Here is a 72,089-nt window from a genome sequence, read left to right as displayed (position 1 = left end):
AAAGTCAATTAGAAAGCCAATTAGGTTGCTGCATTAAATATTTCCGTGGGACAATTTGATAACAGAACAACTCTTCCCTGAGAGGACTTTCTGCTACAGGCTGATGGGGCACTTCACTACTTGCCGTGACACTCCCACGTAAATATGGAAACCCACAGCTCATCCCATGTCCTCTAAGCAAAGAGAGGATACAAGGTAGTTATGTTAAAAAAACTACCTGAAAATGACAGATATGTAACTCCAGCAAAAATGAAAACAAGTGGAGTCATTACTGCTCAAAATGGAAAGAGTAAAGGTGTACTTTGCTAAAGATCAGATTTGACTTCAGGAAGCAAAGAATAGGGTAGATAATACGTCCCTAAAAGGAAGGCAAAAGAGGCTGCTTTTAACGTAAGATTAAATCTATCATAACATAAGAAGGGGCAAATTCAGCAGAAAAAATGGAATTATGGTTAGCTACATGTTTTCTACTCACAAAATAAAAACCAAAGGCCTCAATAAGATTCTATTGAGACTGAAAGATTTTCATTTCTTTAAACAAGCTTTACACTAGCTTTTTATAGCACCAAATAAAAACAGAGGTATTGTGGGCATATAATTATGTGTCCTTGGTTAAGGCTTCTACTAACGTCATTACTTCAGGTGACCTTTAACTTTGAGTAATTCAGCCTGAATATTCCCAGAATTATTTTGGAGGCAACACTTTTTTTTCTAATGCTTTTTAAGAACATATAGCTATTTTTGAGTTATGACTTTTTAAAAAGTAATCCTGGTTGTGCCACATCCATAATCTCTCTAGAGCCATGTTTACAACTGGACTTTCACTGAAGGCTTGATTTTAAACTACTCCAATGCTGTAACTCTAGTTCTTGAAAAACAAGTATTTTAAGGAGGACTTTCCCAAGACAAGTCTTTGATAAAACTTTTTTACTTAGGTAAAATTATTCAGTAACATTTTTAAAATAAAAAAATATGCAAAAATAATTTTTCTTCTTTTTCATTGATTTCTTAATTTTGTCAGTTTGAAAAGAGTAGCTTATTGTGGGAAGTACTTTCTTCTTACATTTTTTAGAGAGTTCAGTTGACTAGAAAAAATCCTATTGCTTGTTATTGATCCTTTTAAAAGTTACTTCCTCCGAGGTGAAAGCAGAAAAAAATGAAAAGGAAGAAATTTTTTACCATAAGAAAAAGGAGATTGAACTTGCATTCCATCCCACAATTTTTTTAAGGGCAAGAAAAAATAAAAGAGAACAAACAGAGTTCTGAAAATAATTAAGTTTTTATCTAAAATTTTAATATATCTTTTTTTGTGTAAAACCTACTTTCAAAAATCTTCAAAACACCAGACAAAACATTCCTTACAGAGAGGTAATATTTTTGTAACATTAAATGTAAAAGAAAAAATGAGATTGAATTCTCTTCTGTAATTCGACAAGCTAAAATACTAAAGCTAAAAAGATTTCTTTCCCAACATGTAAAGCTCTAGGCTCATTTTATTAGCTTAATTTGAAAGGGATAAGATTCAAAGCTAATTTTCAAAAACAAAACCAAAAATATTTGAAATCCATTCTTAATATTCCACACCCAAAGCAGTATTTGCAGATGCAGATGAAGTCCCCTGGGTCCCTGAGGAGCCCAGCTAGGATGGGGAGCAAGGAACGAAGCCTCTCTTTGTGACTTCTCTCACTGCTGCTTTTGCCTTCGCATACATCTTCGTACGCAGCACAGCTGGCTATTGTGCTCAGTTTGATCTCTTTATTTTAGAGGTTAACTCAGGAGCAGAGGGAAACGTAGCATTTTTGCATGTTTGCTTTTACAGATGAGAAATGAAGGTCAAACTCCAGTGACCTTGTGCTTGTGCAAGCCCAGATCAGAGCAGGGCTGCTCCCACAACCACAATGGGTTACATTTGCTTACTGCCTCTACCTGCTCCACCTTTACTCCATTCTCGAAAGTCTGGCCAATATCTGGTAGGAGTGAGGGTAAAACAGACTGATTTTAACTGAGTGGAATGTAATGCCAGACCCTTTTGTCAATTGCTTGATGTTCCTTTTTTGGCACATGTATCATCTCTGAGGTATGCTTTGCAGTGCTGCCTTTAATCCCACCCATCCATCCTGATTTGAATATTACAGAAGCAATGGCACCTATTACTGAGGCTCCTTGACACTTTCCATCCTTTAAGTCTGTTTTCTGTTGCTTATAACTTCACAAAATTCACCCATGTAGGCTGAAGTTTCCATGCCTGGTATCTACCTCAGGCTGTGGGTTTTTTTTTTTTTTTTTTTTTTTTTTAATGTTTCAGAGAAAATAATGTGGCTGTTTCCAAGAATACATTTAAGGAAAAAGTGCATCACTTTGTACACATTACAGGGCAGACCCCCTCCCCCCCAAAGCAAACCCTTCTTATAACTATTTTGTTGAAGTTATGTTTTGTCCACACTGAAACAAACAAACAAACAAACGAAACCCACACACAGGCAAAAACAGGCCCTACCTGTAACTATTCTGTTGAAGTTAAAGCATTGCTGTATTTCGGGGAAAGTGTCAGACACGTTTCTCTTTCCATATTTTGTGGGGAGGCTCCTCAGTGGACAAATCACATCTTACTTTTGAATGAAAAAGTCTCGCTATGCCCCATCCACGATTTCAGCTGCTGCTCACGTCCCATGGGCAAAATGAATGAGAGGGCCAGGGAAGGGTGCCAGGGATGGGTCTCCGTCGCGATCGCTGGCGGGAGCTGCAGCACCGGCCTGCCCACACCGCCATGGACCTGAGCACCTCTGCCTTCGGCTGGGGGGGACGCAAACTAAGAGGAAGAAAGTTTGGGGATGCAAACACAAGTACTCTAAAACTAGGTGTGGTCCTAGAGAAGGCAGCTTGTACATGCTTAATGTAGATCTTTGAGGCATATCAGTCCTTTGACGTAAGCAATATTATGTCCAAGCACAACATTACAAAGTCCATTCACTTCTCCCAGGGCTCTGGTGAGACTACCAACCCCAGGCTCTCTACAGAAAGGATAATTCTTACTTGAACACATAGAGCACAATTTAACATTTTGCAGCAGCTTCAACTGACAGGCTGAAAAATCCTACTCCGCACCCCTTGGTGGAGCAGTAAATGACAGAAAGGGAAGATGCTGCAGCCACCACTTTCCTGCACAGCAGCACAGAGAGCTAGGCCCAGCTCTCTTCTCTCCAGCAATGCACAGGAGGGGAGTCAGACTGCAATGCACTAATTAAAGACCTGGACCACAGCAGTATTTCAGGCTTTGGGGATTCCTTCATCACACAGATCATTCGTTGCCAAGTTGCCTAAGTTGTTGCTTCTCTTCACCACATTCACTGTCAGGTTTTCAGACTCTTTGATTCAAATCTTCAACTGGTGTAAATTGGTACAGCTCCCTGGGGACTTAGCTTTTAAAGATGAAAGAAAAATGCTATTTTAAAACACTGCTTTGTCAGTCTGACTGTGAAATAAAAATGGCTGCTCCTTGCTTTATGACACCGGTTGCCTTAGTAATAAATTCGCAGTCAAGTTGAAGGAACACTGTATAGGACAACTAATATCATTAGAGGAACATAAAGATAACCCTGGCAGAAAGGTTCATGGCAATTAGATTGAAAATGGGCACTGAAAGTACAATTAGTGTGCTCTTTTGCAGGTCTTCAATTAAGACTGAACAAGCATAACTTTGGCGTTTTAAATTGAGCTTGCTCAGTAAATTCACTTTGCTCATAACATGAATAATCTGATCAGATAAAGCTACTGCCACTTAGTGCAGCAGGAAACACAGCATGGATGGGTTAATCTCAATACCTATGGTTAGCTTAGGAATCCCTTTTCCTTGTCCTGTTGCAGCCATAGTCCTCACCAGTACTGTAACAGCCTGTTTCCCTCTGTCACTCATGAAAACACTCTGTGAATAATTTTTTTGCAAAAGAAAAAAAAAGATTTTATAGTTTCTGTTAGAATCATTTGCATATTTATATTATTTGTAGGCACAGTTCCTAATGTATTTTCCTCTGTTGTAATTTTTGTTGTTTGTTATGTATATTCTACATATGCTTGTAGTCAGGACTATTATTGATGTATATACAAATACGCTTAGGAATCCAGAAAGGATAGATGACCTATTACATTGTAATTTAGCATAGGAAAAAGCCCATTGTCTGTGACCTGGTGTGTTGCAAATTTACCGGATTCCTGTTCAGAAATTTTCTGGGAAGTTTCTACAAAGATTTGGTCAACCAGTTTAAAGAGATGTGAGCCTCAGACTTCTCTCCTTCTTCCTTCCCACATTTAGCTGTTCATAGCCTTGCGCAGTCAGAATCGTTGGGTGCTTGCACTTCTTTCTGTCTTCTCTAGTGAGGGCTCTAGTTCTTTCAAACACTCCTAAATATCTTTTGTCATTAAAAGTGGTGGGATTTTATCCCCAGCTGAAGTCCTGAACTAAAACAGCACCCCTAGCAAGCTCTGAAACCATCTCCACCTGAGTTCTCCCTTACTCTCACTGCAGAGAAAATCCCTCCCCAGGAGGGTGCCTTGTGGAGCCACCCAGATAGCTCATTTCCTGCAGGTGCATGACTAACCAAGGAAAAGGTTTCAATGGGGAAGTGTTCCTACCCTTTTCCAGCCCAGCGATGGGAAAGAGGAAAGTGCCATCCACAACTTTACTAGTGTCCAAATAATGAGAAGGAATCCAATGGGGGAGTGGAATGGGGTGGAGAAGGAGAAGGATTTGTGTGTGCATGTGTGTGTGAATGGAGGGAGTATGACCCTACCACTGTACTAACGCTCTCAGGAGGTCCAGCGCTGCCTCTTGTTTTGTTAGAAAGAAAAGAAAAAACAGACTAACAGCAAGATCAGCACTTCTATGAAATGCTTTGTTTCTAATCTTAAGAAAAACCTCAAAAGTTACACGCACTCCCTTTTTAGAAGAGGTGCCTAATGCACCGTTGTGCTAGAGCAAGTAAATGGCGATTATATGACCTACTTCAAAACTAAAAGCTGCCTTTTTTAATCTGAGTAGTGAACTTGGTTTTCCTTTTCCTAACATCTCATTTTAATTAAGGAAAGAGAAACCAGTCAAAAAGAACAATTATATACAAGTAATGCTGATGCAGTTACAAACACAATATGCCTCCATTCCCAGTGGAGAACTGTTACCAGTGGAGAACTTTTGCAGCTCCTGGATGGAGCTGCAAAGGGATTAAACTGCTTAGTGCCAAAGCAATACAATCACAATTAAATGTTACATCAATTGTTAAGTTATAAAATGTCTTAATGCATAATATTTATTCATTTATGCTAAATATGATGGCTAGGACACAAATTATCCTAGAAGCAGGAAGCAGAATCCAAGATTTCCACTTGCTTCTGTGTGTCCTTCACAGTTGTTCTCTATCTTCCCTGCTCTCCTTCTGGCTTAGTGAAGTTTATCTTTTCTGGCCCAGACACAAAAGGAAAGGAGAGCATTCTCCCACATTGCCGTATACCACATCGCTGAGGCTCAGAAGCCCTGGACAGCCAGGCTTGAGCCCTATAAGGGTCCCCCCATCCAGGGCACACGCACTCACCAAGAGGCCCTTTCATCATCAGCAAAGAATTTTTATTCTTCTGAAGGAAGAGCTGTATTTTGCATGAAGTCTTGTCAGAGCGTGTTAGGTATGCTCCGAACATGCCAGCTACATTGGCGAGGGATTCTCAGGGCCCTTGATGAAGGACTGCTGTTTCTTTACTGCTCTGGTTTAAATGTGCCAGTGCCCTTCCTGTCAAGATTGAGACAGTTATAGGCACACAGAAAAGTGTAACTCCATGATCAGGTATCAAGCAGGCAGGACACGGACAGAGCTTTTCAGGATTGCAGTTTTAAATTTAGAAATCCCAGTCAGATGCAACTCTCACTCTAGACATTTATGCTCTTTTTTCCAGTATAGGGAGACAGCCTATCAAAGTGAATAGTAAGGCTCTTTTTCACGTCAACGGAGCCTGTATGAGCCAAAAGTACTGCAGGTCAATGAATCATTTAGCATTTGTGTGACTAATCCTTCCTGATATGTGGTCCTAGGGACTTTTACTGCATTATCACATGAGCAGGGTTTTGTGGGAAGCAAGTTATTTTTATGTTAATCCTTCATATTATATATATTTCGCTAGGTCATATTCTGAACTCTGCTAATATTTGTGATGAGATTCTCACAGAGATAGTTCCAAATAAAGAGTGTGACTAACTTGGCCAGGAACCTGCTGTCATTTTCTGCTTTTGTGAACTACCTGCCATTGAAGTGAAATATAAATCTCCTTTCTTGTAAAAAGATGCAGGCTCCGAAATAACTTGCATGGGCATAACATGGCTCAGTTTAAACTTACTTCTTTTGAAAAAGGCCAAAATCATAATCTATATTTAAGACTATGAATTACACATTTTTTGTTTCTTGTGCCTCGAATCATAGTATTCTTTTACTATGTCACATGTTGCAAGTTTGAACTTCTGACTAGAAGTAGAGGTTTCTTCACAACACACTGATCCAAATTAAAGTACATGTTCATTTGATTCATAAATTCTCTTCTATCTGGTGCAGAATGAATCAACACATTCTTGCATGTCTTCTTAATAAAAAATCTTATGTTAGGCACCAAACAGAGGTAGAGGTGTACATCTGGGAAGGTACAGTCACCCTATTTCTTGGCATAATTAGAATAGATATCAAAAAACTGTGTGCATTTTTCCATTAAATAAAAACAGTATTTTCCAGTTACCCTATTTAACAAAATTATTAACAAACAAAAGTCTTTCCTAGGCAGCAGGTTTATATTATAAAAGAGCTATTTATATAAGTAAAACTGTTGTGCATATATTGTATGTTAGTTAACCAATTCCTACATATAAAATGAAGAATATCATTCATGTACAGTGCCTGGAATATATTATTATAAAAGCATTCATAAAAAATCTTAATTTGTTACTAAAAGTATTTCCAGGAACAAATTCCAGTAAAAAAGTACGAATAAACCCTTTTTTAAACAAAAATTTATCTCTGCTTTATTTAGAAAGATTAACTCCTACACATTCCAATTTATTGCACTATCTTAACACACAGGAAAATATATCAACTATTGTAACTTTAGTAATCATGAAATTAGTTCTCCAAGGAGCAGATAACAACCTTAAAATACCATGCTTTCAAATTATCTTTGCTTTCTGCTGTTATCCCAGAAATAATAATATCATATTAAACCTGTTTTTCAAGTACCCATTAAAATCATAATGTCAAGTGAGTCATTCTTCCAATATATCAGGAAGATTCTATGTAGAAATTATCATTATTTACGTATATAACGCTATCACTAGTAGTTCAAGAAAAATGACTTAAGATGTGATGATGATTTTAGATAGACTAATTAAGCACAGCATTATAGAAGAGTCAGTCAGTTAGAGCAATGTTCTTTAGATGATGAAACTCTTATTCTAATTATATAGTATTTACAGCATGGAAAATAGATGGCACTGCTCATGGCTCTGTACACAGCAATTTCATGTTACAAATGATTTGGTTTTATGAGTCAGGTGAGAGCTTCTCCACAGACCCTGATAGATCCCCTGAGCAGTACTGACGAAACTCCTATCATTTGTTCTCACTTCTAAAGATTACTAATTTGGGTAAGATTACACTTTCCCCTTGCTGTGATGAAGATGCTGTAGCTGCTGATGATGATGCAGTCAGGGACAGAAACCAAGTGCCTGTGCACAGAGGGTGGGTTACTTAATTCCTGGGCAGCTCTTCTGGCATGTGAAAGCTTCCAAGCTCTTTCCAAATTTTAGAGCACACTAGCCCTAGCAGAGAAGCCTCACTCCCACCACCCCTGCCGTCTGATGAGGACTACCCCCTCATGAAAGGACAGACCCACTGTGCTGGGCTGGGCCTGCCAAGCCGCACGCCACTCCTGAGCCCTCAGCCAGCCACCTTGATGATCGCTGAAGCTTTTCGTAGTTCGCCCCAGGGTGGTGAGCTAATCTGGATCCATGTCATTACAGTCAGACAAATGTTTTCCTCCTCATATGCCTTAAAGTAGTGTTCTTATCTTCCCACTCCAACACAGGAATCTTGTCTTCCAAATCCATGCAAACAATTCTCAACAGTCTTTGTTCAAGCATACTCATTTAAACTGATATCCTAGCAATGAGTGACCTATCATATATCTACATGATGGGACCCCATTAACCTGGCACTGGTTATTCAACACATCTAATGGAAAAAAAATACACCAACAAAAATTTGAGTCATCACAATTATTAGTCACCCTTTCCATGGTGTCATCAGATGCACTGCACATGGATATACACACTCCCAGAGTCTGCTCTTCATCTAGTGTTTCCAAGCCCCATCTTCTACATGCCAAGTCACACAGAGAAAAAGTGCTATAGCTGGCTGCACCTGATTTTTGGAAACATTGTTTGCTTTCTTTTTGCTCGCAGCAGATGGAGTGAAGGGAGGGAAGAAGGTAGTGATCTCACGGGCCCTGGCTTAGAGAGGAACGCCCTCTAGCACAACTGGTTCCGCAGTGAGCAAGGGACGGCCGAGTCATGCAAGGGCTCTGCAGAGCCCAGCACTCCAAGCAGGACTTGATGTTACGGGACACCATGCTCAGACGCACACCCAGCCCAGCAGTTACAGGCAGCAGCAGTCATGGCGCTTGAGAAGCCTGTGCGTGTGCGGAAGAGAAGAGCAGTCCCTGCTTCTGTGGAGGTGCGTAGGGAGGCTGGCCTTGGGCTAAAGGCTGGAGACTTGTAGAAAGGGGGAAAAAGAAATTTCTCCTCCGGGTCTGCTTTTTCCACAGCCTTCCTGCGCACTCTTGCACTATGCAGTTCCAGCCCACCAAAGCATCGATGCTGCCGCTGTGCCTCCGCGCGGCGGCACACAGGGCAATTCCTTCCCACACTGGCCAAGGCCTGCAAGGTAAGTGCAGCTGCACAAGCACTGCCCTGAATGCAGGCAGCTGGCTGCCACGCAGAGCTTTGTGGGCCAAAGGCAGGTGAGCTGGGGACCCGCCTCGAAGCCCACTACCAGCTAAGTCCAAGAAGCATGCCTGTAATTTCCAAAGCAGCCAGGCTCCTCTCCAAACACCAGCCAATCCCCTGGGAAGGCACTATGCCCACTGATGTCCTTCTTCAAGAGGTGAACACTGTCCTCGTTAAAAAGGGCTCCTGAAAAGCCTCCTTCCTTTCTCACTTACGGAAGGCTGCAGAAAGTTTGGCTGGCGGGAGCTGAACACAGCTGCTTAGCCCAGGGTCACCCTGTGCAGTGCACTGCGGTGCAGGGACTCCCACGCCTGCACCAGCCAAGCTGGGGCCCCAAAAGTGCAGCCCAGCTGAGTGCGGGTGGTGCCAGGTCCCTCCCAGCCCACCTGACGCTCAGCACCCTGCCCCACGCCAGCTCCGCTGCCTCTGTCCTGAGTCTCCCTGAACAGGCAAGGCAGAGCCTGTATTTCCACATCTCCATAAAAGCTACTGCCAAAGCCCTGCAGAGCTGCTTGGGTCTCTGGCACAGCCTGCATTAACAGTACGATAGCCTGCAACTGCCTTGGGTACCTCTGCAGGTACATAGGGAGCACCTCTCGCCCTCCACCTCGACGCCCCGGCAGCTGGCAGGCGGCGGCAGGGCTGACCTGACGATGGCGTCCAGCCGTCCTGCGACCTGCAGCACGAAGCAGAAACGGCCTCAGCCCACGCTGCTCCTCCTCCTTTGGAGGCACACGGCCCCCAGAGAGCTCTTGCCCGTGCGAGAAGAGTTCCCTGCAGAGGGCTGAGGCCCGTGGGGCAGGACGGGTATTCTGTATACAGTTGTATACAAAGCAATACAAGGCGCACACTTCTTTGAGATGATCTTGTATATATGTGAATTTTAAATGTTCTCAATTTATTAGCAAAGCTAACTTAAGAGTGATCTTTTTCCTGCAGTATAGTTAACATGTCAACCACAGCATATCCACTCATTTTTCTGCATTTTTTTCATTACATTTTGGGGTGAGGGTGGGAGTGTTAGTAGCCATCTAGGAATGCATACTTTATAAGAGATGTGTGCATGGTAGAAACCATCTATCTTAGCGTTTTTTTAGTAAACGTTTGGGTGAAGGATAGCCTAGGAGCATTTGTTGGGATAGCCTAGGAGCAGGAGCCAGGTGAGTTTAAAATGTTTATTTCAGACAGAAGAACAGACTTTAGCAGGTAGGCTGGCATGCTTTCATCTGGACCGCATTAGTAGGGGCAATATCCTAGGTGTCAAGGGTTTAACACTTTGAATGGAGTTAGGGCCCAAACCTAGGCTTTGACCAGGGCTAAACAGACAGGGAAAAATTATGTAGGGTTATAGTTTAGCAGATATACTGCTATACTTCATCTATAGCACATTCCTGGGCAGTATTTCTGGCCATGTTTCTGCAGCTGTAATCTTCTAGAGCCACCCATAAGTGCCTGTTGGGTCCCAAAGGGCTGGCAAAGTCCGAGCCTTTGGAACTCATCACAGGCAATGCAAGAGAGTCTAATAGCAGCCCTCCTTGTGGGATCCTGCCTTATTTCCAGGCACTGAGATGAAAGAAGTTGCCTTCATTTTTCTTGCCTATTTTTTCCTGTCCTGAAGAAGTGCTGTGAGAGAGAATTCACAGACTACACCATCAATATGAAAGCAACATGTAGCACTTACTTTCAGCTCCAAAACACTTTGCAAGCATTAGTTTTATTAATCTTTTGCACAAATTAAGAAAAAAAAGGTATTTTATCAGTGTTACTTACATTTAAATTTTTTTTTTTTTTTTTTTCCGTGAGAAATGATCACAAGCATTTCCACTACAGGCTGATCTAATTTCTGGTACTGAACTTTTTACATCCCAAACTTACGAATGCAGTCTGGGAATGAATATGAGTGAGCTATTCTAATACCTCAGAAAACCAAATATTCCAAATATGAATACAGAAGAAATACATGCATGAAAAGTAAAAAATCTTGAAAGCTGCAGTTGTGGACTACTGGAACATTGACCTAATTTGACTTGTCAAACTATAGTAAAATATCACATTAGACATATATGTGCTATTGTTACTAGTCATAGAACAACACAGAAACAGGGTTGAAGAAGTCCTCAGGACATGATGCACTTCAACCTCACCACAAACCAAAATCTCCTGATGCCATCTGTGGAGGATGTTTGTTTTACCTCTCCCTAAAGACCTTCACTGACAAACAACCCAACAATACCAAATAATCCATGTTAGGGTTTCTCTCTGCTCACCATCAGGAAGTTTTGCTGAAGCTAAACTCCACATCTCTTATCCCAACCACTGTGGACAAGGATAATGGCTTATTCATTATGCAAAAGTCCTTACTGTACTTCAAGACTTCTGTTATGCACTCCTTTAGTCTTCATATCTTTCATGGGTTTAATATTTTCTTATGTGTCATGTTGTTCTGACAACGTGATTAGTCTCTTTGCTCTCTCCTCAGTTTGGTCCACATCCCTTCTGAAGTATGGTTCCCAAAGCTGGATATGCGATTCCAGATGAAAATTTACTTATGCCTACTGCTGAGTTACTTCCAGGTTTTGAACTCCTATAGCCCTAGGTAGAGTTCTAGAAAACCATTATCCCTGATTATCCTTGGCTTTGAATTTTAGTTAAAATTCAACAGGAATACATTTTTTTTTTAGACCATCAATCCAACTTGCCAAGACCATTTTTAATTCTAACTCCATCTTTCAACACACTCATTGCCCTTCACAACATTTTTTGCCCTACATATTCAACATACTCTCTCTTCGGTCCTCTGCTTCGTTAATAAAATGAGGCATGGACCCCTATTCAAGTCCCCTGGATATGGACTTCCAGCCTGCCAAATAACCATCAGTAAGTATTCTCTAGATATTATCTATTGAGCCACCTTATGAATGCTTCCAGATATGATGGTTATTTCCTAGCCATACTTACTTAAATGTTGCAGAAAAAAAAATGTCAAAACCTTTATTAAAGTCAAGATGGGTAATATTCTTTATCAAATCCTGTTATCCTTTTATAGAGGACAAGTAAATAACAAATAATTATAATCAAATGTAAAGTATGTTAAATAATATAGATACATTATGAATGTAAATTTAAGGGAAAAGTAAAATCAAAAAGAATCAAGACATGCTGATCTTTCCCATAGAAAATGTAAATAATAAATTTCACCTTTTTTCTTGGTGACCTGGTTTCTTTTTATAGGTAACCTTTCCATTTCGGAGAAAAAAAAACAACCAACTTTTTCAGAAAAAATTGAACTTGGGTTTTTGATTGGTCCTACGCTAACTTATGGTATTTCTTCCATTCTTATTTCATGATCCATCAAAACATTATTTCATCTCTTACATTTACTGGAAATGTTTCCATTTCTCTTAACAGCATCTAGATGTTATGCAAAGCATACTGCAGATGTTAAATAAACACTCACTTGTTCATAGACACTTGGGTTTGTTTGTTATTTGTATGTCCATAACAATAAATGAGTCTAAATAATATTTCTTTAACTTTAGCATTATCCTGTACAGAGGCAGAAAAATCACTGCACAAGTTCAGATATTCAGCTTAGATAATCACTGAAAAGTTGTAAAGCCTTTGAAAATCCTTGCTTTTCATCCTTTCTGCTTTACTGATCACTGACTTCTGCTCTGACTGCACTTCAGGCATCTAGTGCTCTTCTTTTTTATCCTATCCCAAAGTAGTCTTTAATTTCTGCTACTAAATTTAATCTTTGAGGCATAGCACAGTCACACTGAGCCTAAGTGTAGTATGAGATGTATCTTATAAGTTACTGGAGCCAGTGCCTAAAAACTATCATGGTACTGAACATCAGCATATGTACTATTACCTAAACAATGTAGACGAGTATCCAAGGACATAATAATCTGGCTAAATCATTTTGCCTATTATATAGCCTTAACATATTAGTATCTTTTCTATTTAAAAGATACAGGCAAAATCAGGATGGCTAGATTGATTTTATTCCCCTTCAACTTCAGAATTGGCTTAATCTTCTATCAGTACTCTTTTCTTATTTTATCTCTTTAAAAATGATACAAAAATATCTGAAAAGTATTATTATTTAGATTGTCTTTTCTTATGCAAATGGACACACGACTGTGTTTCAAACCGAAAAAAATCATGGACAGTAAAACGAAGAGGAAAGAAACAAAAGGATGGTCAGCAAAAGAATTGTATTCATCAGACCAGGGGCTGAGAATGCGCAAAGACAGCTAGGTACACAGATAGAATAAGTCTGACATTTCAGCAGATCAACACAACCTGAAAGAAAGGGAAACTGGAAAAAAAAAACAAATAAAAGCACTAATCAACAGGGGGTACATAGAACACATCAAACACAGTTTTGACTTTTTTTTTTTTTTTAATCAGATAAATCTTCCTAGCTATAACATAGTAACAGTGATAGGAGACATTTTTCACCTTTTCTTCATTAGTTGTTGCAGCTGGTTCTGACCCTTTTGCCCTGCCTTACTACGATGCTACCTAAATCTTAATAATGTGGAATTGCTGAGTTTTTTCTTTGTCTCAGAATAAATTGTTACTTTAATTTGAATGTGTTGTCTACTGCTACTCATAAATAATGACTAGTATTGCTGAATTTATTATACTAATTATTATGTTTATGTAGAATATAATATCCCCCAGTGTCTAAATAACACTCTTACAGTATATTACTGACTTTCTTTGTCTCCAATTGCCTCGTCCCAGGAATCTATGACAAACTTATGAGCTTATTTAGCTAAATGCTAAATCTTTCTGGCCTTTTGTGGTATACTCAGCAGAACATGGGACACTTTGCTGACCTAGAAAAAATGTGAGGTGTGCAGGGAGAATATCACAGATACAAGAAAAGCAGAAATCTTACAATTTAAGGCCTAATGTCCATTCTTATCAGCTGCTTCTTTTAGAAAGCTTACTTTCTTAATATTTACAGTGTAATAATGATTTCTAGTTCCTGATAATGCAGAAGGAAGCACAATCAATAATCTATCAAGCTAGTCATCCTGTAAATGCTCTAGGTGCCACTGTCTCATAAAGCAGAGAGTCTATAGAGAAAACTCATTTCCCTCAGTGCTACAAAATTAGCATAAACCTTTTTTTCATGGATTTACAGATCTGCTTCTTGCAAGCATAGCATGTACATAGAAGTTCTTTGCAAAGGAACCACCAGCAGGCCTGCATAATTATCTGAAGTCACTGGTTCTCACTTTTTTCTGTTCAATATTCATTGCAAATCCCATTGCTCCTACCTATGCTAGTTGGCATACAAGGATTCAAGAGGGCAAATAAATCCTCTTCTTTAGCTGTAAAAATGCTTACTGTTCCTCCATGAGATTTCCAGTAGCCTTAAATGGAGTTGCACCCTTGACAGTGGAAACAGCCAATAAATTCACTGGACTAATCACTGTCTTCTTTGCATTAACATAACCTTGCTGATAACTGCTGCACTGCAGAAGGCAATCTAGGAAGAAAGCTCCCAAGAAAATTGAATTTAGCTACTGGATTGAATACTGAAGTTTACTACTCAAGTTAACTTCAATAGCTTGAGTCACTTAAGAAGTCAGACTAGGAAACCTAAGAGTCCTTTCTAAACCTATGGCATTACTGATAGGACACTCTTAGCAGCCAGTCTTGACAAAATACAACACCGTGTCACTGTTTCCTTTTTTTTCCTTCTGCAACTCCAAAAAAATTCAGAAAGCATGTCTTATGACCATAGTTCTTCCGCAAGTTGTAGTTCTTTCAAATGCTCCATGTGTGCACTGTACCACTGAGCATCTTGCTATTAGTCCCCCAAAGAAATTAACCTCACTGCTGTGCTTCTGACACAGAGCTGTGTTTTCACACAAAGACGGATCTTTCAAAATGGCTAAGCGGTCAAGATATTTTTGAACTAGGTGTCTTCTGCACCAAAGAGAGAGTATTTTTCAGCAAAGAAACTTCCTTAAGTGACTATCAATTTCACCAGTCAAATCATTTGCTCTGGCTTTTCCAGTGCCACACCACAAGTCTCAGCACCTAAGTGAAAATCTGTTGTCCAAGTACAAACAACACCTCAACTTTACAGGAAAAAAGTCTGTAAAATCCCAAGTAGGCTCAATCCTGACAGAAAACAAAACAAGCTGTTCTCGTTTGATTGTTTCAAGGGTATGTTTCATACTCCTTTCTGCAGAGTATCAGCTGCCCTGAACTTATTGCCATGGTACAGTTTCTCACAGAGTCTTATCACTCAGCATGACTCTCAAGCAACTGAAACCAGTGGAGCTCTGCTCATATACATCAGATGAGGGTATGTATAACTTAGGGTATCAAAGTGCACAGGCACTCTGATGCTATTGACTATGCTGCTCTGTGGTTTTGCTGTAAACATTGTAGAAGGATGGGAAAATATGTAAATGGGAAGTTTCTGCTATTGATGCTTTAGATTAAAATGTATAGAAACAAAACTGGAAACACTGTGGCGTGAATGCCATGTGAAAATGCACAGGCAACATTTCAACATTACTATTCATATACTTAATGTTAAGAAAGTACATTATAGTGGCAGCCTCTGAGGGTAGACTTGCATTTTGTTCCAACTTTTCTCATAATGGCATAAAATTTCTGCCACTTAAAAAAAAAAGAAGGGGAAGAATTTCTGTAAATATCTTTTATAGGTTTCCACTATCCCGATTTAACTTTTTATAAATATAGATCTGAATTAGCTGTAATCTTCTGTATGAGTCCTCCTGATAAGACTGTTAGTGATTTTTTAAATTGTGGGTCATAGTCTAAACCATGGCTCATACAAAAAGCAGCTTAAACTCTTTTTTTTTTTTTTTTTTTAATCCATGATTTAGATTCATTCTGATACATTTTAACTCACTGTGGATTCTGAAGGAAGGTTTATATTATTTCCGGGCACATTTTTAATATAATTCTGCTTGAGAGATGTCAGCAGTCCTCATAATATTCTATTTTTATGTAAGTTCTTATGCCACATTCCTTACTGGAATATCTGAGCACTTCCCAGCTGCACATAGAGCAATGTAACTAGCATCAGACCTGTGCTGTCTATTCTCTCACCCTCTCTCCAGAGGGATGACTGAGTGCATTGGAGCATCCTATTTTGGTTTGTTCTTGAGCGCTGATGCTTTCTGATGTTTTTGGTGGAATGTTATGCAGCGTGAAAATATATTCAACCTTACAGCATAAGAAGCTGCTGGGTGAGACATCTAAAGGCGTTTCATCCAAACTGGTCCCCCTGTAGAAAGCACCTGTGAAAAGACTGAAGTAAGAAATGGGATAATTTCATTCATGCATGGCACATCTCAGCCTCCAGACTGTGGGGCATGTTGCAATCTTGAAGAGCAAATGTCTTTTCTTATTTATTTAAAATAAAAAGGCTTATTTCCTTGCTCTTTCTCTCTACAACTATCTTCCAGGTTGATGAAACTACCCCAGACGGCATATTCTCTCCTACGTATAATATCATAGTTTGCAACTGAATTCATACATTCTGGATACCAGAAATGAAGCATGCTGGGCTATCTTCAGGGAACTATGAAATATCATGCTTATTTCAAGAACAAGCTGCCTGACATTAAATTAAAGCTTTTTAAAGTCAAAGCTCCTTTCTTTGAAAGAATTAACTTCCATTTTCCCCCTCAATTTCTTGGCTACTGTGGTATCACACATTTCTGAAATTTGTTTATATTACAGTTTGAAGTTTATCTGTTAATTCAAGGAGAGTACAACATACCCTGGCCTAACACTACAGTTCATTCTGTTATATTCATTCCTTCACAGCAAACCTTGCTCCCTCTTGAAGATTCATTAGGCCCAAACAAGAAGTATATAAAGCAATATCCGGAGTAAGGGTGAAAATCCTGTGGAATCCAAGTTGCACTTTTCACGTCTCCAAATACTTCAGATTCTTAGATTATTTCATATATTCCTTGCAGCTGATATCCTTAGTTTTTACTCTGAATTTTCGATGGTTTTGAATCTTGTACCCTTTTATTCCTTATTCTCTTTTACTTGCCTTTTTTATATGGTTTCTCAGGAGAAATTAACAGTGAAGATCAACAGCTAGGTTGCTTTGAATAATTCTACTGCATTCAAGTAATCAGATGTGGGATTTCAATAGGAAGCTTATTAGACCAACATGAGTCAATTTAACAAAAAGTAAGAAATATTAGCAAATAAATACATACTGACAGGAGCTGGCAGATCTAAGCACTCCCTAGACAGGACAGAATGCTATTTTTTGTGTGTCATTTTGCAATAATAACAAAACCAAAGCTGATGTTTTTGAAAGACCTAGGATCCACAGGAGTAACAAACACACAGAGAAACTGTAATCGGATCTTCTCTGCAGTCAGCTAAAATGATTAACAGAACTTTGAGGTCTGATACTCAAATACTTGCAAAATGAAGCCTGCCTTTAAACTAGAGAACTGGAATTTGTCTGCCTGTATATTTTGTTCATGGCCAGATACTTTTTCCAATGTAGAGATGGAACCGTTTTCCCTTCCTGTGGACATATGCAAATATTCAGAGCCTCATCTTCACAAATGCAGTTCTTGCTTCATTTAAATTTGTTCAAAAAACTAAAATAATGTTTCCCTGTGTCCCAGATTTGTTTAACTTACACACATGATCAGGAAGATGCTCTTATCAAAAAGCTCTTTTGAACATCTTAAATAGACATTTTATTTTCTGTAGTTCTTCTGAATTTTTCCCCTAAGTTTTATGTTCCCATAATGGGCTTCTCCAGAATAGTTCAATATCCTATTTAAAAACATGAGTATCGAGTATAAGCTACAAAATGTTCTCTAGTATGAGAGAAGAAAAGGAAAAACAAAAAAAGAGTTTAGAGGGCCTTAAGCACACACTTTGCTGGAAACATGCACTTCAGCATTTTCATTTTCCAGTGCTCCTAGCTATGTTTTTCCTTTCAGTACCCCAGGAACATACACAAGACAAGGAAGTCATTGCTCTAAATGTCTTGAAGGTTGAACAGTTACCATTTAAAACCAATAATCATCAATTTGCTTTAGAAAAAATTTTAAAAAAAGGTAATAAAATCTGGACTTCTGGAATTGTGACAAGGAAAATGTTGGTTTGCCTAAGGGGCCATAGGGTGGGCTGTGACCCTCCTGCTCCTGTAAAAGCCATAAGTGTTTCAGGCACTGGTGCCCGGACAGACAAGGAGATCTGGCCCAGGACGTTGTCCTGTCTCAGGGGAGTGTGGGGTGGCTGAACAGGGCTGGCACTGCCTGTCTCCTCCTGGCATGGACAGCATCCTCAGCTGAGCTGGGCACTCTGTGCTCCTGGAGGGGCCCTGGGATGTCACCCAGGGATGTGTTTTGGACTCATTGGACTCTGGCACACGTTACTCTTTCAGGAACGTTTCAGCCACATTTCCAAGCTCATGTGTGCAAACAACAATTCCAGGCACTCTATTCTTTTCAATGAGAGCTTCACTCCTGATGGAAGCAAATATTGTGAGGAATCGAGACCCTAGGCATGGGCTTACAGTGTTTCTACTGCCACCCAGCTCTGTGAGCATTTGTAGATCCATTAGCAATGCACGTTTTAGCAGACTTTGCCTGAGGGCTCTCAATGAGATCCAAGCACATAAAACTGGGTTAATCTAAATCCCAATCTATTTGAACTTCACGGCACATAAGTCCATAAAATAGGCAAGCCAAAAAAACCCCAAAAAACAAAAAAAAACCCACCCACCCCCCCACAAAAAAATGAACTCCTGCTTTAAATGGGGGGAAAAAATCTCTGAACACATTAATCTGAACTTGGAAGGATTGATATAACTGTGAAGGAACAGAATTGTACTTGCGCCTTCAGCCCTAGCAGAACTAAGCCTCATACCATTAATAACAAAATATAGCTTTAGCTCATTTTTCAACTTTTTATTTAAAATGAGAAAGCCTTGTAACAAAGAGCAGAGGCCAAACAGCTTTGCCTATTAATTCAGTTTTAATAGGGATTGTTATGTACAGTAGCATTATTCTCTGTGCACATTGATGTTCCTGTTTTCTCTCCACTCCTCTCCTTAGTGTGAAAGCTGTCTCTTCTCACTAATTAAATTTCATTACCTCCCACTGAAGTGAAGAGACTGAGAGATTGCTGGCTGACTGCCTTTGACATACTTCATCAATCCCCAGAGAACAAATAATGACCCCTTTTTGTTTCTTTTAACTTGTAACCTTTTTTACCCTCCTGAGACACAGTTTCCCCAGTCATTTGAATTTATGTCTGTCATCAGTTTCAAGACTCTAATGATAAGTATTTTTGTGGTCATGTAAGCAATCAATAAGAGGATACCTATTCATCTCATCTTTGGCAAAAATATTAAACTTGCAATGTCATTTTGCCCTTAAAGGCTCAGTTTGGTGTTCTTCATGGAAAACTCTAGAATCTTTCTAGTTTGGGGACGATGCCAACACTGTATTTACCTAGCGTTATCTTCAAAGATATTTACATGAAAGCTGGACTTCAGTTATGAGGCTTCTATTAATTATACCTCATTTCCTAATTACAAGGACAATGAATATGTAGTGGAGCTCCACTGACTTAAGAGAAGTTATACTGTACACAAACTGTACTATAATATGCAATTTATGACAAACAGAACTGGATGCTAAGTTACCAGGTAGGAAATCTGAGCAATTCAGAAAGATCAAATGAAAGAAATAAGTGAACCTCTAGGAAATAGTTGTCCTTGCCATTTTCACTTTTACATGTATGTGTAATGGAAGAGACACATGCATAATTTTTTTTCCCATTCAGATAGAGCACAGCAGCTATCTTCAGATGAGAAAACTTATGCTAGAAAAATGAAAATGGTGTAAGAAGAAACAGATGAAAACTCATATTAAATGGGAAAGTAGAGGGTATTTCAGCTGTCTTGTAAGCCCTGGCAGCCCTAACCTAGCGAAGCAGGTTGGCTGTTTTAGTTATAATTTAAAGCTTCGATACACAGAAAACAGAATCGCACTTCCATACATATCAGTACAGATATTAGCCAATTTTAGCCCCTTTGGTCATTTCCTTCAGTCTCTGACTGACTTCCAAAATGAAGCCTTTAAAAAATTTTGGTTTGTCAGCTGTCTATCTGAGAATCCATCCCCACAGTGAGGTTTTGTGAGACTTGATTACGTTCATGTGAGCAATCACAATATGTACACATGTATCTATCCACTGTCATAAAACATTCGAATGTCTAAGCCCCCAGAGCATACAAAATGTCATTATAGGATTGTGGGAAAGGTTTATACATCTTGCTTGATACAGAAAACTGGAAGTGTGCAACTCTTCCCAGGCTTCTTGCTTCATTTAGAGTAGCAATCCTTCTCTGATGCAGTTACTTTGCTGGCGTATTTACTTTATACATAAGAAATCAGCTCTGTTGCTATGGAAATCAGCATGTTAGAATTGTCTCTTTTTTTTTAATGATTGCTTAATGGATTAACTAACTATCTGCTGGTTTAGAGAAGCCTCAGCTGTGCAGCTCTTTCCACAGTTTTTCAAGGAGAATATCAGCAGATTTTGATTTCCATAGCTGTTTAAATCCTCTTCTTACCATGACAGGTGTTATCCACACAGTATGAACCACTCTCCAATTAATTGTAAGATGGCTATGCTACCTGATAATTAGAAGTGGCAAGTATTAGTTTAGAAAGTTTTCAGAAGACAGAAATACTCACTTTCAAGACGATGTAAAGTTCTAGAAATAAGAAGCACATACTGAAAATTTTCATCCACCCAAGAAAAGTAAATGATAAAAAGTGGGTATTTTTAATAAACTAATACGAGGAGATTGATGAAATGAGCTATGTGGTATTGGTCCTATTATACAGAATAGAAGTCTGTTTATATGATCGAGAGGTTTAGAATACATCATGTGAATTCATTGTTTGGGACCCATAGTTATTGTACTGTTCTCTGGAGAAAACAAGGTTGTCCGCTGTACGAACATCTTGGTTTCAGATCTCTTAGTAACATCTTACTTTCAGGTCTCCTAATTTTCACAGACTTCCCAGATTTAGGCAAATTTATTAATGTTTCTTTAGCTCTTATTTATCATCTATACATGGAGATTAAAACAAAAGCAAAAACCAAAAAGTAATTTCCCTGACTGACACGGTATTGCAAGGACAAGATTCTAACAGACAATGTAAGGTTAGATACCTTAGCACTTTAAGGGAAATGCAAGTATTGCCTGGCTAAAATAGCATCAAGTATTCTTCTTACTCTGAAAATGCTAGAGTAATTCATTTCTTCCCATAAACGGACCTCCCTAAAAAAGTGATTAATAAAATATCAATTTCATCTTCTAGTACAGAATGTTATCCCAAACTGCATGTTAACCTTACAAACAGTAAGAATGCGACTTTCCATTATAAATTGCAGAGCAATATACATCTTTTTGTTTCCCCCACACAGGCATAACTGGTTAATTTTCTATTAATTGGTGGCAAAGAATTCAAAAGTTAGTTTAGGAATGAAAGTATTCTTCTTGGCCAACTAGATCCACATCTAATGTAATTACACCATTTACATTTAACTAAGAATCTATTTTGCTAATAAAAAATCTGAACTGGATCAAGTGAGTTTATGGCAATTTTTTGTCAACATACACTAGAATGGTAATTATGCTACCCATCTCTGTGCAGATATTCACAATGCACTATGGAAGGAAGACGGGGTCCATGCTCTCTTAAGTGATACTCCTGATAAGATGTTCTCACACAATTAGTTTCCCAAGACTACATGAGACTAGTGACTTCTGTGGTATCTGCTGCGATAAACAGAAAGAAGAGAAACACTACTGGAGTGTAAATTATCCCAGCTAGGGTCCCTTATTCTCCCACTTTGACCACACTCACACCGCCAGAAGTGATGAAATATAGACTTGATGATAGGAAAGCAGCCTTGAGTGTTCTGCTGGACACTGTCAGAAAGGTATGCTGGTAAGTTTAGACAGACATATGTTGCCTGGGTGTTAATAACATGCAGGTACAGACAAACTGTTCAGGTTTCTTTTAAAAGTCAGAGCAATGTTGATGCTTCTGCAGATACAGATACATGGTGATGCTCCTGATGGACTTCTTACCATAAAAAAAATTGGAATCTTGTTTTCCTGCCTTTGGACAGGGGAACCAGCTTCATGTCCCATCCTCAACCAGTTCTGGGGTCAAAATGACTGCAAGCATACGAGTCCATAGTAAATCGAATAGTAAAGTTATTTAAAGTTTACTTCTAAGAGAAAATGTTTCAAATTATTTTGAAAGTCCAAAGAATTATAGTTTAAAAAGAGGAGGTTAATCTGCCAGGGGTTGCTCTTTATATATATAATCTTTTTATAGTAGCTATACTCTTTAACACCCTGCCTAAGTCTGTGGCAAAGCTCCAATGGACTTCATCAGGGTCAAGATTTTACCTTAGCGGTTTGTTTATTATTACCTCTCAACTTTTACACCGTTGTTGTGCTACATCATTAGTTCTTTCAGACTGATTGTAATACCTGCCATTTAATATTTCTATACAATTACTGTCAATATTAATTAAACCAATTTGAAAATGAAAGCATCTGTGTTTATATAATGGCTAAATGGTACCAGTTAGATAAGTAATTCTAATTATAATTTGCTTGTTTATGACCACTTGCTATTGTCAGTTGCTTTTGCAGGTGGAAAGGAAGATCTTTTTTTTTTTGTTGGTTGAAGCTGCATATGAGCAGTTCTTGGCAACTGTGATCAAAATTGCTGTTTGATGATGCTTGAAAGATTATTATATTTTATTCTAAAATCTCTCGCTATGCTAGCATTGTGAGGCTATAGTTCACTTTCATGAGATTTCTGGGATAGGAAGAAAATGTAGTAATGTGTAATATACAACACGTTCTGGCTCATATGCCCAAGGAGATGCAACAAATCATATGACAAATTAAAAACAAAGAAAAATTGAATCCATAACAATGGCAATTTAGTTTAACATTCAGACTTGAAGGAATAATACAATGTAGAGTTTCTGGGGCCTGTTTTATTTTTACTGGAGTGACACTATTTTAAACTAACTGGTGCAAATCACTTAGCGTTTGTCATTGACTACAGGCAAAGGATGAAACCCTGGGGAAAAATATAAACACTGAACATAGTTCCATGGTCCCTGTTCAGACAAAAGTTCCATTGAAATCTTAAGAGATATTTGCTTGGGGAGGAATTGGGAAAGCACTACCTATAATTGCTCATGGTTGCAAACTCTAATTATGTGCACATCTGCAGAAGAGGAAAGAAACAAGCATACTGCAGAGTTGACAGATATAAGTGTCTTACTATTTCACTACTTTCTAATTTATACTTACATTATTCAGTGTGCTGCATCCTTGCATATACAGGGTTTTTTTTAAGTCTTTTGAGCCTCAAGGGTGGGACTCACTTGATCAAACTTCTAGTTAATTGGAGGTGGTTGTGTAGGCTCTCTATATCATTGATGGAAAAAAAATGGGCAATTTTGAGATGTGAATCATCTCAACTTAGTAAATTACTCAATTAAGTAATATCAATCACAACTAAAATGCCTATTTCTCTGCACTCATCATAGAAAGAGTCCAGATAACCAGTTCAGACGTAAACAAAAGCATTATAGTTTGGTCAGTTAAATCTCCCCCAAAGTGAATGGAAAACATTTATCACAACAACAGGTCATAACCTTTAAAATTGAAATCCCCCCAAAAAGGACAAAAGGAAAAACTATTTAGTTCTTGGATAGTAAAGATTTCTACAGCTAGTACCTCTTAATTTGTTTGCTAACCTTAGAGGACAAGGTAATGATTGGTCTAGAAAGACCACGCAGTTAGATTTTGTAAGCACTATACGTAACAGAAGTCAGTAGTGGAACTGTCAGAAACAATTATAGATTTTTTACCTTGTTGTACCCTGAGTTCAGACATGACAACGTACTCCTGGGACTGCTTAGCTGCTTATGCAAGCACATGACTGGAGAGCAGCTCTGTTGTGACATCGGCATAGCAGGTAGATTGGGAAACCCCTCTCCTCTGGGGTGAGGAATGGTTGGTGATATATGTGGAGGTACATGGTCAGGATTAGCTAGAGGGTCTCTTTTTTTATTCTGGTTTCATCTCACCAGATGGATTTTTCCCGATCTTGTAACTGGGGCATCATTAGAGGTGTCATTTCCCGCAAATAACACCATGGCTCTCTGCTCTTGGTATGTGAAGACATTTGAAATGGGGTTTTCCTTCTTATTTCCTTTCCAGTTAAGAAAACTTAAAAAAGAACTTTAAAGAATCATCTAAAATAAAAAGCAGTCTTAAATTATTTAAAACACAATGTTGAGCTATAGAAAATGATTTTTGTGATAAACACAGATTCACATGAGGTTGCTCAGGCCTGTCAGGTCATACCATGTTACGTCTGAGATGATGTAATATCACTGAGTTATTATACTCCAGAATGATGTGACAAGACATGACACATCATGACATGTCTGAACAATGTTATTAGAAAGGGAAGGTTTTAGAACCAAAATATAGCTGTATTAGCATGTGACCATTTCACACACATTTGTGCTGTATGTGTTGAATACTATATAACATTTATAAATGTATATAAATATTTCAGTGATTTCTCTCTCAGTTGCTTTAAAAAGTAACTGCTTCTGGCTCATGGACAGCCTATTTGTCCTCAAAGTTTTTTAAAAAGTCATCTGCAAGTGTTGAAACATAGCTTTCAAATGGGCACTGGGCAAATAATATGTATTTATGGTTTCCTTATAGTCTGATCTTCTTTTATAGTTTTTTTTTTCCCCCTGTTGAAAGAGAATGACTTAATCTCTTTGGCTCCAAGATGCTATTTAGTAAACCATTCTTTGAGAGCTTTTTTTCTAGAAGAATTATTTTGTAGAGAATAAGAATCAACTCCTTTAGTTAGATCACATTTCTGCTACTCTGTTCATTAAAAAAAGGTAAATTCAACCTGCATGCATGCAGTGTGAGAACTTCAGCCTTTGAGGAAAAGGTTTTGCTCCTTATAGATGTGGCCTCGAGAAATTTGGACTGTTCTTTCACCCTCTCTAAAATTATTATTATTTGAACTGATAAGCTAGTTCATAGTGGAATAAATCAATTTTGCTAGATATTATATGAAACCATGCACCCAAAAGACTGTTTTTTGTCCAAAGATCTTAGAACTTTTCTGTGTCACAGATATGTTGTAAATACTATACATGTATGGCTTCCAGAAACCCCTGTAACACATTGCACAAAATTTCTCTAAGCAGGTGCTTAAGCAGCACAAGTCATTATTGCCATCATCATTGTTGCAATGCCTTTGAAACAAGTCAGCAAAGACATAAATTGCTGATATCAGCTCAGTCATGGCAGGATTACACCAGCTGACCCCTGCTATAATGATCAGCCTTACTACATTCTCATACTATACAAGGTCACCTGCAGATAAAGATGGATGGGTGGCCTCAAGAGATAAGTACTAAGGAGCAAAACATGTTACATAGCTGCAAAGATTTCCTAGCATTAAGAATCCCAAATTTGTCAATCCCCTCATTAAGAAACCCAAATCTGTCAAGTTCATATTGTCCATCATTTTCAAACAATCTAAAATAGAAAAGTTGGGCACTTAGTTTTCCATGGCTTCCATGGAAATCTATCCACTAAGTAGTTACTCTAGTCTCAAGGAAACAATAGAATTAAACAAATATTTATGCATGGAGAGGCATTATTCAACATAAGAATAACACTGCCAAATCCACAGATTATTCTATGGAACTGGACCACGGAGTAAATCCCCTGTGCTTAAATCCTTACTGGAGCCCTACACCCATCAACCAATTCTGTGTGTGCAGAGAAGCACAGAGTATCCGTGGTGGTGGTATCCTGTGTGTTTCCTCTTCCTTGTCATAGGATTTCACCCAGAAGTACTGCAAAATCCCAGGGGCAGGGCAATGTACACTGGTAGAGAGCTGAATGTCACAGGTGCTTGATTTTAGGCAGAAAAAGATTTCAGGTTTCAGGTAGAAATCAAGATTTCAAGTTTATTATGAATAGATAAATAAGCAGTTCAGGAATGAAGCAGCTTGTCTCTTCTCCAGCCATGGTTACATTCCGTGCTGTTATAGCAGAGCTTGTGAGAGCAACATTCCTGTATGGATATGCTGAAGAATTGAATGCTTTTGACCAAGCTTAATATACATTGATACTTATGTGTTGTTCTAACTGTGATGATCTAAAGCATGGCAAGTTTTGTTGTTAAAAGAACTCACATTCTTATCATAAGAACAACGTGTAGCTGGAAAAAGCACACAAAGTGCCAGGCACATAAGTTCTTCTACAAGTCAATACCAGTGCCTGAAAGCTTTTTTTTCTTCCGAACGTATCAACTGGACTAGTACGAGATATTACATCTTCTTGAAAATTTTGACTTGCTTAAAATTAAATTAAAATAGTCACATGCACATAGATCTTTTGAAATTATATATGACATTTTAAAATTCAAGGTGGAAATCATCCTAGGAATTTGTTTCAGGATATTTGTCACCAACTGTGCCAGCTGTAATGCAACTTCACTATGTTGAAGTTCTTTTAAGTGACTCTTTTCACTACTCAAATAAATGACCTTAGCATGAGCCGTTCAGCGACTGCATTTGGAAAACATCTGCTGAACATAGCCCGAATGCTGAGATTGCTGCAGAAATGTCTTATTTCTACTCTTCTGGAAGTTTGGCACATCAGATCAGCACCTTCATACCTGTATGTCAGGGTCATGTGTGGATGCAATGACTGCACATATTTTGAGGATTTTACTGTGTGGAAGATTAGGCAGGTAAGTAATTTAGGGCTACAAAATAACAGAACCGGGTTTTAGAGAGTCTAAAGATGGACTTACATACTAAGTGTCTCCTAAACGCCTACCTCCCTTTGCAGATTCTGCCAGAAGCACAGAGGCCATCTGCATTGCCAGGTCTGTGGCCAGCAGAAAGCAACATCAGGGAAAGCACATGCTTGTGACAATTCTTTAGCTATTTCTTGCTAGTCTTTTCAAAGACCAAATTATTGCTGTATCATGGAGGGAAAATGTAATAATATACATAAATAATTAGGTATTTTTGGTAATGGGATGAATAATACAGCAAAATGTTTTCTTGTCAAGCTCTGAGAACAGGGAACAACAGGTAAAAAGGTACGACTATTCCACGGTGTCAATATAAATGCTTAAAAAAAAAGCCTGTAAAATGAATGCTAAAGTGCACTATAAAACATACCATAGTAAAAGCAATGATAGTTTTAGTAAAATAAAATATGGCAACCAAGGTGAAGTTTTATATCAAATTCTCTAACAGTATGTAACAACAGGATTATTGTTCTCTGCAAAATGTCAACCATGAGACAATTTTTTCTTACTACGTTATTTTCAAAGAATAAACCTTTCTGAGTTCCTACATCTGACATTTGGTCATTTTTTGTGTGCATGGTGACGATTTGAAAGTTAAGACTCTGGAGAGCAATCCTTTTTTGTATGTGTGTGATTATAGAAATCTGTTTTGTGCTATTGTATTTCTAGAGCAGTATCAATGCTGATTATTTGAAAAATCTCAATGATAACTGTATATTCCTCTAAACATCTATAGGCCTAATTCATAGAGTCATTATCGGATTGTCATGATCAGTATTATTTTAGTCGAAAAGGAGGTTCTCTAATTTCAATATGGTTCAATTTGTAAATCACACTTGTGCCAAGAATGTCCTGTTAAGAAAATTTTTGTGCCACGTGCATTTCCCTCCCATACTTGCAGTTTGCTAGGTTGGGAACGAATGAATCTTCCAAGTTTCTGGACAAATTATTCTTTGTAAAGGTTAATATGGGGATTATTTCTGGATTATTTCTGGATTATGAGTGGATTATGACTGGATTATTTCTGCCTTGACTAGCTGTCTTCTTGCTCTGCAGCCTCTGCCTTCCTCTGCTCCTGGCTCGTATTCTCCCTGCACCAGCTCTGCAGCTCCCTGGCCCTTCCCACCCTGCTGTGCCTTCCCCTCTCCCTTCCTGCCCTGCATGGAACAGCTGCTTCTTAACTGCTATCTGTATAAAGCTATGTGGTTCTACCTGAAGCTTCCCTGTTATTCCCCACTGTAAAATACAGAACTGACATGTCTGCTGCAGTTACACTGTTAAACCTGCTTGTCCCACTCTCGTCATCTAGGCTCTCTAAATAGACCACAAGTCATTAAGGGCAACGCAACTGTGCAGGAGTACAATGCTTACCGCAAGCCCTATACTTGGTGATTCTTAGATACTACTACAATAAATATGAGTAGTATAATATTCACAATTCAGCATAAAACATTTCACATAATTTGCAACAGTAACATTGAGATTCTTTAATTGTCTTTAAACATACGTTAGATTATTGAAATTAAGCTTTTAAAAGGAACTAAAAACACATGAATGAAGACCTGACGTGTAAGTTAAGGACAGAATATAAACTTTGCCCTCAAATAACTTGAAATTATCAACTTGATTGTTGTACATGAAGTTGAATAAAATGTACGCCTTATAAGTATATTGTAATCTTTTGAGAAAATCTCCCATACACAGTCATATTTAAAATCACCTGTTAGCTTGCAAAAAGCAGAAAAAATGGCTACATCTAAACTGGTCTGTTGAGTAGAGGTAAAATTACTCAGATTATTACTATTTAGAGCACTGCAGTTAGCAGTTTTCTATAAAACTGCTACTTTAAATTTCCTTTTTTGCTTGTTAGGATAAAGAAAATTTCTGTGAACCTATTGAACTCAGATACTTTTTGAATAAATTTTGCTAGAGACACACTCTTTGTAACATAATTATGGTGAGCTTTTGTAAAATACAGACATTTAAAAACACACATATATGATATAATCTTAAAGAAACAAAGTTGCATAGCTTTTATTACAAATGATGATGCAATGACTTACATGACAGAAATACTAACTGATTTACTCTGCAATTTGAACTGGATGAGGCTTCAGTCCTGTAAGACACAAATACATTTACAGAAGTAAGTAGTCTCATGGAACCCGTATTTCAGGGTGTAAGGCCATGCTATAAAATCCTCCCCATTGAGATAATCATATTCTTTCTGATAAGATTATTTCAACCACATTTCTCCAGAATGAGCAGTTAAAATAACAAATTCTGTTGTTTTGTTCAGCTACTGCTTGCCCGATACGGTTTTTTCACAGAGATAGAACCACAGGAAAACATTAATATCTAATAGAGAATTAAATGTTTTAAAGTAAATTTTCATGGATGAATTCACATACAAGGGATGGTCTCAATAGTCAATTAATTAAAATACATTACTATCCCAAATGGGCTGCTATGTTATTTTTAATTTTATTCTGGAAGCATAGTAAACATGCATACTTTTATGTAATGTTAAAATCTCTAAGCAACGCTCCCTGTGTTTAACATGAATTACCACTTGCTGTGCAAATGACAACATTTACATTTGAAAGATTTCAGATGTAGCTTACATATATTCCAGTCAGATAAATAAATCTCAAGGATTATCTTTCAACAAATAAATTCTTTGCAAACATAGTTTCAGAAAGGCTCTGGTAGTTACATCTTTCCACACTATAGCATGTTTTGTGACTTTGAAATCTTTAAGCTCTATACGTTCACTAATAGATAATGGAAATAGAGGGTGATTTTGTAGGCTGTAGCAAGAAAACAGTGAATTTGTTTCCTGTTTGTTTCACTCTGACCTTCATTAAGCTTTACATGAACCAACCATTTATTTCAGACAGAGGATGTATGAAGTACTTCAGCTTTGTGAAAATCCAGTTCAGAATATATGAATATCAATGACTGGAAAAAATATGATGGTCTAACTTTTGCATGTATAGTTACTGGCAATATATTTTTACCATTCAGTTTCTATTACTGCATATCGCCATGTTCTAGCAGATTACCCAGTTAGCTTAGTCCCTGTTAAATATTTATTTTAAGCCAAATCCTATTTACTTATGTGAATCCTGACTGCACAAAATTTTGCATATGGCATCTCTGCAGTATCTGGGAGAAAAAAAATCTCCGCATATGACTCTGGCATCTCATGGCCCCACAGCTGTTCTGCCCTGCAGGCTGGCAGCCATAGCTGTTGCCCTGTGATCTCTGGACTATAGAGAGCCACCAGCAGCTGCCATCCAGGAGGGAAGAGTGCAGATCTACAGCAGAAGCAGCTGGGAGAAGCCGGGAAGGGAAGCGGCTATCAAAAATAAGGACCTTGCATGTGATCAAAAGTGTCATTCCAGCTCCACAAATTGGCATTTTGATTCACCAGATCTGCACTGGCTTATAAAAGCCAAAGAGATGTCCCTCAGCATGAAAATACAATCTCTCTCATTCATTTCCTGAACTTATCTGAATCAAATAAATGTTGATGTTATAGCTGCCAAGCATTCCCACAGATGAAGCTCCCAGCCCTTCTTTAGAGCCCACCTGGGTGCCAAGAGGCTGCTCTGAGGAAATACGCTTACTGATCTTCTGGAACCCAAGATCTTCTGGTTATAAAGACTGTCTGGAAGTTATGTCTGAATTTATATGAAAAAGTCTGAAATTATATGTTCTTTACAGCAAACTTTAAAACTGCTATGAGAAAGATAAATGCAAAGTACTAGTGGAAAGTAAGTAAAATTGATATATTCAAGCTGCGGTGAGCTTATGAGTTTCAAGTTCTTTTGTGTTATATAAGAATAGGCTAATTTTTATAATGTCAGAAGAAAAAATCAAGCTGTGACTCTCAAAGTGACTTTTCTTATTTTATTTGGATTCCTCAGTTTTCCTCAGTTTTGTGAAAATTAAATAAATGTCAAACTCTATATGAAGCCTTTAGAGCTAATAGGCATAGCAGGAAACTTCGCAGGAGTAATACTTTAAATCAAACTTATTGCCAGAAAGCAAGCAATCAGTGTCAGTTGAGAACTTTCCACTTAAATGGTCTTCCAATGGAAAATGGTCATTTCACAAATGTAAAATTTTCCCTAGTAAAATTTTAGTTTTGCTAAAAAACATAGTTATCCTTCAGAAAAATGAAAATGGCTGGTGCTGACTAGGTACATAGCCTTTCAAATATACCATGAGCCTATACGGTACAGAAAACCTGCAGGTTATAAATTCCATGACAGTTTACTCAACATTCGATTTTTCTCTCTCTCTCTCTTTTTTTTTTTTTTTTTTTTTTTACTTTTCATGCTGACACAAGATGGAAATAGATATAAAGATTTGACATTTTCATGAGAAGAAAGAATTCTCTATTTTCTAATCAAACATGACTCTCTGGCTGGAAATGGGAGATTTCATGAACATCATTTTTTCATTGAAATGTGTTTCAGATTTTTTTTTTACAATTGCAAGTGATTTTATCAAAAATATTTGACAACTTTTTAGCTTCGGTTTAGTTTTTCACTTTCTCTTCTGTCCTTTTCCCGTTTTGCCTTTGCCAATAAAGAGGACAAGGCAAAATGTTAGTTTACATTTTGCAAAAAAACCAAAGAACACAGACAATCCCTTAAAATAAATATGCTTTCATAAATGTGAATAAAAATGTGATATTTTAAAATTTTTGCAATATTTTTGCCATTTGATGATTAGAGAATGCTTAGAGAATTGCAAGAAAAAAATACTGTCAACAAAGATGGAAAAGTGAAAAAAATAATAATTAAAAAAATAAAGCTTTCACCATTTCCCAGTTTTACCATGATTTGGAGTGGAATTCTGATCATAGTTAAATCAATGTCAGCTACACTGAGAATTGCATTCTTGTACTCTGAAATATCCAAGAAACTCTTTCATAGCCCAGAGCTATGCCCAAGAAGGTAGGCTATCCATTGCTTTACACGGGGTTTAAACATGTTCCCCCCTGAACATGAGGTTCACTTACCATACCTTCATCCTTAACTCTGAAATACCTTCTTTTTGCTGAACAATACAGTGAAGCTTTTTTATAAAATTTAGTGATAACCTAAGCCTTTGAAAACAAGCTTTATTGCAGAAATTCATATGTCAAAAAATATTACAGTGTGTGTGTGTTTTGGGCTTTGTCATCCAAAGTAAAAAACGAATGTGAAGTTGGCAGTTACCATCTGGTTAATTTGATCACAATCACTAATGAAATAATGTATAAAAAACTTGAAGAGGAAGAAACTTTTGAGCATCTTGAATAACGAAAGTCTGAATACAAATGACATCAGCCATGTCCTTAGCTAAGTTGCAACATCTGCAGCCTCAGTAAAGAGAATGTAACTTATTTGGGTGTGAATGAGTATAAAAATAACTGTATTTTGAAAAAGAAAGCATAATCAACTAATTTCATTGCTCTTCTAGATAGAAATGCAACATGGAGGAGAAGCATACCAGCTCATAATTTAGACTAATTTCAGCAAAGCATTTGCAATACTGTCTCATGAAATGTTACATGAAAAATTCATTCAAACTCTTGTGGACTCAAATGCTCAAGAAAAACTAAAACTGGGGCCTCCTACGCAGTGGACAGGATGTTCTTTGTACTTTGTTAGAAAACCTGTTCCGCATGCTTTGCAAACACATTTCAAAAAGGAAGATCTATCTATGACTGCTTTGCCCTTGATACTGCATTTGAGGTAAGCCCTTGTCACACCGTATAAGATACGTTAGCCAGAATATGTCTCACCTGGCCCTGCTGAGGTGGTGGTGGCCGTTTTGTTGTTGTTTATAATGTCGGCTCTGGTTTCCTGCTTTGATTTAAGCACTGCCATCTTTGCTGCCTTATATTCCTGCATCTTCTGTCAGCTGTGCACAGCAGTGCACTGTGTGTGTTGACCACGAGCGCTATCAAATTGATTACGAATCGGCCAAGGGACCAAACGCTGAAAGGTAATGAAAACAGTGACACCACCCTGAGCTGTGGATGCTCCACATTATTAATAAAGATGTTAAACAAAACTGATGGGCTCTTGCAGTATTGCCCGCGGGAGTACCACTGGGATCAGCGCTAGATCAGATCTCCATGTTTTTGTTAATTATCACATCGGGGAGAAACGCGGAGCTGTTTGAATGTGCAGGTGACTGTGTGGGAGAAAAGCGCCACTGGAGCTTGAGAGACAGCAGAGACTTTTGCAGCCCGGTTTACAGGGACTTGTTCCTCCAAGCTGTAGCAGGACAGCCGATTTCAGGGCACACGTGAGACACCGCTCACGCGTGGGACGCGAGACCTGTATTTTGAGCAAACGGGAGGTAGCAACAAGCTGCCTTCGGCACAGGGAGCTGCTGCCCTGCACCGGCAGGGCCCCACTCTGGGTGGCCCAGGCAGCTGCCCGCAACACTGTACCTCAAGAACAGCTGCTGGGGGGCAAGAGGTGCCTATGTGGGCATCCATCTGGTGCCTGGACCCACCTGGAAGGATTTACAGCCCCTGGGAGGCCACATGTACAGAGGGCCTACATCAGCGTTCCCCTGCTGGGCGCCGGCTCGGCCCCTGCCACAAACACCTTGCAGAGTAGCCCATTTTATACTCCAAAGGCGAGGACATAGAGCTGAATGCCTGGCTTGATCTCCAGCTGCCCATTGCATATTATTTTGTGTGTACCTCTTCACAATTTCTGCTAGAACCTGATTCTGAAATAGGAATCCTCAACAAATCACGGCTGTGTCACTTACTGTGAGCTTACAATTTTTCTGACACTGCCTCTTAAAATATTTATTAAGACCTCATTAACTTACTTTTTTTCCAACAAGAATGGCTTAATTCTTCTTGCTGATGAACTGTAGTCTGGCATGAAACAAGACTCAAAATGCTGGTCGATTGTCTCTGTTACCAAACCAAAAAAAAAAAAGCATTCTATTCTAAAAAACTTTTTCAGCTTGGAAAGATTAGAAATTTTCTGCGGGTTTGGCTCAGTCTGTGGAACTTCAGCATTTCTTTGATGCTTCAGGACTCACAAACCTGAATTTTTGTCACTTGTTACGAATTGTGGAGATGACCTATAATTAGGCCAGCAAGTTCAGATGGGAGTTTATTCCACTATTAAATTGTTTTTTGGTGCCCTACTCTTTGTCCCTTGGCTATTAATTATATACTGTACATCCTTGTCACTAGCGGATTTCTACATAAAAGAAGGAAAAGTCCCCTCTTTCTTCACTGGCAGGTTTTCAGCTGAATTGGAGATCCAATACTGAGCATTTTTAGACTTAGATTTTCCTCAGGCACAAAATCTGTTCTTGATGACACTACTCTCAATCAGTCATCCTTGCACATAAACACTTTGAACCTAGAGTCTCACTAGGTGGACAACAGTCAGCTAGGCAGCAAAGTTTGGCTCCACAAGTATATAATGAAAAAGAACTTAAATATATATATTTTTTTAATATTGCCAGTATCTATCTTCGTCAAATTATTGACAACACAGTGAGACAATACAATCTTTGGAACATGTTTCTGCAATTGCGTCTCCCAATTATAGGACGTAGAAAAGATTTTACTTTGTGCAAGTCAGCAAAACTTTACTGATGTGTATGGGTCCCTTCATTCACACACACATGCTCATGCATACCTTAATTTGGATGCACAATATCTTGCTATTAGCTTAACCCTAACTAAGCAGAACTCTGGACCTTCTGCATGTCAAATATAGTTTCCAGAGGGATTGTGCCCTGCATGCATAGATACGTCCTCAATTTTCTGGTGTATAGTGGAAGTGTTTCCACCATTTTTTGAATGACATAGCCATGCTCTCGAAGTGCTTCCAGTCAGTTGCTAAACCTACGGAGTGCTAAAGCCCTGACTCTACTTGACTTCCTCTGCATCAGTTTGTTTGTGTGTACATTTAATAAGGACATTTTTCTGAGACAGTGCTTGATAGGGTGTACAAAATGAAAGGAATATTTCTGAACCTCTCAATGCAGCAAAGAAGTGCAGTAGAGGACGTAATCCAGACTTGGGTCTCAGTAGCAACACAGAAATGGAATGATGCTTCTCACATTATTCTGAATCATAGTGAGGCACATGAAACAGAGGGCAAATTCCTTTGAACTCCTGAATTCCTCATTTTGCAGCAGCTCTTTTTTTGCATTAAAAAAGAAACTAAGCTAAAAAAAAAATTAACCTTCAGGCTAGAAAGCTTAGTACAAAACAAATACCATTCTAGAAAGACTTGTCTTGCTGTCATTTCACCCAGGAGAAAGCTAAACTGAAATACATTTTAGAACTTAAATTTACAGCATTTAGGTCATTTAGTAAATATTTTCTTAGATATTGTAAATGTTTCCTCCTGAGGCAATGTTTTACATTCTGCCTGTTCAAGAACACCAAAAGCCATAGAAATTGAGTTAAACATTTTACTTTTCACCTCTCATCTTCTTGCCTTTGTCAGGTTATGATAAACATAAGGCCATGTCCTTATCACCCAGTCTTCACAGATCCTGTTGACACCGATGGGCAGAGCACAACGGGTTTGCAGAAATGGCTGAGATTCTCCAGTGCTGTCACTAGCAGCAGGCCCAGCACTGCCTCTGGACAAAAGCATCCAGAATACTAATGTGGAAAACAAATGAGCCCCTACGGCAGTGGAGAAGAACCATTGTGCTGTTATGAAAAGCATTGTCTTCTGCTTGCAGCTTTTCACATCTGCTGTCTGCCTAAGAAACTGAAGTACACCAGTAAAATTCTAGGCAGAATTGATCTGATGGCGATATCCATGTGCTAAATTGAGCAGCTTTATGATAAAATAACTGAACCTTTGACCACCTCTCCATCTCTTGCCCACTAACCCACCTCCCCTGGGACAGTGCTGAATGTTCCAGATCTCAGGGCACCTTTGCACATCTACAGTATCACAGTACATTACAAAAAAAAAAAAAAAAGAAAAAAGAAAAAAGAAAAAAGAAAAAAAAGAAAAAAGAAAAAAAGAAATAAAAAGGAAAGAAAGAACAGCCTGCAGGGAAACACTTTCATCATTTTCCCAATTGCAGAATTTATTTCCCCAAAACTATACAGGCCTGATATGTGGGATGGACAATACGCTGGAGCTAAGTTTAGTTTCTGAGATTTTAAGGCAAGAAGGTAGGAAAGGTAATGTTTAGAAAAAGGGAGAAACACTTTCTTACTCCACAACGTATTTTTTCCCTGTTAGGAAGTGAATTAACTACACAGCGTGTTTTTTATATATATGCATGTGTGTATTTATCTATGTGTATATGTATATTTGCATATACATATATGTACACACACACACACACATATATAATATGTATCACACACAGATCTTCACACATAGAAGACCTCTGCTCAGGTCTCTGCAAGTGTTTTACAGATATTGGGCACACCTCTGGGATATCTACCAGGACATGCTTTGTTTAAATACTTTCCTGAAGGAAAACCTTGATCCATGCCTGTAAGCTGGAACTGGATGAGCTTCCCCAGGTTACTGGGCTGTGGTGGCAGAGTGCTGGAGCCATAGGCTATGTGTCACTTTGCCCAGACTGAGCTCACCTGTACTCTCCCCCACCTTTTAGCCCAGTTTCGGCCCCTGGGAGCCTGTCAGCACCTCCTGTACATGCAACGGCTACACTCTGAGGGTTACCACATTTTGGTAGATCTGTTATGCTCATGTGTCCCTTGCTCCCCTAGCTTGATTTTCAGTATTTATTTTGGCAATTTGAAGTGTTTGTGCTATTGGATTTCCCTGCTGGTCAGCTGGAGCGCTTTGCAGTCTGAGTATGCCCTCAAATTGTCACAGAACAACCACATCAAAGAGTAGAGACCCTCCTGCCATTCCTGCATTAACAAGGGGCCGTTATCATTAGGGCTAAAAAGACTATTTGCAGTATTATTATATCTGTAGCCATGATACTGCTGTCAGAGCCTGATTTTTAGAAATGTGTTTGTTTTTCAGAATTATTGAATGAAGACTCTTTGCAAACCTGTTTCAAACTATAAGTTGCTTGCAAACCATTTACTCCATTCATTGCTTGCAGTATTTGTCCTTTGTAACAGTTTGGTTTTTCATGTTGTGCAATCAGTCTCCACAGTCACACAATATTGTTTCCATCTCTTTCTGGATGGGGCCCAGGCCCACAAAGAGCTTTGAAGATAGTCATGTGAACATTCTCACAGGGAATCTGCATGCAAAAAAAATGTTTTTTCCAGAGTCTGCACATTGCTATCTCTTCACAGGAATAGCCTCAGGAAAAAAGTTGCTTTCAAGAACGTGTGCAAGGCATAAATAAAAGAGGCCACAAATGCCACGAGGGTGTGTAGAGAACCGGTACTAAATGTGGTTTTGTCTCAACATTGCCACCGCACCGCCATTTCCTGGCGTTGAACATCCTGCCTCGAACTAAAGAAACCATCTTCTTCACAGTTTAGAGGTAAACAACCTCATGCGCCTATGCAGGGGGAAAAAAAAGGTGCAAACAGGGCAGAAGAAGGCTTCTAGGGAAACAGCACGTCTGGCATGAACTGCACGTACACATTTGCGATCTGTGCATGAACAAGAGGCCCCCAGATGCCCCCAGCCCGTTTCTGGAAGGCTCCGAGAGGGCGGACTGCGCACGACAGCTAATCTGCATGGGAAGCGAGGAAGCACCTCCCAGAGGCGGGGCAGGAACCTATAAAAACTGCAAACTGTGTGAATAAAGGGAAAGAAGGAGCCCCGCCGAGCGGCTGCCTGTGTGCCACACTCCGCGGTCGTCGCGGCCGGGCCATGGCCGCCGCCGGGGGGGGCTTGCAACAACTGAGGATCTCAAACAGAGTCAGCGGAACATCATCGGACTCAGAGTGGCGGTAGCTAGTTTCTTTTGTCTTTTCCAAACTTTCTCTCTCTCTTCCCCTTGCCCTTGTTCCCCTCTCCCCTTCACCCTTCCCCCCCACCTTTTCTCCCCACTTTGTGAAAAATAAAGTTAAGAGGTTGTACGATATTTGACCGGTTATAGCGTCTTAATCTCATCCTTGGGATCGTAAAGAAACCCTCCCGATATTGGATCGGGACAGGGTGAATTTTAGATTCTGCATTTGAATGAGGTATTTTTTCAGTGTTACCCTAGATTCAATGTTTTCATCATTATAAAAACACTCCTTAGGTTTTGGACAAACCTTTTTTCAGACAGTTCTACATTGTATTGCATCCATATCTACTCTCGTCTTGCAGAATGTCGTTTTCTCTTGTCCATTGCGACAAAGTTAGGCTGTCTGAGCAAACTGTATACCTTGGCTGCCATAATATTTCTGTGCACATGAGAACTCCATGATTGTATGGGTTTTTCAAGTGAAACTCTTCCAAAAAGATACCACAGATTTCAGAAGGAGCCTTTGCTCTTTACTTCCAAAAATAGCTGGCATTTGGTCTGTCCCATACCTATATTTCTCTTAAATCATCAAAACAAAGTATAAGTTTGCACCTTAGTGAATTTCATGCTTTATGCATGAAGAGTTTTCTGTTATCCCCATTAATTCTTTTTCTGCAGTCATTTGCAGGAAACCCACATTCAGGCATTTTTTTTTTCCAGGGAGACATGTATTGATGACTAATTTTACATGAGTTCTTACTGTAATGTGTATCTGCTATTTCATTTCCTTCTTACTAATGCTTACAAATATGGCTTTCTTTATCTGCAGCTCTCTGGGAATACTTGTGAAACTCAGCTTCTGCAAAGGATTTGTGTCATAATATCTCAGCTGGAGATATTGTAAGATAATACCTTTTCTATAGCAACACGGAAGAAATTAGCCCATATATCCTGTGGGATGTTGTGAAAATGGTTGAGAGGGACAAGCTAATTACACTATCTCCTCAGCAGAAACCAGCCAGATTAGAAGAGCTACAGCAGTCTAAAATTGTCTGGAAAGTGCACACATGATTATTCACTCCTTGTAAAAATAAAGTGCTCAGTTGAATTAATAAAACTAAAATCAGCATGCTCAAAATCAATAAATCAGGGAAGGACTCAAGTGGAAATTTAAAAGCATATAAATCATTTGATCTATTTATTTGCATTCCAAAATCACTTAAATGCTTTTTGGAAATTTTGAACCTAAATTCTAAACCCTCCTGTCCAGGTTGGAATATTTCAATAGACTCTCATTTATGATTATGCTGAGTGTCTTCAACTGATGTATCCACAAGCATTTGATGTGAACAGTTGCTTGACAGAGTTACTTAAAAGGCAAGTACTGAAAGTACTGAAAGTACTGTGGAGTACCTAATGACACATACTGACTTTTATATGTATTTTTATTTTTTGTGTGTATCTACTCTCTTTCTCTGTGCAAATATGTGTGAGCATATATATATATGCTCTCTCCCCCTATAATATATATATATTTACAGATATACAGATATTAGAAATAGAGTAAATTTATGTATGTAAAAACTTGCAAGTATATCTCTCTTGCAATCCCCATAAGCTTTATTCTTTAGAGAAGATTTTTTGGGGGATGGAGGAGTAAATCTCTGCATTAGCTTGTAAACTCACCAGAATCCTTGCTTAAACACAATTTTTGAAATTGAAACTTCAGAAGATGATCATGCCTGAGCACAGTTGCATTCTCCTATCTCTGTATCTTTTACTTGTAGTGAATGACTGCTATAAAAAGGATTTTTGAACATTTCCTGCAGTAAATCCCATCGGATGCTGCTTAATTAGAAGGAGTAGATATATTTCCTTTACTATCTACATGCCTGGAGTTATTTGAAAATATGGCCATTGACTTCAGTGGAACCCCAGGGTCACTAACCATGTATGAAGCCCAAAATACTAGTACAGAGAGCAGGGTGCTCCAGGTATCTCTGCTTTGTGAGCTTCTGGTCTAGACTTCTGCCTGCTGTGGGATCACAGAGTAATCCAAGTTGGGAGGGACCCCCGGAGGTCATCTGGGCCAACCTCTCACCCAAAGCTGGGCCAGCTTTGAAGTTAGATCCATCTTAGAAGTTAGATCAAGTCCCTCAGGGCCTTCAGGCCATGTGTAAGTGAGAGTGCCTTCCTTGTCCAGTCAAAATCTGTTTAGGTGGCTTTCATGGTCCTCATTATAAAAACACAAGAGTACCTTTCTATCATCATATTACCTCAAGTAAGCACTGATAAGAGTTAGAATTAAGCTACAGGTTAAAGAAGCAACTTTTCCAAGATCACATAAGAAGCTTCTAGTACAGTATAGTAAGAAGAATCAAAGTTTAGTTGTTAAGATGTGTTATTTCACACTGAATGCATTGAGAAGGGCCATATCTATATTTAATTATTTGGCAGTGAATCAAAAGAGTCAGGTTTGCTGTCTGTATTTCCCATTTTTCAGGCTATGGTAGCATTGCCTCTTCAGTTCTACAGGCAGTCCCCTCTCCTGCACCTAGCAATTTTTCCTTGATACCATTACCAGAACTGGAAGAGTCACTGACTTTTTCTCTTCTGTGTTAATCATCTCTTTCAACAATTTATCCCTATGAATATGAGTTTCAGCCTTCTTTATCTATTTAATGTTTTGTTTGTTTGTTTGTATTTGTAGCCTGAGGAGGTCCTAAGCCATTAACCAGGATTTCCCTGGGTCAGGTCCTGTACAAACATGGAGCAAGGAAGTGGTTGGTGTCCAACAGAGTTTGCAAGTGTAAGACAAGAGATGAACTGAAACGGAGAAGGGTAGGTCTGACAAGAAAATAAACAGTGAGACAGGAGCTATCAGCATAAGCCACAGTGGCTTCATCATACCAGCACATACAAGCACACTGTGGCAGCAGCAGGACTACAGAGCCAGACTGACCAAAGTGCTGGGCAGCATAAAAAAAAGTGTGCTGGCATTTTCTTGAAGATTTCACAAATGATGAAGGGTGCTGGCATCACAAACTGTGATGAAAGGACAGCAAAGGGAGTGAGAGATAAGGAGGCAAAACATTGGTATGGGTGAAAGTGAAGCCAAGCACTACAAAATGATGAATACAGAAACAGGGAGCAGATAGGTGATGTCACTGGAGCAAGAAGACAGGAAAATTATCTCCCCTGCTATTTACTTCCGTAGGTAAATCACAGAATATAATGTTTTGTTTTATATTGCTTTTATCGTTAGTTGTTCTTTTCACTATTTTTCCATTTTACCAAGACAAAAGGTTGTGCATTAAAGTTAAATGTGCTTAAAAGCTGTATTCATATCATTATCAGGAACTGGAGAAAATAAACTCAGTTATTTATCTGACGCATGGTTGTTATGAAGACTTCTTCCCCAGAGCAGAGAAAAATTATTCCTCCCCTTCCATACCTCAATCTCCTAAGGGCTTAATCTACCTGAAAGAAGCAATAGCACTTTCCATTCCTTACTTTTGATCCAGGAAAAATCTGGATCTGCAAAACTGGCAGTTACTTCCTGACAGTAGGACCTGTAACCACAGTCCAGCTCAGCTGGGACTAATTTAAGGAGTTTTAGGAGAGGCAATTATCAGCTAACAGGAGTTGTTATATAAAAGGTGAGGAGCAGAGTAGCCTGCAGCTGGCTTTGGGACTTTGGTTTAGGTGGTGGTTAAAGTAAACTGAGAAACTTTGGGTGGCTGTCATAATAGGGCTTAAACTTTTTTGTTGTGTTTCAGTTGTGGTGTTATTGAGGCACAATAAGCGAGAGGTTAAGGCAAGGTTCACAGTGACCATTTATACACTATGCAGAACACCATCCATTATGATGTTGTTCATGTCAAATTCCTTGATGGTATACATTGTCTAGGCCTGCAAGTTCCCTATGGGGAATCCTACATGTGCCCTGATTAAAGTACCTGAGGAAAAACCTCGTGATACGTGGGCTTTAGAGAGCCCTTCAAGAGGTCACACATGCAGAATTTAGGTGATCTGTCCTACAGTCCTGCCCAGATCTGCCTAGCGCTGCCTAAGGACCACTGTCACTCGCCAGCTGGACCAGCCAATTCAGGGAATGTTTCTGGTCTGCTCACAAAAGAGTCCTTAAATCCACTTGTTTGAATGTCCATGCTGACAGTGCTTGGGACATTTTTCTCCCAAAGATAAAACTGCATCAGTGCAGCCCAACTGCATTAAGACTCCGTAGGAGTAGTGGAAGACTTGAGGAGTGTGCTGGTATCTGCACACACAGGCAAAGACAGGCTCCACCTTGGGTGGCAGACTATCCTCTGGGGTGGCACAAAGTGTAGTTCACAACATGTTAATCCCACTGTGTGACATTTCTATAAATATGAAGTATATGGGAATGATTTATTAACTTGCTAAAAATCCCAGACAGACAGATTTTTCAGGCGATAGGAAATGGGAAGCCGTAGGATGTTCTACCCCAGAGGCAACTGGAATGCTCCATCTTCACTGGAAATATAGCTTATTTTGAAAATACTGAGAAAGGAAAAGCAATGTCAGAGAAAAGGCAGTTGTCAAACGGTATTTACTGCTAAGTGATAGTTTTTGCTGTCCTTTCAGGTGTCCTCACAGCTCTGTATCTCAGAGGAGAGGCTGAGATCTACAGCTGTTTCTTGGCTTGGTTCCCTCACTCACTGCACTGCTGTGGCATGTCTTACCCATTAGCCTATCTCCTGCGTACCTTAGATGCAGCTGGTCACCAACCAGGTGGACAGTGTCTATAAGGGGTGCCCTGGGGCAGGAGAAGGGCTATAACATGATGCTGTGAATCTACAAAAGATAGGGGTTGCCACAGAGGAGTGCAGTGCAGGAGTCAAAGGTATGAGTCCCACTCAGTGTGTCTGCAAATTGAAAGATTATGGCTAGTACGGGGCTGAGCTTATGGGGAAAAGAAGGGTGGATATTTCCCGCTGCCCCTATAAATCAGTAGATGCCACCTGGGTAAGAATCCTTTTCACAGCTACCTACTCAGGATCTGGCCCAGAAGTACTGGTTAATATCTTTCCTAAACAGTGGGAAATGATCTATTTCACTGATAGAACTCCCAAGTATACCAGTTCCTTGATAACTAACTAATGAGTTTAAAACAATAAAGAAAGCTTAGTTCTTTTAAGCAGCTCCTGCTGAGAAAACATCCCCTTTGGCTGTATAGGCACTGGCTGCTCTGAGAACAACCAGTCACGGAGAATCTGGATTTAAGGATACCAGGTTGTTAGATGAATTTCTCCCTTCATGACACTCAGCATGCCTCAAGACACTGTTTGAAGAAATTTTATTTTATCCAGGTTTGGGGTTTGGGGATATTTTTTTCTTGTGCTTCTTGCCTCACTGCTGCTGTCCAGTTACTCACAGCATTCATTCAATCTCAGCTCTGTCTGCTTAGCAACCCCCTTTTGCAAGGACCTGTTAGATCTAGAAGAGACAGGAACCTCATTTCAGGTTCTGACCTGTGTCCTTTGTTGAAAGTGTCCATCCCCTCTGACTGCCCTGTACTGTAATCCTTACTTCTAATGGGATTGTATCCTGGCACTGTGACTTTGGCTATCGCTGCTGTGACACAAGTCTCCTTAGGCAGTGACTGCAAAGATACTCATCCTTAGGTACTACTTAGCAATGCAGCTGTGTACTGAGAGATGAGAGAGGAAGGAGCAGCACATGCCCTGCAATAGCTAATGTAGGCATTTATAAAACATGGAGTGGCCAAATTTGCAGGGAGAAAGCCAATTCTTACCAAGAAAGTTAAAAGAAGGGTACCAGGCTTTTGGCAGCTGTTTTGTAGGGTTTCGCCTGCAGCCTATTGCACTGTAAGGCAGCATTAGAGAGGGATTTCCACTGGTTTCTGAGAAACTACAGAGTTCCTTCTTTTCATAAAATGTTTCTTCTCCTCTTTTCCGCTATGATAGATTGTAGAAAGCAATGGAGGAAATAGACTATGGTCCTGTCTGAACAAGCACTTCAGCATGCTTAAGAAACAGATACATAACTGAGTGTGCTGAAACAATGGGACCATTACATAACTAAATATGAAAAAATGGTTATGAGAGCTAGTCAGGTACTCAAAACTGATTAAGTTCTGTTACATTCTTCATTAAGAAAAAAATTTTGACACAAAAATGAGAGCCCGTTTATATGACTATCTTTCTTTGCCAACTATCTTTAATGATTATTCACTAAGTAAAATAGGGAAAAAAGAGAAAACTTTTTTTTCCCCTAGAATCTCTTTTTTGTAATTTTAGGTTGCTATTTAAATTGAATAACAGACAAAAGTGTTCAGACAAAGCACAATTTTTCAAAGTTGACCAATTATAGTTGAAATCCAATACAGAGCTAGGAACAAAGTACTTGAAAAGAATTGGCAGGCAGATTTCAGGGACATTGGCTTAAATTTTTAACTTATGATGTCCTAAAGTGCAAACTCTGCCACTGGTACCTCAGAATTTAGGACTTTTCCCCTTTTCCTCTGCTTTCCTTATGACATTTTTCTCAGTCCCACACAAAACCCCAAACTTGTGGATCATCCTTCTCTCAGCAAAAAGTCTTCAGGAACAACTTATTTTTGAACAGAGCTGTGGTATAGGCTTCAGCCATAGCAAGGCTTAACATGAGGTAAATAAAAATGTTATGCTCTGTTGGAATAAATTCCAAAGCCATTCAAATCAATAAGTCTTTTAAGCCAATTATTCCTTTAAAGTTCAATTAATTATATTCAGACCTTTCCACAAATATAATTTGGTTAAGAAGAGAATGTACTGTACCTCAGTTGCCTAAATGTTTGGAAATTTCCCAGTGTTCTGACACCAAGTGATAAGATATCATGAAACTAAAAAGGAACTTCCAGGAACTATGTGGAAGACTGCAAATTTTCAGGGAGAATACAAAAATCTGTTCAGATACTAAGAGAGGAAGAAAGTGAGCAGAAGACTGAATGTACTCAATTTATTCTATTTAGCTATAGTTTTGGATTATTATTGCGTTACTTACAAATGAATTGTTTCCCTTACAAAGGCACTTGGGGACTCAGCAGCATCAGACATTTTTGTCTTCTCCACAAAAGAAACTGATAATACAGCTTGTTTGTTTGTTCGTTCGTTTTTAACCTAAACATCTGTTTTTCACTTCATAAAGGGATATTCTACTGAAATATATGGTTTTCTTTCAATTTCTTTCAATCCTTTCAGTTCTCCCTGACTCCTCAACAAGTAACCAAGGTATTTTCATTAATCTCACATTTTTTCATGGAAATTATTTATCGTCTTGCAAACCATTCTGTTCACCTGAAGACCAATTGCCAGGCCATATTCATGCTTTCCACTCCAAATTCTCTCAGTTATAATCATCTTTCAGGGCACTGCTCTTGAGACTCTTTATCAACATGAAGAGTGTGAAATATAGTCACTTTCTGAGGAGTCTTCTCTTCCCTTTTTATATCTGTTGTGATGTGAAATGGCCTCCCAACAAATGAAAATCTGCCTTCTAGCACATACTCTACTGGAGTTAATGCTCTTCTGTCAACCCCATCATGTACCATTAAAAGTTACTGTGAAAATCCATAAAGATTCCAAGGTCAAAGCCAAGAAAATATGTTACTAAGTTCCATATCAATCTGTAGAAAAAATGCTGTATGGCTGCTGTAATTTGCTACTCTAAGCCTTCACTTTTTGTCTCCTGTTATGTTGTCCCAGCAGTATTCATTCTCTAGAGCATGACTGTTTAATTGTCTGCAAAAGCTTCCAGTTCTACCACAGGCTTCACTGGCTCTGCCTGTCAAACCAACACAGTTGTCCATTGCTGGTCCAACTCACAGTAACATTAGTTTCTTCTAATAACTGCTTAGAATAGGGCCAGATTCATGACCAAAAAACTCATGAAAACTCCCTGCAAGTTCCAGCCACACCTTGCCCTCTGGATATTTATGGATTGAAAAACCATGCTGTTGATTACAGCATTTTTCTACATTGCTTGTGATGTAATGTAGTATAATGTAAAAATTAAAACTAGACAATCATTTGATCTTGTGTAATGTTCACAGGAAAAACTGTAAATTCTCTGGAGCAACCACTGAGCAGGCAGAAAGTAATTTGGTATATTCCCTTTCGGTTATGCTAATTACCTGATTATTTTCCTTTATCCTTTATTGTTATCCTCTTTGATCTCCTCTCCCTCCTATTTCACTTACTGAAGAGTAAAAGTACCCTTGAGCTGAGAAAATAGACTTGTCACACACAAGCAAATTGGAAAGTACTTAATTTTGCAAAACATTCTGGAAATTCAGTGAAAATTTTGCTAATTAGTGACTCTTCTAGTCAGCTAGATTTTGATTCCCAAAGTCATTTCTCTACTTGATGGACCAGTTTTCAGCTTTCCCTCCTACAAACCACAATTTTCAGCACTGCTTTTGGTGAAGAATATTTTATTCCCCCAAAACAGAAAAATATTGCATATAACTAAAAAAAGAAATTTACAGACACCATGATGATGCCTGAAGTATAAAAAGCAATCCTCTACATTTTTAACACTTTTGTGTTAACACCTGTTTAGCCCTCCTGCTATCTTTATATTCTAGTTCTTTGCTCTTTGCAATCATTCACAAAGCGAAGAAATCCATAATGAATAAATACGTATATCAAGTGTGATAAACAAATCTTAAGTCATTTTATCCTATCCATGTCAACACATAAATACAAATACTAACAGAGCTCTGTAAAGTGTTTAAAGTGTAAAGTTTTTATATCTCATTAAGATGGGCACAAGAAAAGTAACGTTTTCTATGAAAACATTAGAACTGTCTTGTATGACTACTAAACACTATGTTCCTCTATAATATAAAGATAACCTTTTCCGTTGCTACCTGAGTATTACAGCTTTGCTCATTCCCATATGCAGTAGCATTCATTATCTTGTTCTTTTATGTACTATCCAATTTTCCAATAGAGCCTAATAGCTGTAAAGATTGTCCCTGCGATTTTGTCTTGAAATAATTAAAAGGTATAAATAATTTTAGATATACAGTTCCATTTTTATGGCTAAATCAGTAATTTCTGGTTCATTCTGTTTTTTTTTTTTTTTATGCCCATAGTTAACATCTAGATTTAAAGCCCTATTTTCTTTTCACTTTATATTACACATCTCAGTTTTTGCACTGTTATAAGTAAAAAATGTGTCTTGACATTTCAAACTAGAATGGAACTGGAACATTTGACACAAAAAAGAATGCTAATCTTTGGGGTTCACTTGATCTTTGTGAAAAGAAAATGGGAAAATAGCTCCAACAACAGGACACGCTGTAAGCAAAAATGCTCGGCTGTAATACAGAGTGTGGAAGTATGCTTCTGAGTAGGTGAGTAATAGAGACAGGACATCCTTTTCACCCCTGCAGGACCTTGAGGTCCATGACTCTCAGCAGGTGCAAAATGACGCCACCATAAGATGTTGTCTTTGTTCCAGGCCAGCAAGGAAAGCAAGGTCTAGTTTCCAAAAGAAGGCAATGAAAACATATACAAACATCTCTTGCTGGGTGACTATGAAAACTACCAGGTGAAAATCAAGTAAAAATCTTATGAAAATCAATTCTCAGGGAAATTCTTAAGCTTTTATCAGCAAAATTTCACTGAGCTATATCACACTTCTGAGGTTAGCCGTATCTTGTCCTTTTAGGTAAGAAAGCCGTCTATCTTCATCCATACAGTGACCAGAGGAAGATGAAGAAGGCCCATTTCAGGAAAGATGAGATCTAGTCCTAAAGCTTCTGTATTTTAAATTGATGCTACAGAAACCAAGGCCCACAAGGTACATTTACATGACACAGTACCACATGCTTGTCAGAGACAGGAGCTGCAGTGTGAAACAACGGTTTCCTCCCTGGACTGCTGGGCTTGGCTCCTCTTCCCCCCTTACACAGCTTCCACAGTCCCCCACAGGGAGGGCTGTGCCTCTCCAGAGCTGGAGCAGACGGATAGAGCACATTGCAAAATGGCAGCTGGAAAATGTACCAAAAATCTCCTCCAAAACAAAAATGAAACCTGTTTATTGCAAAACTACCTTCTGTTTTCCTATTCCTCAGAAATGTGATATTGTATGTTATCAGCTCTAATGAGTTCACATAAGCCATGTTCAGACTTGTTTGACTGGTGGTTGCTATTCTGCTTAGATTCCCTGACCATGGACAAAGCTAAGAAACCCACCTGAGCTGTTTGGGAGGCAGGGAGAGAAGGGGATGGAAAGCAGAGAGAGACAGAACTCATTCAGTCTTCATAGTTGTATTGAAAAGCTTCACTGCCTCAATATTAGTGGCTTATAACTGAGAGAAACTGAAGCAATTATTTTAAATATTATATTTCCAAGATCATTTAATATTTTAGGAAGCCTGAGACCTGACATTTGAACAACTGAAATGAACAAGCACGTTCCCAAGCACATGCTGGTGTTTTAAAGTGCTGCTGTAGACTGTTTTCTCTAGATTTGTCAACCCACCATGGCACAAAGCTGGAACGGGTGTGTGGCAGAGGCTCCAATTAGAAGCAGACAGTGAAAGAGGCAGAAAACTTAAAATAAAGTGGAATTCACTGCTTTCTGTAACCACCAAGTAATTATTAATTTCATCTGACATTAATCTCTATCTGACATAGAGAATTTTCAATAATAGTAGTAATGAGGACACCAAATATGTGAGGGAAAAGGATCAGGTTTGAATCTACAGTAAATGGCTGATATCTTTTGCCAAGGGAAATCGTTCCTCATTTTCTAAAAAGGTAGACTTTAGGATGCCTCTAGTTTTTTCCTCCATTTCTTTGCAGTCTATATGATTACCTTTCTTATTATCTAGTCCTCTCTACAATAATGTCAGATCCTATCCCAAATTTTGATGTTTATTTCTCATTACGTTTCTTGTAAGGCACCCAAGTGATATTACTGTCGAGGGGAAACATCGGGTAAGGTCCATATAGGTATAGTCTAAATTTGCTAGCCAGGAGGATTTAGACATCTAGGCTGCACTCCGCAATTCATCCCAACTACTCTCCTTCACTCCATTACTCAAAGCATTTCCAAACCCAAGATTGTCCAGATTTAGATATGCAAGATCCCTAACCTGTTAAATCCAAGTTTAAATGATCTTTAACAATTTAAATTATATGTCTTGCATGCAGGTGGGATACATATCATGGCTTTAAGTTAACAAGTGCCACTGAAGACGAATGCAGCTGCCCTATGGAGTGAGTGCAGAGCACCCTGTGTGCAGCCAGAAAGGTGGAGAGGTCCTGAATCTGCGCTCTGCCTGTCTGCGGACGGAGAGATGGTTGAATGAGGGACTGTATGTGGTGATTGTTCTGGGGGTCACACCCCACCCTGTTCCCACAAATATTTATCACTACCTTTCTCTACTTGTGACAGCATCAGAAGGGGGCAGTCACCATTTAGCCACCCTCCCACCCAGCATAGGGCTGCGGAGAAGCTGAGCAATCCCTCACACACCCATGTCTGGGGAAGATGTGGTCTGTGGAGCATGAGTGCCAATGCCTGGCACTCTGGAGAGGATAAGCACTGCCTGGATTTTCGGTGTAACTGCTCCTCTGATGAGAGTCACTACTGTGTCTCAAGTGCATCTTCTGCAGGAGTCTTCAGCTGCAGAGCAACTACCTATGCATCCTCTGTTTTTCATAAAAGGGAGTTGTGACAGTGATGATGAACAGCTGAGGCATTTTGCAGAAACAAGAAAACAGTGCACAGAGAAGTGGTAATGGCCCTAGAGCATTTTGCAGGCCTAAGGTTGCATCAAAAATTTAGATCATGCTAAAAGAAAAGCTCCTCATACAAGATGGAAGGAAGGGCTTATAGACTTTCAGTAAAGATATGAATCAGGCTATAGATGATCTAGGAAGTTATATATGCTGGTAATATAACCAACTAACTATAGACTTGTAAATTGAAAATATTTTAAATGAAAGTTTCACATATGAATAACTGAACTGAGTACAATTATCGAGAATATAAATATTTGTATATAAATATCCTCACGCTTGTATTTATTGGAATATCATTAAATCAATATTCTTTTTTTCACAAGATTCAGCAGCTGAAATTTTGCCTAGTTACATTTTATTGGTATTTTCCACATATTCATGGAGGAGAAGCTCACAAATCAATGACCTAAAGCCAGACAAGAGGCAGAGAACAACAGAGCAGAAGCTGGGGTTTTAAAAGGATAGGTTGCATTGATGTTTCTGTCATTTCCTTTGGTTCATCACTTTTATCCATAATCAAGTAAAATTGGCTTTTGGTCTTAATTCAAACTTAAAAGGAGCATCAGGGGCAACTAAACACATGGATGCATATTTGAGAAAGCATATAATCTGTGTAGACAGTGTGGTGATTTTTATATAATTAAAATAAAAAGCTTTCTGACACTGTGAGATTTGTTGGCCAAGAATGAGTTCCTTACAATTGGGTCAGCCAAAATAGAACTATTAAGTACTTCGCTGTGGGTCATCAGACAAAATAATACAGTGCGTGCTAGAGCATTTTGTGTGGCATTACATCAGTGCCTTAAAACACTCCTTCTGTGGTGCTGATACTTTTGAGAAAAAAGTACATTTATAAATGCTCCAAAGACTGATCTAGTCTCTGCTTCTCCAAACTGTCATTCTTAATCTGTTTCACTCCAGTGTATTTTTTCCCGACCCTGACCAGTTATCCAGGTGACTATAGAGGGCACATCCTCAGCTTGTGGAAAAGGATAACCCTCCACTGTGGTTTGTGAAATACCCCATAGAGGTGACCGGGGTTCTCTGTACCCTGTCAGCTCTATTGTGGACCCTGCTGAATTTGCTTTCTCTTAGGACACTTTTTTATGCTATTCTTTGGCTGGGCTGGTCCCCTGCTTTTCCAGTCATCACATGCTCTCTAGCAGAGCAAGGACTGACAGAGTTTTAGCTTGATCTCATTACAAACTTTTCTGTATTCTTTACTCAAACACTTCCAGCACCCATTGACAGGCAGTGACCTCCCTGCTGCCACTTTCAGCTCTGCCCTTTTACCTTCTAGCGCCTCTGCTTTTTCTTAGCATGACGTTCACAGATCCGAGCAGCTGCTTGGCTAATGTACCTTTGTCCAGCTTAAAATAGTTAATGCTCCACTTCTTTCCAAGGCAATAATCAGGCCAGCTGCTATGACTGCTTCTTTGGGAAGAATTCCTCCAAACGAAGAGTGCTGCTGCCTTCCTTTAGCACCCACTGTGCATGCTCTGCTGGTGAGTGCACATGCACCAAGCAGTGCCCTCCCATTTCGCTTGTGTCTCCTCACAAATGCTCAGTGTCATGTACAGTTCCCCACACTGCGTTCCATAGTCTCCAGCACTGACCACTTCTGGGGTTACAAACTTGCTTGCCCTTCATCGGGGTCTGGCCAGGGAAGGGGCTTCCTTCCCTAGGCAAATGCTGTTGGCATCATTCCAGGTTTTCCAGTGCTGTGTCTGTGGCTTTCACCCCCTCAGATGTTACAAATGCTCCTGTCTTTTCCTGGAGGCTTAATTACTATTTCTCCTCATAGCAACCAGATTGTGAATATACTTGTGACAGCAGAATTAAACTCTGCCAGGATTTCGTTTCTTTTGCGCTGTGCTTAAAAATATATTCTATGTATGCATGCATTTTTTAGGCATTGCTGTGTTTCTTAGATTGCTATGTTACAGGTTCACAGTTCACCTACTCTTCCTGAGTTAATTGAAAACTACCAAAACCATTATGTCCTTTAGAGCTAGCCATTGTCAGGAATAAGGATATCTCTGACTTCCTCCATTGAGCTGGCAGCCATTGCTCATAGATACAATATGAAGCTTTGATTAAACCACATTTCTGGAGTTTAAGCTCTGCTGAGTATTTTAGTTGCTCTATTTTTCACTCAAGCTATTTTCATACTTCATTTTACTTACGGTACCAGGTGTAATTCAGTAACCATTAAAAGCTGAGGGCTGACAGAGTTCTGCTTCATTACATGTCTGGAGCTGAGGCAGTTTGTGGCAGGCCTGTCCATGCCAGCTGGAGGAGCCTGAGGAGTCCCACCCCACTCCTTCCACAGTGCCAGCACAGCAGTTTGTGCAGCCACGCAATTACCTTAATTGGGCAACTGACTAAGTTGAAAAATAACTTAGCAAGGAAAAATTGGTTAATTTCCAGCTGGATCAGTATCCTGAGCCTGTTTTTCGCATAGCCCTATAATCATCTGTGCTGGTAAAACTGAAGTATAGTGCAGGGACAAGCAACTGTGAGAGGACTCTGCTTGAGAAAGGACTTCCACCAAAAATCTCCATCGAACCGCAGCCGAGTCCTCGGCTCCGCCTAGCCTGAACCTCTGCATAATGCAAGACAGTTACAACTGTAATTGCCTTATGTTAGGATCTCTTCCTTACAGGTAAGAGAGATTGGTGGGTTGCTCAGTTGCGGATGGCTTAAGTACTGCAGGCCTTGGTTTTGGTAAGGGATACAATCTTCCAAGATTTTTGTGGCTGTGACTAAGCTTTCTAACAGATCCTCAGGACCACACAGTTTGAAGGTCTCATTTCCAGTGTGTTACATATAGTTCTTACCCAGTATCTTGGAAACACTTTGTGAAAATTGTTTGGGTACATTTGCCTATTTCATGGGTTTTGTATTTGGAACAGGCATAATAAGGCTTTATATTCCTTGTGAAAAGGCAGGTGCAGTATTTTACAAATGGATATCCAAATACAAAGCTATTTCATGTTTATACCTGTGACTATAGTATATTATAACTTTCAGAAACTTTAAATGAAAAAGGTAGAGTTACTGAAAAAGCAATGAATCACTCGCACTGAACTTTAACACCCATTCAACATCTAATTAGTTGAATTAGAGCCACGTTGCAAGAGAGTCGATCAATTCTCTAGCTTTAGCTACCCCAATGGTTCTGAAATGTGATGAGGTTATCATTACTTCAGAGGAGACACTCAGTTAGCATTTTAATAAGTGCATTTCCCACCAGCATGTTAGCTGCAGACCATGAGCTATCATAAGTTAAAATATTATCTGCAAAATGCAGACTCCTGAGCCAGCAATATGTCCACATCTGAAAACTTCTCTGGTAGAGCACTCGTATTACTTTCGTACAGATCAAAAGAATTGCTATCAACCAGAGCTTTGTGATGTGCAGAATCAGAAGGTAATTAATGGGGCAGAATTTGAACTGAAGTAATGCCTTTGCAGAAGAAGCTCAAGATGAATTATTAAAATTCACTATTCAGATATGAATAAATGTTGAGAGGAAAGTACCTCCAGAACGTTTAAACTAGCCTTCAAATATAAACCAGATGACTGCTACCCTACTAGCTTCCTCCAAGTTAAGCAAATACATTTGATGTTTCACAGGAGCACTGTCAAGCCAAGGTTAGAGATTTCTGTAAAGTTTGAAGCACACCATATGAAAGGATATACACACATATGCAAAAGCATGGATTAGTTTTATTTTTTGACTATTTACACTACTGTCTTGGGAAGGGAAGAAGAGGCCCTCACATCTCTGAAATTGTATGGTCTGAGTTCTAATATCTTTGCCTTCCCAAAAAGTGGTATTTAGGCTGCTGGATCCCTCCTACTGCTATAGGGAGTAAGAAAATGGCTCAGGAGAAGACATCCCTCAGGGAGCCATAGGATTTTATGTTGGAAAACATCTTGTGATGCAGGCCAATTCTAACAGAAATTTAGAAGAGGCCAGGAACATATATCACCTTTAGAGCGCTGGTTTACCTGTCTTCGAGCAGCCTGGCTTTATTCTAGGGGAAGGATGTCACTCCCATAAGACATCTTGTACAAAAGCAATAAGCTTTGAATTCCACCCAGTGCATGCAAAGGTAACTCACCCCACTCCAGTCTGTCCTTCCCTCTCAGCTGATGCTGTTTCTCTCATCTCTCTCTTTTCAAGCACACTGATGGCCTTCCAGATTGAGTTCAGCGACTCACCCTTTGTTTCCTTGTCTTAAAATATTTTCTTATTTCTTATACTTTTCTGTACAGGCACTCTTGCCACATGATGACATAATCCAAAAGCACTTGAAAGCTTCTCTGCAAAATTTTCAAAACCTTCTCGCATACAGCAACCATAGACAAATTCACTTTTAAAAGTGAAAGTTTCAGAAAATCTGAATACATGAAAACAAAGATTTAGAACAAAAATGTCATGTGCCGTAAGGCAGAATGCAGTGACAGCTTTCATTCCTGTTGTAACAAACATTAGCTGCTGTGCCAGACCAACATCATTGGTTGGATTGCTGCAGCACTCTGCCTTCTTTTTCATGCTTAGTTTTGAGGTCTGGCAATACCCTCTTGTATGCAATATCGTTGCATAAATGTCCCCACCACAACTGTTTCAACCATACTCTTTCTCTGGGAGTTCATTTTCTAGCAGATATCAGTAAATCTTGGAGCTCTTGGAAAATGAAATGACCTAGCATTTCCCAAAGGTGATAATTATGAGAGAACACTATCACTCTCATCTTTGCTACAGTCCTACTTACTTTAACAGTTTGCTGCTTTTAACATTCAATCAGGTGCTATGAGAGGAAGACGGAGGCTAACTAAGCAATATGGAAATGTGATAGACCATCACACAGAAGGACTGGAAACCTAACAGTGGCAGGGAGCGACAGCCACTGTGTGAACATAGAGAGATCAGGGCCAAAGCTGACACATGTTTCTGTTGCTGTCAGTGGAATTACTCCAGCAAAGAAGGACTCTCTCTCATAGTTACAGAACTGGGAATCTCAAGAGACCTAGATATAGCGGAAATTGGGCTAGAAGTTTTCTGTGGAAATTTGAGCAAAAGGAAAAAAAAAAAAACAAGGTCATGCAGCCAGCAGGAAACTGTGCAGCCAGACAAGGACAGAGGTTATGACTTTTATCATGGTTTAGAAGGTAATAGGATTCTCTTAATTAACACAAAGGTATCATTATATTTTTAACTGGTTAATTAAGGTACTAACTTAATTATACCTTTGCTTATGCATCCCGCAGGTGTTAGTACTTCCTCAAATGTAAGGACCTGATCTTACACAGCTCCTGTTACCATTTCCATTCATAGAAATGGTGCAGTGTAGCTTCAGTATAGCTAGCCTTACAGCATCCCCGTAGAGGAGGGAATAAACTGTTCTAATTTTCATGTGTGAAATTGAATGTCAGCAAAATTACCTGCTGAGTTTTCAGAAGTTTTAGGTCTACAGATATGGGTTACTAACTTGGCCCTAAAACAATACCAACAAACTACTGCAGACCAGGTATTTGAAGCAAATACCCTGAATTTTAAATGACTGCTCTAACTCCTGATCCAGGGCTGCTTTTTGTAGTGTTTGTGTAATTACTTACAAATCTCATTAAGCCATGGTAAGGTAATAAACAGCTGATTTTTGGCCTTCCTTATTTTGTTCTGCTATACCCATTTCTTCTTGCTATGTGTCCTCTGTCCCCTCAATATCAGGGTCTACTGGGTATTTCATATCTTGTAAGCCAGCTTCCTGAGACTTCTAAGAGACAAACATGAGAAAAGAAATGAGGCCATGAAAATGAAGGAAGAGCCATCTCTCACTGCAAAATCAGCTTATGTTTTTGTCACAGCTCTGAGCAAAACCATTAATTTAGATCTACTCTATACACTGCTTTTGCCTCCTCTCCTCCCAGAAAATCCTCCGATTTTAGCACAGTAACCCCACACATGCTCAAGTGAAGTCCTAGCTTATACTGATCAAGTCCTCATGGGAAAAATCTACCAATCCCTGGAGAGGAGAAAGGACAACGACTCACGGACATGGTTCAGGAGAAAATCTAATTTTCCATGTTAAGCATCTTTATGAATTGTGCCTCACTCAGCTTAATGCATTTGTCCTTCACATTCACAGGCACAACATTTTAAAGAAGAAAAATGAAAGATAATAAATGAAAACAAATACGCAAGCTACTGGAACAGCTAATCTGTTTTCTCTCTCACTATAGATACGAGACTTAGAAGAAAACAACAAAACTAACGTGAGTTAATTTCCTTTCCATTCTCTTCCCATTAAAGATTGCAAAATGGTGAATTATAAAACAACAAATTCCACAGCAGACTAAAAATCACTTTTCATGCAGAGAATAATAAGTGTGTTGAATAGTTTACTGTTTTAAAAGATAGAGACATAACCCTGGAGGAAATATTTGAACTTAATGGTATGAGCAAAAGCAATTAAAATAAGTTTCTTACTCTTTTTTTTTCTTTTTTTTTTTTTTTTTTTTTTTTTACTTTGCAGTCATTTTAGGATGTCTGCTTGCCACAGTAGCTAGTAAGAAGTCAATGGGCCAGATCCAGAGCTGGTAAAAATCGACACAGAAGTTAGTACGATTACCCCAGGTTAAACTTCCTGGAGAGCCCATTCACCAGTAGAGGCTGGAGGCTGATTGCCTGGAGAGCAGCTCTGCAGAGAAGGACCTGGGAGTCCTGGTGGACAATAAGCTAAACATGAGCCAACAATGTGTCCGTGTGGCAAAGAAGGCCAATTGCATCCTGGGCTGCATTAGGAAGAGTATTGCCAGCAGGTCGAGGGAGGTGATCCTTCCCCTCTACTCAGCCCTGGTGAGGCCACATCTGGAGTGCTAGGTCCAGTTCTGGCTTCCCCAGTACAAGAGAGACATGGAGCTACTGGAGCAAGTCCACTGAAGGGCCACAAAGATGATTAAGGGACTGGAGCATCTCTCATATAAGGAAAGGTTGAGAAATCTGGGATTGTCCAGTCTGGAGAAGAAAAAGCTCAGGAGGGATCTGATCAATGTTCATAAATATCTGAAGGGGGTGTGTGGAGAAGATGGGGCCAGACTTTTCTCAGTGGTCCTCAGTGCCATGATGAGAGGCAATGGGCACAAACTGAAACACAGGAAATTCTGTCTGAACATGAGAAAACATTTTTTTTACTGTGATAGTGGCTATACACTGGAAATAAATGTTCAGAGAGGCTGTGGAGCCTCCATTCTTGGAGATATTCAAAACGTGTCTGGATGGTCCTGGGGAACCTGCTCTAGGTGACTAGGCTTGAGCAGGGAGGGTGGGTGATCTCCAGAGGTGCCTGCCTGCCAACCTCAACTATGCTGTGATTCTGAGATTCTCTGACCTGACCCAGCATTTGATACAAATGTCATATTTCCTTTTCTTTGCATATTTGGAAAAATTTTAGCTTTTCTTCCTGTGGAGTTCTCCTGATGTGCTCTTAGTTGTGCCAAATCTACTTCCTTCTGGGAGGAAGCCATGAGGTGTTTGGCCCAATGACTTGTTGAACACAACTGATTGACAAAAACCTGGGCACTTGCCTGGCCAGCAAGGACATATCATGCACAGAGAGGTGCCAGAGCTGAGCACTTACGTGTCCATGCAGAATTCCTGAATACTCCGGGCTGGACATAAGTGCCCCAGAGGCATTCCCTGGTATAGGTAACTTACTTAGCCAATGATACAGTAGAGAGGAACACAACCCCCAGGCAAGGCCATTTTAGACACAGGATGTTTAAATACAGATTGCACACTTTCCCCAAAGGGGTTCAGAGGGAGAGGCAGAGGACAGTAGCTCCTGAGCACTGCTCTGCCCTGGCCTCAGTGGCCTGAGCAGCGTTAGAGGACGAGGCGCCTGCTTCCCCCTCACTGGCTGCAGAGCAGTGACTGAGGCAGTTCTTGCTCAACTTTAACTTCCACTTGTACAGTACAAAACTTTGAGCATCCCAAACAACCTGAAAAGCATCTCAGAATTGTACAGGTAGCATTCCCCAGATCAGTCCTCTCCCCACCCCAAATCCCAGAGAAGCCCACTTTGTTCTGGCTTAAAACTCTTTCAGGTCCCTCTACCAGACACTCAGCTCCCACACTGAGATCTTAAAGGGCTTGTTTTTCCCTTCCAAGGTTTTCAACAGTTGGCCTATATAAATACATATTTGTATGGACTTCAGCCATTAACATGCAAGCCTCTACATGGGATATAGTGCAGTAGAGCCTTCAAAGAAAGAAGCAGCTATATTTTATCAGTGTGACTTTTGGAGAGTTACAGACTCCAGAAATTAGTGTTATAAACTTGTCAGCAGGTGATGCGTGGCTGCAGAATTATCCCAGCATTACCCGTTGTGTCCTTTGGATAAAACATTAAAGAAGGCTGGAATTTAACTATGCATGAGATGCACTAAAACTATGTGTTTAAATAACACCCATCCACTGTATTTCCCTATTTCATTTCAAGTCACTTTTTTCCAGTGTGGAAATTCATAACGGGCCCAACAAGTATTTTCTTCCTGAGTCTTTTCTTTAAATAGTTTTACTGCAAGTCTTCAGTGCTTTGAAGGAGTGCAGCTCTTTACATCCTTGTAACAGGACTGAAACATGGAAAGGGCAAATCTTTTATGCTTACATTGCACAAGACTGTTGACTACAAAATATGCAGGGTAGTGGAGAATACTGCCCTTCTGGGCTTAATTCAAATCTCGTGGCAGAGTGATTTCACTGTGACCTTCCTTACCATGCCACCTCAAAAAATCCATAATATTATGTTAGTACACCCAAGAGTATCTGAGCTGCATGTGCAACCCACTGAAACAAATGGAAAGCTGCCCTTTTCATATAGCACACAGGCAGAAAGAACTCTATCCACGCAAAGTTATCTGACTACAGGTCAAAATACTGAAAGTTTCTACTCAATTCTTATTGTTTATTACAGTTCCACATACAATAAATGAAGAACTTTTCCCACTGGAAAAAAATAATTTAACTGAATAAAGATGATGGTTTCTATTGATTTGAGCTGGAATATGCAGCAAAATGCAGACTAATGCAGGTTTCTGTTTTTGAGAGCTCCCATCAGAAATATTAGCTATCGTTTATGTCTTTTCATTTATTTGTTTTGGTATTGCTTTAAAATTATTGGCAAAGAGACCTCTGTTCTTTCATTAAAAAAAATTAGATCGAACCTGTGAGGGTGGCTTTTTAATTGAGAAAAATTTTCTAATCAGGCATTTGAAAATTTATAGTTCTTCAGTGAAAAAATTAACCTCAATAATAACAAATAAAAGCAATGAATGCAATTTTATTAAGTGTCTTTATCATTCTGAGAATGGGGTTGCCAAGGAAAGACCATGGGTGCCTCTTCTTTGGTGAACTGATTCACTTCTCTAACTGACACTTGCTGTAAAGTTTTCAGATTCGTGAAAAAATAATTTTATGCTTATAAGCTCATAAGGATGTTGCAATTTATAAAAAGTCATAAAGGGATAAATCTTATATTTTGTGACACAAGTATCTTCAGCATTTTCTGTGAGTTATGATTCATCTCCTATTCAATGCTAACACCGTGGTATACCTGCAGCAAATATTTGCTGTAACTTTATAAGATACCATGTATAAATCACAGCTAGTCAAAACGGTGGAGGCAAATACAGGCTGATAGCTCTCTAGAATCTCACCCTAAAGAAGAGGTAAACACCATAGGCCTGATCCACATATACACTATATAGGGTCATAGTGAACACCCTGGTACTGTAGGGTGAGTGTGAAAGGCCATTTTTTGTTGCCGGAGCAGAGTCAATAGACTTTTAGTGGAAATGAGAATCAAGCTCATCTATTTTAAAACCAGGCACAGCAGGACAACTATAAGTTTAGCTGTCTGTCACTGAACGGTAGCAGTCAAGAGCCATTCCATGAAAGCCAATAGCCGTGCACTAATAGATGAAATACAACTGATAATAACAGGTACATCAAACCTGAACCACTTATCTAGAGCTACATGTGGGTCTATTTCTATTCTGGGAAGGATAAGAATTGGTGAGGAAAGGAGAGGGATGATGGTACCTACTTGGTATCAATGATTTTTAAGGGAAAAAGCACTCATCTGCTCTGATTTGAAATTAGTCACGAAGACGCATTCTGTTCTGTTCCTTTACTGAAAGTCTTCCAGAAACAATAGCCATCTTGCAGTTGGAGGTAAAGTGTAATTACTTCTACAGCTACACTGCCTTTTGTGGCTAGGGGCAATGTTTTCACATCTCCATAATACCTGAAAGTCATGGAACAGATTCTTATCTGCTGTAAATTGGCATAAACCTACAACTTTCCCTTGAGAATGATCACTATAGCTCTTTCTCTGCACACTACTGTCTCTTGTGCTATCACACATCAGTGCACATAACATTAATAGACTTCATTTCAGTCTGCACAATACCAATTTTAATGAAAATATATATCAAGAACATCCTTGGCAACACTGATCTTTATTTGTCTCCAGAACCAAAACACTGGAAAACCTCTTGGCCTTGTATTGAGTGGACATCATTGCCAAGAATGTTAGACAGATTAAAATAGCTTTCAGCTTTCTTAATATAGCCTATCAAATGCAAAGACAAAAAGCTTGCTTTTCTCTGTAAACAAACTGTCATCCTGTTCTATGATGATACCTCCACGTACTGTCAGAACAAATGACAATAACATAAGTTCTATTGCTGTTTGCAGCTGTCAGAAGCTCATTCCTGAAGAGATCCAAGTATCAGCTGTGCAGATTTGCTGGAAATAATAGAAAAGCACAATGAAAAATAAAGGGATTCACTCATTATTTGGGTAGGGAGAAGAAAGACACATTTGCCCTTAATAGCATTTTCCATTCTCTTCTGCTCCTATCCAGGAGTGTGTCAAATCCTCTCTTAGGAAGTTTGACTCCATTATCCTGAAGCAGAGGTTATCATCATTCATAAGTGTATATGACCTACTCTTAGTAGAGAATATCTTTAATAATTTAGACAATTGATGGTGCACACTCATGTACAAAGGAAGTGATCATTCATGGGAGACATCTTAGATCTATCAGTTGTCAAGAGATTTGTGTCATATTCAGAGATATGGAATCAGCCCAGTAGGTTTTCTCATAATTTTCTTATCCCTTTTTTTCCCCCACAACATTTGACAATGGAAAATTCCTCCAAAGAGCTTGGAAGGAGGTATACTCAACTACCTGACTCTGAAGACATGGTATGCATCTCATTCCACTGGTGTTAGGAGAGATCTGTCAGGGGAGAGAATTGTAGATTTGGGCATTGAATTATGTTGTTAGCTATCTGAAGCAAATTGTGCTTCTGTAGTTTGGAAGTTGGAGCTCAAGGAGCTAAAACAACCTGGGCTCACAAAAAGGAAAAGAGGACCAAAAGGACTAGAGAAGATAACCTTGAAAAACTCAAGAAAAATGTTTCCTTCCTGATTTCTGGGGCATATATAAATCAATTGGATTCTGCTGCACTTTTTGGTATCATAAGAATCGTATACTAAATTGTAGCCATGGAAATCATGGTGTATGTTGCTGATTCAACATAATCCTGAACAGTTTCATGTTGTTCTACCAGAAATTGGCAAATTCAACATAGAACTTAAATGGATTTTTAAGCATGAGTTCTGGAGATACAGAATAAAGTCTTTTGCAGTCCTCTAGATACCACTTTATCTTGTCAAAGTTATCAGATTAAATTCACCCTCAGTATAAGTCAGCTGAGGTCAGCAGCACTGTAGCAGAATGAACTTGTCTCAATGGTATTGAGCTCAAGGCAATATTTAGTTCATGTTGTATGTAGTACAGCATAAACATGCTTACATTTCTTCAAGTGTACTTCAATCTTACCTGGTAAACATCTTTGCCATTCCAGCAGTGAGTCTTTTTGTGCCATAAATTGAGGCTTTTTTCTTACATTGACTAATTAAACCAAATTCTGCATGGAGCACCTTACTGCTCAAGTTACTCACCTGTAACACAAATGATTAGAAATGATGAGGCCCCAAGGTGATTCTGACTTGGCAGTTTATATGCAGAAGCAATAGTGCAAGAAAGTGATAGTATAAGCTAAAGCACATTGCTTTCCTTCTAATTTTATTTCATTCCCCAATAAACCCAGGACTTCCATAGAGCAACAAGACAGTAGGTTTCCTATCAGTGCATCTCCATTAGTGTTTTAGATCAGATAAGAAGTGCATGTCTCAAACATCTCCCATTTACCATGTTTTGGCTTCCCTTATGGAATAATCTCAGAGCGTCAAACTGGAGTCTGGATAAGCTGAACTGGAAAAGGCATGCTGTGAGTGCACCTCATCAGGTCCAATGCAATCAGACTAAAGTTACTCCAGAGTAAAACTCCCAAAGTCTGTGTGGTATGGATGTCAGGCCCTCAGCACCAGCTGTTCCATGCTATAGGTCTGCTGCTATTGATCATCACTAATTACTAATATAGACATAGCTTCTAATCACCAACTAATGTAATAAAGCTGGCTGCAGAGGCGGGGAGATCCCCATTCCTAGTTTATGATTGCCTTAAATGTTTCCATGTAAAACATCAATTTGAAGGATAGTTGTCTACAGTTCTTGGAGCCTCACAGGGGCAGCAGGGGCACTATGGAGAGTGCTTTTGATATGTGTCATCAAAATCATGAAAAGCAAGGCCGGAGCTCTCATACTTCAGTGGTGAAAGGTTCCATTGTCTGAGTTCAGAGTCAGAAATGTCCATCTCGCAGTATGGAATCTTTCTTGCATTGCTCTCACACCCCAGGAAACATTTGTTCTTCCCTCGAAACGAATGTTGCAGTAACAGGATAACCTGCAGCAGACTCTCAGCTGGCAGAAATCATCTTATCTTCCTCCATTTCCGTGGAGTTAGACCTTAGCAATGTAGAGAAAAGTCCTCTGTGTCACCATCCTTCACACCCATCTCCTTCAACACTCCTGTAGGAACATGAACTGCCTAACTGGAGTTTCCGTATGATCCCAATGTCTCATTGTACAGCCTTCCTAATCAGTCTCAGTATCATCTCATCCAGCCTCAAGCCCCTTTAAGCAGCACAGGCTGCCCACTTTACAGCATCGATGAGCATCAAAGAGGTCATACACAATCCTAACTCAAAGCAGATACTGCTGCAATACAGAAATAATCTACGTGCCTGCTGTAGGGCAACTGGTATGATTTTCTGCAGTGCCTTTGTGACTTAAGTGCCTTTGCTGTCAAAAATCACCAGTGCTTAGATATCTAACAGTACTTCCAACAGAGATCATTATACAAGGTCAGTGCCTTGATATGCTTACTGCAGGAATAGGATGGACAGTTGGTCCCAGAAGTATTTAAACCTGGGACCTTCTTTTAATCTATCAAAAAAGCCTGCTGTACAATTGTAATCCTGATTGGATTTGCCCCTATCTCTGACTAAGGCCCAGCTAAAACATGGAATTTAGGAAGCAGTTGTAGGATTTCAAATGAGCAATTCAACAAGCGTAAGAAATTATTGCAAAATACAGCTGCTGCCTTTGCTTTCCAGAGATAGTGTATGCTAATGTGTTTAATTTCAAAGTCTGACAAGGAGATGAAGAAGGGAGAGCCTGTCAAAATGCCAATGTTAATAATGTTCTCTAAATGAAGCAAAAGGAATGAAGAATATTCATTCACTTTTTGGATTCATTGAAAAGGTTGCATTTCTACAATCTGTTTGCTAATTGTTGTTAAATTGTTCATCGACATTTCATTAGCAGTGTTCCATTACTTAACACTTTCTTTACCAGAAACTGGTCTTTGCACGTAATGGGCTTGGATAAATGCAAGGCACCATCCTGCCTTTATTTCCACAAGCCAACTTAACATTTTAGCCAATGCACACATAAGAGTTCTGAATTTTGGGACCATTAAGTAAATATTATCTGGTCCTAACCCTTTTGCAAAACCAGAACAAATAGATTTTAATAGTCCTACATCAGTTTGGAGAAAAGAACACCTACAAGATTCATAGAGTACATCTGACACAAGGAGGAAATATTATGTGTTATACCTGCAATAATGCCAAAGACTTTTAATCAAAAACAGTTGTGAAGTATGTGTAGTGCATCTCACCTGGAATCTCTTGACTTTCAGAGGACTGGCAGTCAGTATCTAAAGACAGACTTCATATAACTTATCCTGAGCCATCTAAAATCTAGAGGTTTAGCCTAAGTTAATTGTCCATGTTCTTTGTATGACCAATGGATAACAACAGTGGAAGGCAATTAATCCCCCCCTAAGTAAGATTCTGGAGGTAGGTGAAATTAATTGTCTTCTGGAAATGCCTTCTTTCTCTTCATTGACTATCAAGGGAGCTTAGACTGGATTAGAAATCTGCAGATTTTAAATGGTGAAGGCATGTGAGGTGTATCCTAGATGAAAAATGAAGAGGAAAATGGAGGTTTGATGACTCATCTATATCTGTACCATAGCTATTCCCACCTTAGTACTCTGGTATTTCAGGCTCGAAAATATGCTTCACTTCATGTTATTTCAAAGTTACCAGAATATAATAAAATTAGACATTTGGTGACCAGACTGAAAGGTGAGGTAAGTAGAATAAAAAAGTACAATACAAGGATAAAATTATCATAAAATCCAGGCCAGTTCTTTTATCCATTCTCATTTGCATAGTCTTTTGTCATGTGAATAAGTTCATTGACTCCAAAATTTACAGCAGTGTATTCAATCTGTCTGTGTTCACACACTGTGGACTCTTCTTCCACCTCCCAAACCAGGGTGTTCAATAAAAGAAAGAATCTCTGCCAGTGATTTTGACAGCTTGATAAGTGAATTCTCCTTCTAGTACTCTAGGTGAGTTGACAATTTTTTGTTCTCTCAAACTGCAAAGAGAATGCTCTTTAAAGCACCTAACTATGCAAAATCACCCATTCACTTGATGTTCTAAGACACTTGTGAAAATGGTATTGTATAATTCAAATAACACAGGTTGGTCAAGAGTTGGCTTAACATAGAGTTATAAACCTATCATGTGCTGTACTGTCACTTACCACCAATATAACTTTCTGTTTTCCTGGTGTGTTTTCCTGGTCAAGAGTGCATTTACATTGTTTTCATGTTAACTGAATAATAATAGCATTCCACAGAAAATATCATAATTTTCTGATCCAAACACTTATGTTGAGCCACTAATAATGTCTTCATTGTCATTATACAGCCAAAAGCTGATAATTGTTGGGTGGTTGGAAGTCTTTCTTTGCAGTGGAGCTTAAAAGAAAAGTACCATTATTTCAGGAGCTCTTAAAATTGTTTAGCTGCTCACAAGATATTGAACTTCTTTTTGCAAGTCCTTGTCATATTAAGTGATACATTGGTTTAATATACCTATGTCAAATCAATTCTCTCTCTAGTAGGATGTACCAAACTATCTGTATTTAATTTGGATAGTTGGTGAACCATGATATCCAGTAATTATAGTGTTTAGATTTATTTGCTACACTATCCAAAATGTTTCACTCAAGTGTATCTTGACACAGTAACCTTAAGGAAGTAAAAACTCCATAAATCAGATGTCAGAGAGTTATAACCATGTTCAAAAGTTATAACCATATACCTAAAGACAAGTCTTAAAAATTGGCTTTTGTGATCTTTAATGTAATGAAAAAGGTAATAATGCTACTATTAAAAGCTAGTAATACTTACCTAACTATCCAGAAATCTTACTTCATCAATTTTTGTGAAGCAAATTAAAAAGACGAGGTGAAATAGAAATGAGCAATTTCAGAGTGCAGACTACGTGTTTATGCATTTATAAAAATCTTTTTAAAATTTTTCATCCCCTCACACCATGTCTGCATGTTCATCTGTCTTTGTCTGTGGGACTTTCACAGAGCACAGAACATCCCCTTTCAAGTACTTGGAAGGTGTCTCACAAAGTAGTTTTGGAAAACAATGAAGAACAAATTAACATCAAATTTCACGTATAGCGAAGATGAAAAATGAAGAAATGTCAAGGCCAAATCTATAGTCCATATAAACAATGAGCCTATGAGCACAGACTAAGGCCTGGCTGGAGGAAAGAGGATGGCTCATGGCCTGGCACGCCAGCAGCTCTGCCTCTGGGGTGGCTGTGGAGGCAGGGAGAGGGCACATGACACCACAGCCCTGGCCACACTGGACACAGCTCCTGCCATGCACAGAGGCTTCCTGCAGTGCAAACAATCAGAGAAACTCAGATATTTGAAGGTTTCGTGGCTGGCAAGGAAGCTGAAATGAGTTCATGTTTAAGCTGATCCAGGTTAATAATCTGACTCTGCTACCATCTGGGGAGGGACTTTGAGGAAAAGCCTGGGACAAGGACTGTGAAGCGCTGGGAGCATTCACTAGATGGGACAGAGGCAGTCTTACACCAGCCTTTGTTTTCCTGTTTGGCCAAATGAAGCAGTGTGGACACTTATGATCTGTTTGTTAACTGATCTTTATGGTTATATATCAACATCTCTCTCTCAAAGAAACAATAGAAATAGAGAAATACAAATAATCACTTCTAGGAAGGTTAGTCCTCCATTCCCAGCTGCGCTCCACAGTGTTGGTTTGTCCACCTGGTTTCTCCTAGAAGCAGGTTTCAGATGACTTTTCCCTGGCACAGCAATGGCTCAAGGGAGCAACCAGTGCCAAAGGACAGGAATTGAGCACAGGAAATATGTAAGTATTCTGAAATAATTCATGGGACACCATGCATTAATTCAGAAACCATGGGTTTGGTTTATGGATGGGTGGGCCAAAGGAAGCAGCAGGAGCTGCTGTAGGGGCTGGGAGGGATAGAGGTATGCAAGCTGTTTGAATAGAGGTATGCAAGCGTACAGTGAGTTCAGGCTACCTAAGTGACAAATAGACACGACATTCCTCATTACTGCCCAGCTAACAGCAGCTTTGTTACCAGTAGCTGTTACGAGACAATACTAGTAGCTGTTATGGGATAATTTCTTCAGCTGAAGTGACAATAGTTTTTGTTTTGGGGGATAGTGTTTTGCTAGAAACCTCCACTTCTCTGAGAGTAACTGTCACTGTTTATGACACAAATTTCTGACATCCACAGGAAAGTTTATGAAAAGTGGCTTTCCTGAAAAAATCATCTTATTCTTACAGGTGAGTCAAAAAAAAAAAAAAAAAGAAAACTTTTTTTCTTGGTCTTTCTAGTCCCATTTGTTGCCCGAACAAGGTAAAAATAGGAAATATCCAAGCATGTAAAAATTGTGTTTGATTTTAAAAAAAAGGTACTGAAATGAGGGGAGTGAAGATGCTTTTCTGTAGATACTCTCAGACCAATTGTGCTCTGGGATCCTGCTAACTTTTTGTTCTGATTGAACTTCAAGAGTTGCCTTTGTGGATAAGCATGTGCTATGCTTCATTTCTCTTGAATTTCAGGCTGGGACCATAAAATAATACAAATGAAAACTTTCATCCCTGAGATGTTGCCTCACTTTATCAAAATGACAGCATGTTTTCAGTGAACCCCAGCTTTATCCAGGTAAAACAACCTTTGTGTTTTCATATTTGTCTTCCTATTTGCTGCTTTTATAAGTATTGGTACTTTTGCCTTAGAATCAAGGAAAATAAAACAGTAATTGCCCTTGGACACTGACCTCCGAGCTAGATATGTCCAACAGCAGCAGAACAAATGCGATTCCTTGCATGTTTTGAATTTTACAAGAATCCTTTAATACTCACCATTCTGCCTGGTACACTGTCCATGCCATCCACTTTTTGTTTTTTATGCGATTCACTTGTTTGAGTTGGTTATTCCAGAAGCCCCAGATTCAATATTTTCCAGACCACTTGCTCAGTGGCCATTTATGCATGTTTTTCGTGCAGATTTTGAAACTACTTTTGCTTCCAATTATTTGACCTCATAACCTTCTGCTGCAGTTTATTGTTGCTACTAACCAATGCATTTCTAACATAACATAAACATAACATCCCTTTAACACTGGAGTAAGAGATGTCAGGAATGTTCCTTGTTGCATTTGACTCTTTGACTCATACTCCGTTTTGCCTTTTGATAATTCTTGTACCCGGAGCATAAAAGAAAACCCTTTCTTAGCATTGTATATTCCTTTTTCCTGTTGCCTCCAAGGCATGAAGCATGTACTCTCATTCCATTTTCTCTCCTTTTGGTCTCTGCATATTCATAATCCTGCTCTCCATACCATTAACGCCACTTTTTCATCTGCACATTTTTATGTCTTAACATGAACAAATAGTACTTTTTAATGAAATAATTTTAAGAAAAATATTAGGATGCAGAAGGCCTTGCTCCTGATTTTTTTAATGTGTGGCTATTTCAAATAGTGTTGCAAGAGACTGCTAGCAGGACCTTCAAAATCGAGTTTGTTGCCTGACCTATGTAAACATCCAGAGCTCCCGGTACCTGAAAAATCCCTACATCGGCCACAGACTGCCCAGGCTGTCACAGCTTGGCGCGTGAACACCAACATGCAATGAAGCAGACGTTAGAGGCTGTCGAGATCCAGGACGGACATCTCAATATAAAACCTCTACCACCATGTTATATGCATGACTCCAGCCAGACCTTTTATTTTCACAGTGTCCCTTCTCAGTTTCCCTGTGTTTCCTCACAGCAATTTAAACTCAGGTTTCTTGGGAGAAACTGTTTGTTCACGACTGTCCCGGGTACAGCACAGTTTAATCCATAATTTCACATACAGTGAGAGCTAGGGTGAGCTCTCCGGCAGTCTTCCATGCCTGCCTCTTGCATTGGTGTTATTCTGCCCACCTGCTGGCACAGCAGATGTTATTTCTGCTGAGCCCTGCCCCTGGTAGGGGCTGGCAATTTAAGGAAGGAAACCACTGGGGTCCCATGCACTCCATGCCTCAGATGCATAGGGATGCATGGTTCTTGCTGTGTTGATAAAAATCTGATAATGATAATGCAGTAGCACTCTATGCAGTAATGATCCAGTCAAGAACAGAGGCAATGGGAGAAACTCAGCAAAGATACTTTGAGTTTTCGCTTTTAAGCCTCTCATGTCACTCTGAAAATCCTACCCTCTATCTTTCCGCAGGAACTGCTGAACACAAAATGTCCATTAGTGGTGTGTTAATATGTGCATATTATGAGTGCTTTATGATACACTTTGTAGTACTTAGGCTGTGTAAGGTATACTTATTCTCTGTTACTTAAACACTGAAGGTTTATCCTTAGGGACTAAAGAGGGCATGCAGCCTCTAATTATAAATGCCCAACTCATTTTAACAGCAACAGGTGTTTTTATTTTTAAATGAAACTGTGAACCTTTCCAAATTTGTGTGAGTTTATCTGGAGAAGAACAGGTTGGAAAGTTATTTCTGCTTCCTTACACAATAAAGTGTTAGTTGCATGCTGAACTTCTGTGTGATCTGAAGGGGAAAATACATCAAGTGAACATTCCCTGGTGGTTCTGTCCCAGTATTGCCCACATTGTTGATCCGGCTGGTTTTGACAGGTTGGAGACTTGTAACAACTACAATCTGGTTCCCACAGGCCTCCTGCAAAATAACACAAGGAAATGTGCCTTTACTCCTGTGCCATTATGTTAAAGAAATTTCACAGCTGAACTTGAAAAGACTCAAGAATTTAGAATTAAAATATTGGCCGTGGTCCTTTGAACAAGCGCCTTTCACTAAGGACACAGATGAAGGAAGTCACCTCACCTATTTAACCATGGCTGGACATGTTGGATACAGGAGACATGGTCACATCTCACAGCTACATCACTGCAGCATGTCCCCTGTCTTTCAGGCCTGGATTTATGAAGGGACTAAGAGGAGTATAACTCACCTTCCTGATGTGTAGTGCCAGAAAACACAGTGTGTACATTCCTGGTTACTTGGACCACACAGAGCTGTACAAGCCTGCGTATCCTGCTGTCTTTGAAGCTTTTCGTAGCTCCCCTAACTCCATGAATGTGATGGAAAGCTCCCAGCCCCAGTTACAGCATCTCCCCCCTCATCGAATAACTTTGGCTGATTTTCAGATTCCCAAGTCTCCTACTGCTTTTCCCCTAGTACGATATGCTTTCCATCGGGACCTGTGCAAACTCCCAATTGGTTGTTTCTGCTTGTGATGCTATTAGCACAGATTGGAGCATGCTAACTGGGCATCAATGTTACTTATTGTCTGCTCTTATAACTCTGCATATGTTTTCGGATAGTGTTTATTGAGTATTTTTAAATGACTGTCACCTGTTTTGTTGTGCGCTATGCTTGGTTTCTCTAGTATAAACTAAAATCAGAAAAAAGAGAAGGGAAGGGGGAAGGGACATTTCTCACACCAGTGGCAGTTGCTTCCCATGAGAACCAGCCATAACAACAATATCAGGGTTTGCAGGTGCAAGGCTCTGACACCAACAGCATTAGAATAAAAGCATGAGAAAAGGGAAAACGGCCACAGAACTACAGGCAGCTTGGGTGAAAGGTTACAGAGCTGAAAATAGCAGGGCCTTAGCATTACAGATGCTGAGACATTCTGGCACCTCAAGCACTGTGCAACTTTATTTCGTGTTTACCTTCTACACACCACATATGATTTCACAGATCTCTGCCAGAACCCCCTCCATCATCTCTTTTGAGTCAGAAAAATTTGCTTAGACATTCTTCATGCAGAGTCTGTCCTGTACCATTGACCACTTTGTCATCCTTCTCTGTGCTATTTTCAATTCTACTACAATCTTTCAAGAGGGCTGCACTGGAATTATACACAGTTTTCAAGATGTGGTGCATGAAGTATTATATAGTGGGCTGGTGATGTTTTCTGTTTTGTTCTTCCTCTCCTAAATAATTCTTAACATTCTATTTGCTTTTTCACTGCAAGGGAGTAATGAAGTGACCTTTTCATTTTTTATAACCCCCAAATCTTGTTCACAGCATGCAGAATCAATAGAATAGTTGTGATATACTGTGAATCTTTATGCTTTCAAGGTTTCCTACATGAATCATGCAGACTGAAGCTGGATCTCCACATGCATTTGAGCATTCTGAAAGTCACAGATCTGTATGTATGTAGAATGCACGCAGAAAGTCAGGTCGAAGAATGATTATTCAAATAATTTAAAGATAGGATATTTATATGTGGTTTGGGAGATATATCCACAATTTTTTAGTCATTTGCTCTGTTTGGGGAGAGGACTTGTCAGATATTAGAATAACTGAGACTTTTTTTTAAGTTATAGCCTTCCAAAAAAGCTCTTAAAATGTGGGCTTCTCTCCAGAAGTTTGGCAATACTTGGAAGTGCAGTCGTTATGTTGCAAGCCATCAACCTTATGTATGATCAGCTTAGAGTCCATCACCAAAAGCATTTTCAAATGAATATTCATTACTGAGGCTTTGTGTTGTATCGCTGTAGAACTAAACAGAGGTACTGGGACAATGCCACTATTTGTATATAAAATGAATACAAACAGTCTGTTCATCACCTCTGAACAATATTGATTCTTCCCGAGCTGCCGTTTCTGATGTTGAAGCTATAAAGCTATGGCAAAAATTAACCCATTCCTGCTGGTGGGAAGAATCACAGCATTAGCAACATTAGCCCAGTGCTAAGGAATTTCACTTACCAAAAGTAACTGAGGACCCGATCTGAAGGTCTGGCTCCCAGGCACTTCAGGGATTTGAATCTGTTTCTGAATGCAATGGAAACTCATTTGCATATAAATTCCCATTGTAGTAAAATGTTTTGTGCTTCCCATGAAGCTGAGATGGAGTAGAATGGGTCACTGAGGAGAAAGGAAAATATTTTAATCTTTTGGAGACTTTGGGGTGACCCCTGCCACCTCCTCCCCTATTTTAGTCCTAAGTTGTATCTTGGAGGCAGGACTGTCCCTTTGCCAAGGCAAGGTTTCTCATGGCAGGCAGGAGTGCAGCAAGTGGGAATGGAGCCCACGGGCTCCGAAGTGCCCCTGGTCTGACCCTCCATGGCAGACCGTTCTCTGTTTAGTATGTAGGCTATTTGCCTGTCCCCAGCAACACAGGTCATCAAACAGGGCTAGCCGCAAAGATCCTGCAATAAAGTATAATCACAGTCAATCACAGTTCATTGCTAACATTTGCTTTTTTGATTGTTTTCTAAAGGTATGGAAATATCAGAGATTCAGCTGACAGTGACTGCAGAGAGAGAATCAGTAATAATGTCAAAGCAAAAGTTTCAAAAAATTCAGAGGGTCGTGTTATCATACTGTGACCGATTTATGCTAATCTGGTTTTAGTTAATTTTTATAACTATAAATGATGCTTATTCTTTCTGATTTTTT

The 72,089-nt window shown here is 39.2% G+C and overlaps 3 long non-coding RNA genes across 4 annotated transcripts; 2 read left to right on the top strand and 1 right to left on the bottom strand.

Moving 5' to 3' along the window:
• Positions 1–28,584: 28,584 nt before the first annotated feature.
• On the bottom strand, positions 28,585–52,035 carry LOC135327709 (uncharacterized). Its single transcript, XR_010388097.1, has 3 exons — positions 51,914–52,035; positions 32,813–33,008; positions 28,585–29,128 (listed from the first exon to the last, which is right to left on the bottom strand). It is a non-coding gene; the product is annotated as an uncharacterized LOC135327709 (long non-coding RNA).
• On the top strand, positions 37,473–50,396 carry LOC112984586 (uncharacterized). Of its 2 annotated transcripts, XR_010388491.1 has the most exons (5): positions 37,473–37,921; positions 38,753–38,823; positions 40,634–40,764; positions 47,644–47,775; positions 49,134–50,396. It is a non-coding gene; the product is annotated as an uncharacterized LOC112984586 (long non-coding RNA). The 2 variants fall into 2 exon arrangements; XR_003259540.2 differs by lacking the exon at positions 38,753–38,823.
• Positions 52,036–52,138: 103 nt separating the features above from the next.
• Positions 52,139–56,992, top strand: LOC112984585 (uncharacterized). Its single transcript, XR_003259539.2, has 3 exons — positions 52,139–52,392; positions 55,886–56,012; positions 56,273–56,992. It is a non-coding gene; the product is annotated as an uncharacterized LOC112984585 (long non-coding RNA).
• Positions 56,993–72,089: the final 15,097 nt, after the last annotated feature.

Source organism: Dromaius novaehollandiae, chromosome 3 (assembly GCF_036370855.1).
Source record: "Dromaius novaehollandiae isolate bDroNov1 chromosome 3, bDroNov1.hap1, whole genome shotgun sequence".
Classification (NCBI taxonomy): domain Eukaryota; kingdom Metazoa; phylum Chordata; class Aves; order Casuariiformes; family Dromaiidae; genus Dromaius; species Dromaius novaehollandiae.
Note: the sequence above shows the minus strand (reverse complement) of the source record. Positions and strands in the feature narration are given on the sequence as shown.